This window comes from Oncorhynchus clarkii, chromosome 7 (genome assembly GCF_045791955.1).
Source record: "Oncorhynchus clarkii lewisi isolate Uvic-CL-2024 chromosome 7, UVic_Ocla_1.0, whole genome shotgun sequence".
NCBI lineage: Eukaryota > Metazoa > Chordata > Actinopteri > Salmoniformes > Salmonidae > Oncorhynchus > Oncorhynchus clarkii.
The window spans coordinates 26898066-26970154 of NC_092153.1; positions in this window are offsets into that span (position 1 = coordinate 26898066).

Genomic DNA, 72089 nt, shown 5'->3' on the forward strand with positions numbered 1-72089 from the left:
CTTTATTTTAAGAATGTGAAATGTCAGAATATCAGTAGATATAATCAGATTTTGAAAATATGCTTTACAGCGAAAGCAATCCAAGCGTTTGTGTAAGTTTATCGATCATTAAACAAAACATTATGAACACCTAGCATCAAAGTAGCTGGGTCACGACAATCAGAAAAGCAATAAAATGAATTGCTTACCTTTGATAATCTTTGGATGTTTTCACTCACGAGACTGCGTTACACAATAAATGTTCCTTTTGTTCCATAAAGATTATTTTTATATCCAAAATACCTCCGTTTGTTTGGCGCGTTATGTTCAGAAATCCACAGGCTCGAGCGTTCACGACAACGCAGACGAAAATTCCAAATAGTATCTGTAATGTCCACAGAAACATGTCAAACGTTTTTTATAATCAATCCTCAGGTTGTTTTTAAAATATATAATCGATAATATATCCACTGGCACTATCTATTTGTCAGTAGGAGAGGGAGAGTCAATGGCTGCCCCACTGTGTTGCGCAAGCAAAACTCATGCGAACAGCTATCCACTGACGCAATGTTATCTTTCTCGCTCATTTTTCAAAATAAAAGCCTGAAACTATGTCTAAAGACTGTTGACACCTTGAGGAAGCGATAGGAAAAGGAATATGGTTGATATCCTTTTAAATGGAGGGAAGGCAGGCTATGGAACATGGAACTTTCAAAATAGAAGCCACTTCCTGGTTTGATTTTTCTCAGGTTTCGCCTGCAATATCAGTTCTGTTATACTCACAGACAATATTTTGACAGCTTTGGAAACTTTAGAGTGTTTTCTATCCTAATCTGTCAATTATATGCATATTCTAGCATATGGGCCTGAGAAATAGGCCGTTTAGATTGGGAACGTTATTTTTCCAAACACAAAAATATTGTCCCCTAGCTGAAACAGGTTAAAGTCACAGTCAACTTTGTGCATGTAAACTTCTGACCCACTGGAGTTGTGATACAGTGAATTATAAGTGAAATAATCTGTCTGTAAACAATTGTTGGAAAAATTGCTTGTGTCATGCACAAAGTAGATGTCCTAACCGACTTGCCAAAACTATAGTTTGTTAATTAACAAGAAATGTATGGAGTGGTTGAAAAACAAGTTAATGACTCCAACCTAAGTGTATGTAAACTTCCAAATTCAACTGTACTCTGTGCATGCGCTAAACAATTGGCATGTGTCTTCACTGACATTTTCAACCTGACCCTGAATGAGTCTGTAATACCAACATATTTCAAGCAAACCACCATTGTCCCTGTGTCCAAGAACACCAAGGTAAACTGCCTAAATGAAAACCAATCCGTAGCGCTCACGTCTGTAGCCATACATGAAGTGCTTTGAAAGGTTAGTCATGGCTCACATCAACACCATTGTCCCAGAAACCCTAGACCCACTCCAACATGCCTACCGCCCAAACAGATCCACAGATGATACAATCTCTATTACACTCAACACTGCCCTTTCCCACCTGGACAAAAGGATCACCTACGTGAGAATGGTATTCATTGACTACAGCTCATCGTGCCACACTTTAGTGATAAGCTTTGAGGGCACTAATCAAAGGACCATGGGACTAAACACCTAACTCTGCAACTGGATCCTGGACTTCCTGACGGGCCGCCCCCAGGTGGAAAAGGTAGGTAACAACACATCTGCTATGCTGATCCTAAACATGGGGGCCCCTCAGTGATGCGTGCTCGGTCCCCTCCTGTACACCCTGTTCACCCATGACTGCATGGCCAAGCATGACTCCAACACCATCATTAAGTTTGCAGATGACACAACAGTGGTAGGCCTGATCACTGATAACAATGAGACAGCCTACAGGGAAGAGGTCAGAAACCTGACAGTGTGTTGCCAGGATAACAACCTCTCCCTCAACATGATTAGATTAAAGGAGATGATTGTGTAAAGGAGGACCAAACACGCACCCATTCTCATCGACAGGGCTGTACTATCATCAAAGGGATAGTTTACATAGAATACAAGCTAACAGCCTGCCTTGGCTGTAGTTGATTCAGAAAGGCATTTTGGGAAAATTTAGTTTACTTTTGACACGAATATAACAAAAAATAACTTCTAGACATCAGAACTGCAAATACTCACCACGGACTAGCAGAATTTCTTCTTTCGCGGCTCTGACAAGCACAAGGCAGAGCATATACAGCTCCCTCGGGACCAGAACCACGACCCCGAACCCAGTGATCTGCGTGAAGAGGAGGAGAAAGAGAGGCTGCCTTCTGAGAAGTCGGAGGTGATCGAATAAACCCCCACTTCCCTCAATTCTGTTAGCAAACATGCAATCTTTGGACAATAAAATTGACAAATTACAGGGGAAGATTAAACCACCAACGGGACATTAAAAACTGTAAAAAAAAAACATTCACAGAGTCGTGGCTGAATGATGACAATATCAACATACAGCAAGCTGGCTGATTATACGATGTCCCGGAAGGATAGAACAGCGGCGTCTGGTGAGACAAGGGGTGGCAGTCTATGTATTTTTGTGAACAACAGCTGGTGCACGATATCTAAGGAAGTCTCGAGCTATTGCTTGCCTGAGGTAGAGTTTCTCATGATAACCTGTAGACCACACTACCTACCGAGAAAGTTTTCATCTGTATTCTTTGTAGCTGTTTTACATACTACCACAGTCACTAAGATATCATTGAATAAGTTGTTTCCGCCATAAGCAATCAAGAAAAGGCTCACCCAGAGGCGACGCTACTAGTTGCCGGGGATTTAATGCAGGGCAATTTAAATCAGTTTTAACAAATTTCTATCAACATTTTAAACGTGCAACCAAAGGGGAAAGAACTCTTGACCACCTATACTCCACACACAGAAATGCATACAAAGCTCTCACTCGCCCAACATTTGGCATATCTGACCTGATTCCTGCTTACAAGCAAAAACTAAAGCAGGAAGTAACAGTGACTCGCTCAATAAGGAATTGGTCAGATGACGAAGATGCTAAACTACAGGACTGTGTTGCTTGCACAGACTGTAATATGTTCCAGGATACCTCCAATGGCATTGAAGAGCACACCACATCTGTCATTGGCTTCATCAATAAATGCATCGATGACGTCGTCCCCACAGTGACCGTACGTACATACCCCAACCAGAAGCCATGGATTACAGGCAGCATCCGCACTGAGCTAAAGGCTGGAGCTGCCGCTTTCAAGGAGCGGGACGCTAACCCGGAAGCTTGTAAGAAATCCTGCTATGCCCTCCAACGAACCATCAAACAGGCAAATAGTCAATACAGGACTTAGATCGAGTCATACTACACCGGCTCTGATGCAAGTCGGATATGGCATGGCCTGCAAACCATTACAGACTTCAAAGTTAAGCACAGCCAAGAGCTGCCCAGTGACACGAGCCGTTTTGAGGCAAATAACACTGAAACATGCATGAGAGCACGAGGTGTACCGGAAGACTGTGTGATCATGCTCTCCGCAGCTGATGTGAGTAAGACCTTTTGACAGGTCAACATTCACAAGGCCGCAGGTCCAGACCGATTACCAGGATGTGTACTGCGAGCATGCTCTGACCAACTAGCAAGTGTCTTCACTGACATTTTCAACCTCTCCCTGTCCGAGTCTGTAATACCAACATGTTTTAAGTTGACCACCATATTGCCTGTGCCCAAGAACACCAAGGGTTTTGTTTGTCCACCCGCCTCTTGAGGATTGACCACAAGTTCTCAATGGGATTAAGATCTGGGGAGTTTCCTGGCCTTGAACCTAAAATATCGATGTTTTGTTCCGAGCCACTTAGTTATCACTTTTGCCTTTATGGCAAGGTGCTCAATCATGCTGGAAATGGCATTGTTTATCACCAAACTGTTCCTGGATGGTTGGGAGAAGTTGCTCTCGGAGGATGTGTTGGTACAATTCTTCATTCATTGCTGTGTTCTTAGACAAAATTGTGAGTGAGCCCACTCCCTTGGCTGAGAAGCAACCCCACACATGAATGGTCTCAGGTTGCTTTACTGTTAGCATGACACAGGACTGATGGTAGCGCTCACCTTGTCTTCTCCGGACAAGCTTTTTTTCCCGGATGTCCCAAACAATCGAAAAGGGGATTCATCAGAGAAAATGACTTTACCCCAGTCCTCAGCAGTCCAATCCCTGTGCCTTTTGCAGAACATCAGTCCCTGGTGTTTTTCCTGGAGAGAAGTATCTTCTCTGCTGCCCTTCTTGACATCAGGCCATCCTCCAAAAGTCTTCGCCTCACTGTGCGTGCCGATGCACTCACACCTGCCTGCTGCCATTCCTGAGCAAGCTCTGTACTGGTGATGCCCCGATCCCGCAGCTGAATCAACTTTAGGAGACGGTCCTCGTGCTTGCTGGACTTTCTTGGGCGCCTAGAATCCTTCTTTACAACATTTGAACCGCTCTCCTTGAATTTCTTGATGATCCAATAAATGGTGGATTTAGGTGCTATCTTACAGGTAACAATATCCTTGCCTGTGAAGCCCTTTTGTGCAAAGCAATGATTCCGGCACGTGTTTCCTTCCAGGTAACCATGATTGCCAGCGGAAGAACAATGATTCCAAGCACCACCCTCCTTTTGAAGCTTCCAGTCTGTTATTCGAGCTCAATCAGTGTGACAGAGTGATCTCCAAATTTGTCCTCATTAACACTCACACCTGTGTTAACGAGATTTAATGTCAACTGGTCCTTTTGTGGCAGGGCTGAAATGCAGTGGAAATGTTTTTGGGGATTCAGTTAATTTGCATGGCAAAGAGGGACTTTGCAATGAATTGCAATTCATCTGATGACTCTTCATAACATTCTGGAGTATATACAAATTGCCATCATACAAACTGTTGCAGCAGACTTTGTGAAAATTAATATTTGTATAATTCTCAAAACTTTTAACTTCTTGCTCCTACTTGAGACGCAGATGTCTCAAGTAGACACCTGGAAATGCAAATGCACTCGTTAAAACTCAAACGTTCATCAAAATGCACATGCAGGGTATTGAATTAAAGCTACACTCGTTGTGAACCTAGCCAACAAGTCAGATTTTTAAAATGCTTTTCGGCGAAAGCATGAGAAGCTATTATCTGATAGCATGCAACACCCCAAAATGCCTGAATGCTACGTAAACAAAGATTTAGCGTAGCCGCCGCTACACAAAAAGCAGAAATAAAATATAAAACATTCATTACCTTTGACGAGCTTCTTTCTTGGCACTCCTATATGCCCCATAAACATCACTATTGGGTCTTTTTTTCGTTTAAATCGGTCCATATATACCCAAAATAGCTTTCTATGGAAGCTGTGTAATTCAGAAAAAAACATTGTTTTAAAACGCAGCGTCATTTTTTAAAATTAAAAAAGTTGACGATAAACTTTCACAAAACACTTCTAAATACTTTTGTAATCCAACTTTAGGTATAAGTAAACATTTATAATCTATCAAAATGATTACAGGGCGATGTGTATTCAATAGCTCCTCGTCTTCAAATCAATGGCTGCCAATGTGCACTTCACAACATCCTGGCGGAGACCGGAAGAAATTGAATCCAGTTAGTTGGATTTACCAACAAAAAAGTCCCTGGAAAATGACGACAATGGCGACATCGTGTGGAATTGTAGGAATTGCATTCAGGTACATAATTAATTTTGTGCCCTTTTAACAACTCATGAAAGTGACGCATGGAAATTATTTTTAGCTTTCAGAGAGCAGTTTTTCTTGCGCTTTTCGATGAAACACACAATCTGTTATAGTCACAGCCGTGATTTAACCAGTTTTAGAAACTTCAGAGTGTTTTCTATCCACACATACTAATCATATGCATATACTATATTCCTGGCATGAGTAGCAGGACGCTGAAAAGTTGCGCGATTTTTAACAGAATGTTCGAAAAAGGAGGGGGTAGACTTAAGAGGTTTTAACCACGACTGTACATACTACCTCAACTAACCGGTGCTGCCGCACATTGACTCTGTACCGGCATCCCCCTGTATATATATATTTTTTTACTGCTGCTCTTTAATGACTTTTTACTTATTGTTATTCATGTATCACTAGCCACTTTAAACTATGCCACTTTGTTTACATACTCATCTCATTTGTACATACTTTACTCGTTACCATCTACTGTATCTTGCCTATGCTGCTCTGTACCATCACTCATTCATATATCCTTATGTACATATTCTTTATCCCCTTACACTGTGTACAAGACAGTAGTTTTGGAATTGTTAGTTAGATTACTTGTTATTACTGCATTGTCGGAACTAGAAGCACAAGCATTTCGCTACACTCGCATTAACATCTGCTAACCATGTGTATGTGACAAATAAAATTTGATTTGATTTGATTTGATTTGATTTGTGAAGCTGCACTGTTGGTTAGGGGCTCATAAGTACACATTTCACTGATTAATACATTTTGATTTGATCTAATAGACATATTTTGTTACTGTTAGCATTCTCAGTAACACTTAACATTAAAATTGTCTTGTGTCTGTGTAATACCACTATAATTCATTTTGGAGCGACATTTTATTAGCATGTTGTTGCTCCCATTTGGCGCAGTGGTCTAAGACACTGCATCTCAGTGCAAGAGGTGACACTGCAGTACCTGATTTGAATCCAGGCTGCATCACATCCGGCCATGATTGGGAGTCCCATAGGGCTGCGCACAATTGGCCCAGCGTTGTCTGGGTTTGGCCGGGGTAAGCCGTCATTGTAAATAAGAATTTGTTCTTATCTGACTTGCCTAGTTAAATACAAGGTTACATTTTTATTGAAAAATTATAATACTTTGGTAATTGCATTTGAATTGCATAGCAATTCGTTTTTGTGACTACTGTACACAAGGAATAGTAACTGTTCCGTATTCCACTTATGTAATACATCTATTATCATGCAATTATGAAGTAAAGTCCTATGTAACAACAATGTTGCTATTGTAATAATCATAAAGTTACTACACCTGTGCAAGAACTTGATGTCAAGTGTTACTGTATTACCTCGTGTCTCACTCGTTATGAAAATATATTTGCTAGTCATTTTGAAGCTGCAAAATTGGTCTACTCTAATTTTGAGGGGATTCCATGTCCCTCATGTGATTCCATATCCCTGGGCCAATTGTGTGCCACCCTATGGGGCTCCTTGTCACCGCCGGCTGTGACACAGCCTGGGATCGAAATGTGATGCATATTGTTTGGTTTTCTGAGAGATATTCAAAATACTTTCAAATATTATTTGTATTTGAATATCAAAGAAAATAGTTACCTTTAAATAGAAACTCTATATAAACTATATTTGATTACCTTGAGTATTTGAAAAGTTGGTATTTTAAAATAAACTACACACACACACATTCATTCACACAAACACAAATACACTCACAGAAACACAAACAGTACACTGTAAACACATGCACACACAAAAAACACATGCATGCCAGATAACCATATGGGTAATAGATCAGTTTAAGGAGAGCAACTGAGCTACGAGCATGTACATCAGTCCTGACAGTCCGTCACAGATGTGACTGTGTGTCTCGTCTCTCGGCTGAGACGTTTCTCCTCTATGTTAATGCTCTGAGTCATCCATCAGCCTTCCAATCCCTCTCGCTCTAGCCAGTCAGAGATGTTATACACTCTCCATACACGTCTTAGGAGAAACGACTTACCTTTCCCAGGAATGATCTATACTGAGAATCAGAGATTTTTCCAAAGCCTTCATCTGAGTAATTGGCTTCACATGAACACAACAGAGCATCTTCTAATGCCGGTTACATGTCTTACATATCAATTAATGGATGTCCCTGATAGATTTACGGTATTTTCATTAGGTTGTATTTCTTCCCCGGGTAGAGCTGGCACTCAGCACCTGTTGATAACCTCCTGATTACAGATGCCTCCTTACTGAGACACACTCCCAAACTTTTCAGCCCCTGTGGTGGGATTTCTCTTACCAAGGTTGCCCTGACCTTCGAAGACCTTGGAAAATAACTCAAACCCACATGGATCCAGCACCAACAACGACTGAAATGTCCAGAGGGAGGGAGAGGTCTGACCTTGCTACTCCATTGGGCAACCGGTTTCCAAAACCTGTAAGGCTCTTACTACTGCAAGAGAGTTTGAACTGCAGGGTTCAGAATAGGGCCTGATTCCTTCCCTACGCATGCATTTCCTAAGCATTTCTCAGTAGTTGGTATTCAGACCTATCTTATGCAGGTGAATAATGGGCTTTGCAGGCGTGGTTCCCTTGCGTGCACTAAATACATTTACTTAAACTGATGAAAACCCTCCCACGTGCTTGCCAACCGATTTTTTTGTGTAGTTTTCATTCAATAGGGTTTCACATTTACAGTGCCTTCAGAAAGTATTAAAATCTACCATGACACAAGGTGAGACCCAAATGCAGACACAGGAGGCAGATGGTTGGAGTCTTAAAATATTTATTAATCAAATAGGGGAAGGCAAGAGAAAGGGTCAAAACCAGTTCAAAAGGTACCGAAGGGCAGACAGAATCAAGGTCAGGGAAGGCAGGATGATCAGGCAGGCGGGAAAGTTGTCCAGAGTCTGGAAGGGGTCAAAACCGGGAGGACTATCAAAAGGAGAATAGCAAAAGGAGTATGGGAAAAACACGCTGGTTGACTTGACTAACATACAACGAACTGGCACAGAGAGACAGGAAACACAGGGATAAATACACTGGGGAAAATAAGTGACACTTGCAGGGGGTGGAGACAATCACAGGTGAAACGGATCAGGGCTGACAACACCCTGACCTTTTTCTCATTTTACACAGTGGGATTAAAATAGATTTGTCTTTTTTTGTCAACGATCTACAAAAAATATTCCAATGTCAATGTGGAAGACAAATTCTAACGTTTGTAAAAAATAAAAAATATAAAAATACACTGCATGGACAAATTATATTTGATGTTCCACATCGTTGAACATGCCATTCCAAAATCATGGGCATTAATATGGAGTTGGTCCACCCTTCGCTGCTATAACAGCCTCCACTCTTCTGGAAAGGCTTTCCACTAGATGTTGGAACATTGCTGAGATGAATTTCTTCTATTCAGCCACAAGAGCATTCAAGTAGTTGGGCACTGATGTTGGGCCTGGCTCGCAGTCAACATTCCAATTCATCCCAAAGGTGTTTGGTGGGGTTGAGGTCAGGGCTCTATGCAGGCAAGTCAAGTTCTTCCACACAGATCTCGACAAGCCATTTCTGTATGGACCTCACTTTGTGCATGTGGGCATTGTCATGCTAAAACATGAATGGGCCTTCCTCTGTTGCCACAAAGAATCATCTAGAATGTAATTATATGCGGTAGTGTTAACATTTTCCTTCACTGGAACTAAGGGGCCTAGCCGGAACCATGAAAAACAGCCACAGACCATTATTCCTCTTCCACCAAACTTTACAGTTGGCACTATACATTAGGGCAGGTAGCATTCTGCTAGCATCCGCCAAACCCAGATTCAACCGTCATACTGACAAATGATGAAGCATGATTCATCACTCCAGAGAACGCATTTATACTGCTCCAGAATCCAATGGCGGCGAGCTTTACACCATTCCAGTCGACGCTTGGCATTGCGCATGGTAATCGTAGGCTTGTGTGCTGCTGCTTGGCCATGGCCGTAGTTGGGGGCTCCTGAGTGGCATAGAGGTCTAAAGCACTGCATCTCAGCGCTACAGGCGTCACAACAGACACCCTGGTTTGAATCCAGGCTGTGTCACAACCGGCCGTGATTTGCCACAATTGATTGGCCACAATTGGCCTAGCATTGTCCGGGTTTGGCCGGTGTAGGCCATCATTGTAAAAACTTTAAGAAATTGTTCTTAACTGACTTGCTTAGTTAAATAAAAATAAATGAAATAAAAAATTGTTATTGTGCTTACAGAGGCAGTTTGGAACTCGGTTGTGAGTGTTGCAACCAAGGACAGATGATTTGTATGCGATTCAGCACTCAGCGGTCCCATTTTGTGAGCTTATGTGGCCTACTGTACCGCGGCTGAGCTGTTGTTGCTCCTAGACATTTCCACGTAAGTGATAATGCCCGAGAAGCTGGTATTTGGAGGATATATTGGCACGGGTGTTGTTAAGAATCCACTAATTTGAAGGGGTGTCCACATACACTACTGATCAAAAGTTTGGGTTCACTTAGAAATGTCCTTGTTTTTGAAAGAAAAGCACATTTTTTGTCCATTAAAATAACATCAAATTGATCAGAAATATAGTGTACACATTGTTAATGTTTTAAATGACTATTGTAGCTGGAAATGGCAGATTTTTATAATTTTAAAAGTCTAATTGATCATTTGAAAACTCTTTTGCAATTATGTTAGCACAGCTGAAAACTGTAGTGGTGATTAAAGAAGCAATAAAATTGGCCTTCTTTAGACTTGTTAAGTATTTGGCGCATCAGCATTTGTAGGTTCGATTACAGGCTCAAAATGGCCAGAAAGAGCATTCTTCTTTCTTCTATTTGATTATTCTTGTTCTGAGAATTGAAGGCATGGAAATTGCGAGAAATTGCCAAGAAACTGAAGATCTGGTACAGCACTGTGTACTACTCCTTCACAGAACAACGCAAACTGTCTCTAACCAGATTAGAAAGAGGAGTGGGAGGCCCCGGTGCACAACTGATCAAGAGGACAAGTAAAAACATGTATTTATTTATTTAACCTTTATTTAACCAGGTAGGCCAGCTGATAACAAGTCCTCATTTACAACTACGACATGGCCAAAATAAGGCAGTGTGACAAAAAACAACAACAGAGATACACATAACGAAACGTACAGTCAATAACACAATAGAGAAATCTATGTACAGTGTGTGCAAATGTAGAAGAGTAGGGAGGTAAGGCAATAAATAGGCCATAGAGGCGAAATAATTACTATTTAGAATTAACACTGGAGTGATAGATGTGCAGATGATGATGAGCAAGTAGAGATACTGGGGTGCAAAAGAGCAAGAGGATAAATAACAATATGGGGATGAGGTAGTTGGGTGTGCTATTTAAAGATTGGCTGTGTACAGGTACAGTGATCGGTAAGCTGCTCTGACAGTTGATGCTTAAAGTTAGGGAGGGAGATATAAGACTCCACCTTCAGTGATTTTTGCAATTCATTCCAGTCATTGGCAGCAAAGAATTGGAAGGAAAGGCGGCCAAAGAAAGTGTTGGCTTTGGGGATGACCAGTGAAATATACCTGCATGAGCGCAACCTGGTAAAGTAAAGTACAGATACCAAGAAACACTACTTAAGTAGTACTTGAAAGTATTTGTACTTAATTAAGTACTTTACACCACTGCATTTGACTGGTTTCACATTTGTCTCCAGCGATCATAAGGTAATATAGATCTTAAACAATTATAATTTATATTTACCATCCCATTATTCAAACAGGTTACTAATTTACCTAGCTCTTATCAATAGCTTTTATCAATTTGTAAATTACAGTGCATGGAGAAAGAAATAACACCAATCTGAAAAAATAAATTACACCAGTGTAAACCTGCACCAGCCTGGGAAGACAGAATCTGCAATAGGTAAGCAGCTTGGTTTGAAGAAATCAACTGTGGGAGCAATTATTAGGAAACGGAAAACATACAAGACCACTGATCAAAATCAAATTTATTTATATAGCCCTTCGTACATCAGCTGATATCTCAAAGTGCTGTCCAGAAACCCAGCCTAAAACCCCAAACAGCAAGAAATGCAGGTGTAGAAGCACGGTGGCTAGGAAAAACTCCCTAGAAAGGCCAAAACCTAGGAAGAAACCTAGAGAGGAACCAGACTATGTGGGGTGGCCAGTCCTCTTCTGGCTCTCCCGGGTGGAGATTATAACAGAACATGGCCAAGATGTTCAAATGTTCATAAATGACCGGTATGGTCAAATAATAATAATCACAGGCAGAACAGTTGAAACTGGAGCAGCTGCACGGCCAGGTGGACTGGGGACAGTAAGGAGTCATCATGCCCGGTGGTCCTGAGGCATGGTCCTAGGACTCAGGTCCTCCGAGAAAGAGAGAAAGAGAGAATTAGAGAGAGCATACTTAAATTCACACAGGACACCGGATAGGACAGGAGAAGTACTCCAGATATAACAAACTGACCCTAGCCCCCCGGCACATAAACTACTCCAGGCTGAGACTGGAGGGGTCAGGAGACACTGTGGCCCCATCCGATGACACCCCCGGACAGGGCCAAACAGGAAGTATATAACCCCACCCACTTTGCCAAAGCACAGCCCGCACACCACTAGAGGGATATCTTCAACCACCAAATTACCATCCTGAGTCAAGGCTGAGTTTAGCCCACAAAGATCTCTGCCACGGCACAACCCAAGGCGGGCGCCAACCTAGACAGGAAGACCACGTCAGTGACTCAACCCACTCAAGTGACGCACCCCTCCTAGGGACGGCATAGAAGAGCACCAATAAGCCAGTGACTCAGCCCCTGTAATAGGGTTAGAGGCAGATAATCCCAGTGGAGAGAGGGGAACCGGCCAGGCAGAGAACGCAAGGGTGGTTCGTTGCTCCAGTGCCTTTCCGTTCAACTTCACACTCCTGGGCCAGACTACACTCAATCATATGACCCACTGAAGAGATGAGTCTTCAGTAAAGACTAAAGGTTGAGACAGAGTTTGCGTCTCTCACATTGTTAGGCAGACCATTCCATAAAAATGGAGCTCTATAGGAGAAAACCCTGCCTCCAGCTGTTTGCTTAGAAATAATTCTAGGGACAATTAGGAGGCCTGCGTCTTGTGACCGTAGCGTACGTGTAGGCATGTACTGCAGGACCAAATCAGAGAGATAGGTAGGAGCAAGCCCATGTAATGCTTTGTAGGTTAGCAGTAAAAACCCTGAAATCAGCACTTGCCTTGACAGGAAGCCAGTGTAGGGAGGCTAGCACTGGAGTAATATGATCACATTTTGTAGTTCTAGTCAGGATTCTAGCAGCCGTATTTAGCACTAACTGAAGTTTATTTAGTGCTTTATCCGGGTAGCCGGAAAGTAAAGCATTGCAGTATTCTAACCTAGAAGTGACAAAAGCATGGATGAACTTTTCTGCATCATTTTTGGACAGAAATGTCTGATTTTTACAATGTTACGTCGATGGAAAAAAGCTGTCCTTGAAACAGTCTTGATATGTTCTTCAAAAGAGAGATCAGTGTCCAGAATAACGCTGAGGTCCTTCACAGTTTTATTTGAGACGACTGTACAACCATTAAGATTAATTGTCAGATTCAACAGAAGATCTCTTTGTTTCTTGGGACCTAGAACAAGCATCTCTGTTTTGTCCGAGTTTGTCTGCAACACATGCTTCTAGAGAGGGCAATTTTGGGGCTTCACCATGTTTCATTGAAATGTACAGCTGTGTGTCATCCGCATAGCAGTGAAAGTTAACATTATGTTTTTGAATGACATCCCCAAGAGGTAAAATATATAGTGAAAACAATAGTTGTCCTAAAACGGAACCTTGAGGAACACCGAAATTTACAGTTGATAATCTCCCTCGATCTGGGGCTCCACGCAAGATCTCACCCCATGGGGTCAAAATGATCACAAGAACGGTGAGCAAAAATTCCAGAACCACATGGGGGGACCTAGTGAAAGACCTGCAGAGAGCTGGGACCAAAGTAACAAAGCCTACCATCAGTAACACACTACGCCGCCAGGGACTGAAATCATGCAGTGCCAGACGTGTCCCCCTGCTTAAGCCAGTACATGTCCAGGCCCATCTGAAGTTTGCTAGAGAGCATTTGGATGATCCAGGAGAAGATTGGGAGAATGTCATATGGTCAGATGAAACCAAAATAAAACTTTTTGGTAAAAAAAAAAACTCAACTCGTCGTGTTTGGAGGACAAAGAATGCTGAGTTGCATCCAAAGAACACCTTACCTACTGTGAAGCATGGGGGTGGAAACATCATGCTTTGGGGCGGTTTTTCTGCAAAGGGACCAGGACGACTGATCCGTGTAAAGGAAAGAATGAATGGGGCCATGTATCGTGACATTTTGAGTGAAAACCTCCTTCCATCAGCAAGAGCATTGAAGATGAAACGTGGCTGGGTCTTTCAGCATGACAATGATCCCAAACACACCGCCCGGGCAACGAAGGAGTGGCTTCGTAAGAAGCATTTCAAGGTCCTGGAGTGGCCTACTCAGTCTCCAGATCTTAACCCCATAGAAAATCTTTGGAGGGAGTTGAAAGTCCGTGTTGCCCAGCAACAGCCCCAAAACATCATTGCTCTAGATGATTCCTCTGCATGGAGGAATGGGCCAAAATACCAGCAACAGTGTGTGAAAACCTTGTGAAGACTTACAGAAAACATTTGACCTCTGTCATTGCCAACAAAGGGTATATGACAAAGTATTGAGATAAACTTTTGTTACTGACCAAATACTTATTTTCCACCATAATTTGCAAATGAATTCATAAAAAATCCTACAATGTGATTTTCTGTATTTTTTTTTCTCATTTTGTCTGTCATAGTTGAAGTGTACCCAAAACAACGACGCCGCAGAAGGGGCAGATGAAGCGGTTTTCTGGTCAGGCTCCATAGACGAGCACACCGCCCACCACTCCCGAGTATACTACTCACCAATGTCCAGTCTCTTGACAACAAGGTAGATGAAATTCGAGCAAGGGTTGCCTTCCAGAGAGACATCAGTGATGGTAACATTCTTTGTTTCACGGAATCATGGCTCACTCGAGATACGTTATCAGAGTCGGTACAGCCACCCGGTTTCTTCACAAAAATCTCTCTGGTAAGAAGAAGGGCGGGGGTGTTTGCCTTGGACTCATTGGACTCTATGTAAACTTGAAACCACATATCCTGAGGCTGCATTTATTTTAGCTGGGGATTTTAACAAGGCTAATCTGAAAACAAGGCTCCCTAAATGTTATCAGCATATTGAATGCGCGACCCGGGCTGGCAACACTATGGATCATTGGTACTCTAATTTCCGCGAAGCATACACAAAGCCCTCCCTCGCTCTCCTTTCGGCAAATCTGACCACAACTCCATTTTGTTGCTCCCAGCCTATAGATAGAAACTAAAACCGGAAACGCCCATGCTCAGGTCTGTTCAACGCTGGTCCGACCAATCTGATTCCACGCTTCAAGATTGCTTCGATCACGTGGACTGGCATATGTTCCGGATAGCATCGGACAATAACAGTGATATATATGCTGATTCGGTGAGCAAGTTTATTAGAAAGTGCATCGCTGATGTGGTACCCATGATGACTATTAAATCCTTCCCCAAACAGAAACCGGGGATTGATGGCAGCATTCGTGCAAAACTGAAAGTGCAAACCATTGCTTTTAATCATGGCAAGGCGAGCGGAAACATGACCGAATACAAACAGTGTAGATAGTCCCTCCGCAAGGCAATCAAACAAGCTAAGCATCAGAATAGAGACAAAGTAGAGTCGCAATTCAATGGCTCAGACACGAGACGTATGTGGCAGGGTCTACAGTCAATCACGGACTACAAAAAGAAAACCAGCCTCGTCGCGGACACCAATGTCTTGCTCCCAGACAAACTAAACAACTTCTTTGCTCACTTTGAGGACAATACAGTGCCACTGACACGGCCCGCTACCAAAACATTCACTGCAGCCAATGTGAGTAAAACATTTAGACGTGTTAACCCTCGCAAGTCTGCTGGCCCAGATGGCATCCCTAGATGTGTCCTCAGGGCATGCACAAACCAGCTGGCTGGTTTGTTTACGGACATATTCAATCAATCCCTATCCCAGTCTGCTGTTCCCACATGCTTCATGAGGGCCACCATTGTTTCTGTTCCCAAGAAAACTAAGGTAACTGAGCTAAGCGACTATCGGCCCATGGCACTCGCTTCCGTCATCATGAAGTGCTCTGAGAGACTAATCAAGGATCATATCACCTCCACCCTACCTCACACCCTAGACCCACTCCAATTTTAAAGATGCACAATCGAGAGCATCCTGTCGGGCTGTATTACGGCCTGGTACGGCAACTGCTCCGCCCACAACTGTAAGGCTACCCAGAGGGTAGTGTCATGACGGTCCTGATCAGGTCAGGTTACAGGAGACCACACCCCTACAGATTATCTCTCAACCCCAACAGAGGAGGACAGATCTAGGGGTGAATGGAGAACCAGCCTCAGAACATTATGGAGAACCAGCCTCAGAACATTAAACATGAAATAAAGGGACTTTGGAACAATGGTTTTCGTCAGCCACAATGGTGGTCATGGCGATAGATGGAATATGAAAATGTCTGTCCTTTTTGTTTTGTTATTAAAGGTTAATAGATTACGTTATTACGAAAACATTGTAACGTGAAGAGTTTTCCTAGTATATGTTTGATGTTTATACATTGTACGTTGTGTGGAAAATGTCCAAACTAGAGGGAATGTTTTGGTAAAGATGAAATGTTAAGTTAGTTATCTAAAATTGGATTTGAGTAAAACCTAGACCTTGCCTCATTAACTTGGTACGCCCAGAGAATTTCCCTAAAGGCGGTTACGCCCACTTCTGACTTGAGGGTATAAAACCTGTGGGTGAAGAATTTACAGAGAAGACTACGTGACCCAAGTTGCAGCTAAGTTCTAAAAAGTCAACGAACCCAGAACGCAACACAAGTTTGAAGACAAAGAAATATTTTTCTACCCAAGCTACGGATGAGTAGCTGTGTCTAAGCGAGTGAATTCAAGCCGGACCCCCTAGCATCCAATCCCAGCGAATCGTGGCATCTAAAAGGTTTCATTCCTATGATGTGAGCTCTGAGCTACAGAGCTGTCTGTCCTCAGAAGACCCCTTCCAGAGCAAGGGCGAGGGAACAGACTCCTAAGCCAAAAGGACACCGATATCGTGAGGATGACCAGAAATGTGCGCCGGGGAAGTGCGTCATCGAGCAGCCTGAACGGTCCACGCAGAGAATCCTCAGAGGTTTTCCCCAAGTAATTACATCATTATATTCTAACCCATAAGAGCGGCAGTTTGGGGCGAGGCTAGGGTTAGAATAGCATAGCTGACAAATTCACCCAAATGTTTATTTCTCTCGTGTACTTTCTTTTTTCTCTCTCTCTTTGAAATCCCCATTTTGGGTAACACGTGCCATAGTGTGTTGTTATACTAAGTTCTAATCAATAGCCTATAATGTGTTTTGTCTATGTGTATCTTTTATCATAATTTTAGCTTTTTAGTAAATAAATATTCAACTAAGATTGGTGTGGTACCAACTCATTGGTGAGACCCGGGTCCGTGCAGATTCACAGACTATTCAACGTTCAGAACAAGATTGTAGAGGTAACTGGTTAATTAGCGGCTGTTGTAAAATCGATATTCTGATATTCTTTGAGTTAATTTGGGAAATAGAAACTCAATAAAAACGAGTTTTCCCATGGTGCCCCAGGTTAATGAGTTAATAATTGCTTGATTCAGTTAATCACGCAATTAGAAACTTTTAATCATTTGATGAGCAACAGTCGTCATATTAACTAATACAACGTCACGACAGTAGTGAGGTCTGCACAACTTATCACCGGGGGCAAACTACCTGCCCTCCAGGACACCTACACCACTCGATGTCACAGGAAGGCCAAAAAGAGCCACTCGAGCCACTGCCTGTTCACCCTGCTATCGTCCAGAAGGCGTTGTCAGTACAGGTGCATCAAACCAGGGACCGAGAGACTGAAGAACAGCTTCTATCTCAAGGCCATCAGACTGTTGAACAGCCATCACTAACACTGAGTGGCTTCTGCCAACATATAGACTCAATCCCTAGCTACTTTTATAATTAACATATGGATGTAATAAATGTATCACTTGTCACGTAAACAATGCCACTTTATATGATGTTTCCATACCCTACATTACTCATCTCATATGTATATACTGTACTGTACTATACCATCTATTGCATCTTGCCTATGCCATTCGGCCATCGCTCATCCATATATTTATATGTACATATTCTTAATCATTCCTTTACACTTGTGTGTATAAGGTAGTTGTTGTAAAATTGTTCGATTACTTGTTAGATATTACTGCACGGTGGGAACTAGAAGCGCAAGCATTTTGCTACACTCGCATTAACATCTGCTTACCATGTGTATGTGACCAATAACATTTGATTTGATTTGAGTAGACACACCTCCGCCACACCTTCATTTCTTCAATCTCCACCCCATACAAATAGCGGGTGAATAGTATGCTTATGTTCAAATTCAGAATATGTGTAGAGAGATAAGTGTATGAAAAGGGAATTCTGCATGTGCTTCACTCAAGAATAAATTCCCCCCATAGAAAATATGTGAAGGTAAAACTGTTCTGGGCAACCATTATTAACTGCCTGTGCGCGTGTTTTATGTTTAAAAATAAATGAATCCAATTGGCTACAGAAGATAAGGGTGCAAAGTAACCTGCCATTCTAATGGTTGGTAAACTGATGCAGTAAAGTAGTGAGTATTTTTTAAGGTTTTCTATAATATTCTAGGACATAGCTTAATATCATAAACCCATGAAATAGCGATGATGTATTTTTATGAAACCCATTTGATGTATATTTGGGAATAAAGTGTGCTGTCAAGAGCTGTAAACAAAGACTTGCATTTTAGACAAACATGATGTGTCAGGCTGTCTCCAGAAAGGGTTCCCCTGGTTCGAGATATAGCTACTGTACAATACATATGCACTTTGTGCACCCAAAACGGCACCCTATTCCCTATTTAAGTGCACTACTTTTGACCAGAGTCCTATCGGCCATGATCAAAAGTAGGTGCATCGAAATCGGAATAGGGTACCATTTGGAATGTTCTTTGGCTTCATGGATTCAGCCCACTGCAACAGAACGGCACAAAAAAGAGGGGGGTTCCTTTTGAGTGGCACGATTGATTGTCTTTGTGTCAATTCACTGGCAGGCAGTGCTGTCATTTTCTCTGGCAAAGCTGTCTATCAGATTCATCCCACTATGGCCCTGTGGTATTTGATGTTATGAGTTTAGAAGTTGGTGATGCTGCTTTGGCACATGGGGTAAGACACAGGCATAGATCATGTATTTCTCTTCTTCAAAGGTGAAAGATGTGTACTGAGTTTTAATTGGAATTCGGAGGAATGTGTTTTGCATGATTGCTTTTTTTAAGAGCCTTTGGAGATCAATCGGAAACTCTATGTCAACATGAGAACCCAAAAGAGCCCGTTCACACACGTATTTTTCTGTTTTATTTTTCCAGTTTCCACCTTATTCTCCTTAGTATCGTGATATATACTTTTTTAGACTGACAATAACAGCAAAGTTGCCTTAAAGAGTTGTTAATTGAATGTGTCACTATGTGTCAAGTGCCTGTGTATTGTTTACTTAGCGCTAATTGGGAATACATCAACCAGTGTCTCGTTAACCACTATACCTCATAAACTCAGAAAATAAAGAAATGTCCTCTCACTGTCAACTGCCTTTATTTTCAGAAAACTTAACATGTGTAAAAATGTGTATGAACATTGCAAGATTCAACAACTGAGACATAAACTGAACAAGTTCCACAGACATGTGACTAACATAAATGGAATAGTGTGTCCCTGAACAAAGGGGGGGGGGTCAAAATCAAACATAAAAGTCAGTATCTGGTGTGGCCACCAGCTGCATTAAGTACTGCAGTGCATCTGCTCCTCATGGACTGCACAAGATTTGCCAGTTCTTGCTGTGAGATGTTACCCCACTGTTCCACCAAGGCACTTGAAAGTTCCCTGACATTTCTGGGGGGGAATGGCCCAAGCCCTCACCCTCCGATCTAACAGGTCCCAGACGTGCTCAATGGGATTGAGATCCTGGCTTTTCGCTGGCCATGGCAGAACACTGACATTCCTGTCTTGCAGAAAATCATGCACAGAAGGAGCGGTATGGCTGGTGGCATTGTCATGCTGGAGGGTCATGTCTGGATGAGCCTGCGGGAAGGGTACCACATGAGGGAGGAGGAAGTCTTCCCTGTAACACACAGCGTTGAGATTGCCTGCTATGACAACAAGCTCAGTCGGATGATGCAGTGACACACCGCCCCAGACCATGACGAACCCTCCACCTCCAAATTGATCAAGCTCCAGAGTACAGGCCTTGTGTAACGCTCCTTCCTTCGACGATAAACGCAAATCCGGCAATCACCCCTGGTGAGACAAAACTGTGACTCATCAGTGAAGAGCACTTTTTGCCAGTCCTGTTTGGTCCAGCGACGGTGAGTTTGTGCCCATAGGCGACGTTGTTGCAGGTGATGTCTGGTGTGGACCTGCCTTATAACAGGCCTACAAGCCCTCAGTCCAGCCTCTCTCAGCCTATTGCGGACAGTCTGAGCACTGATTGAGGGATTGTGCGTTCCTGGTGTAACTCGGGCAGTTGTTTTTGCCATCCTGTACCTGTCCCGCAGGTGTGATGTTCGGATGTACCGATCCTGTGCAGGTGTTGTTACACATGGTCTGCCACTGCGAGGACTATCCAGCTGTCCGTCCTGTCTCCCTGTAGTATTTTGCTGTAAGTATGGATCTTAAAGAAACACAATGGTTGTGTCTCCAATGGGCAAGATTTACAGAACCGTATGTACCTGTACAAAGTTTGCCCCTATTATTTTCAGAGGTGAATATAACAGAGTTATAAAGTACTCTTAAATGCAATACTTTCTTTAATCACTCACATTACTACACTTGAAACACTGAGTTTTAGCCAAGAAAGCTGAAAATGAATAGTAGCCTACACCTACCCAAGCTTAACCGCATGTTGCCAATACACAGACATCAGGCAAAAATAAGACACAGTACATATATTAATATCTATATCTCCTAAATTGCCTGATAAATAAAACAAATTATTCCTTTGCAGTTGTATTGACACACCTTTATGAGATAAATGAGTTGATATTCCTGGGCATTTGAGATCTATGCCCATAACGGCCTCTCTAAAGCCCTTGTCCCTCTTTATGTGGCTGAGGCTCAGACGTGAAGCCTTCATTGATCGTTGGTGGCTGATTATTACTCGCTGGTAAATTATGCTATTATTCAGGTGCTCAAACTGAATTCATTCTCTGCAATTGATCTGCTTCATGCGGTACAATGGCCCGTGAGTGCGGGCTGTTTTTTTTGCTCCCAGAAAGAGCTTAACAGGCAATGTAACTTCTGTGTCTTACAACATGTCCACGTTCGTGCTGTCTGTCTGTCTGCTATACCCCCTCTCCCCTGTCTTGCTCTTTTAAAAATATTTTTCTTTCTCATCTCTCTCTCCTGCCTCTTTCATTCCCTTCTCTCTCTCGCTCTCTCTCTCAACTTCTCTCCATTTCTCCTCTCTCTTTTCAGCAATCAATAAGAATTCCCAGACAGATAAAGGCTCTGTCAATCACACAGAATACAGATTGTTGTGATTGTAGAGAGGATAACACTGTATATACAGGTAACTTACAAAATAATGGAAACACTTGTGAGAGATGAGGGATACAAAGTATATTGAAAGCAGGCGCTTCCACACAGGTGTGGTTCCTGAATTAAGCCATTAACGTCCCATCATGCTTAGGGTCATGTATACGAATGCTGGGCAGGTCATTAGTTAGGCTACCATGGCTATGCCCCCAAAGGATGACAATACCCCAATCCACAGGGCATGAGTGGTCACTGAAAGGTTTGATGAGCATGAAAATTATGTAAACCATGGCCATAACAGTCACAGTCACCATCACCAGATCTCACCCCAATTGAATACTTATTGGAGATTCTGGAGCCACCATCATCAAAATACCATCAACAAAACACTAAACACCAAATGTATTGTGGAATAATGTTGTCACATCCCTCTAATAGCGCTCCAGATATTTGTGGAATCCATGCCTAGGTGCAATGAAGTTGTTCTGGCTCGTGCTGGCCCAATGCCCTATTAAAACACTTTATGTTGGTGTTTCCTTTATTTTTATATTTAGGTTTGCAATTGAACATTATTACATTTATAAAAATGATTCATTATGTTTTACAATATTGTCGTAAACCAGTCCATCGATGGCTTGAACATTCCACAATCACACAGACCACAAAACAAACCAAACCGTTGTGTTAGAAGTAACTTGAGAAGCTGTTTACAGGTCTCACACTTCAAAAGAAGTGCAACCTTGAACCAGGTGTTCATGAGCCACTTGTAAATTTATGTAATCATTTGAGGCTGCTGACTCTTTCTAAATGTCGAAGTGCCCAGAGCATTTGGTGGTGTGACTGCTGATAATTAACAGACTTCTTTTAAAACTTTTAAATAGTGGCGTGCATCAGGGGTGCAGTGAATCAACCTCCCTTTCAGACATTCGTTCACACACTTTCAAATCCTCAGTTAATAAATACATAATTTACGAGATATGTTTCTTCGTACTGTTGGATTCAACATTTTGAACATTGAGATATTAAATAAATGATAGAGAAGAAGCATAGAATATGAGGAGTGAAAGAGACTGGGCTTTATGTCAGAAGTTAATGGTTCTCTGTAGAAAGACAGATGACGTTGGAATGTTGGGTGGACAGGAGGAGAGCAACGTGTTGATATAGGGGAGACAGATGGACATCTGTGGATTAGGTGAAGGAGGGGTTGAGGTCAAGAGGTGAGGTCAGATCCCCTGAAGAGAGTAATAGGGGTTTAGTATCCTGTTAATCGTTTCCTGTAGAACCATAAGATGTAAGGATTGGAGAGAAGGAGGGTTGTCTTAAGTGGGATATATATCTGTGATGGGAGAAATGTTGGGTTGTCTGAATTACAGCTGAACAGATCCTTGGGGAGAATTAAACTTGGTTAAAGCTTCTCTATTGTCCGTGAGTTACTTACTCTGAAAAATAAGAACCTAACAGTACCCTTAGTGCATTGCTGTAGCTGTCATTTAATTTGCATGAGACTATTCCCTCACAACTCCATTACTATGCATCTATGGCTCCGACTCTGAGCTTTGGGTCTATGGGTAAGAATCGGACTCGGACTGTCACCAAAACTAATCCCTGATATGACCAATGTCCGTCTGTCTATTTAAGCCATCGGAACTGAATATCTCAGACTATTCAAACTGAGACCTGATAGGCTTGACCATTTGTGAGTCTTATCTTGCCCAGACTTAAAACCCCATTTCAAAAACACCTGGGAATCGACTTTTTCCTCACATGTTGCTATTGAGACAACACACTTTGTAACGTTTCCATAAGCTCTGATCTTTTTCTCTGGAGTTGATGGCCCGCATGAGGACAGGCCAGATTGCATATTTTGTCACAGAGAATTCCCCGTGGGTACTTAATTGGTTTCGGTGAAGGCTCATTTCTCTGGTGGTATAGCTGTGAGCATCGACAGGTACACACAAATCCCCCTCATGGGCACCTGCTTATTCTTTCTCCCGAGACACAATACAACTGAGCTTGAGTGTTAACCCCTCAGAGCAGCATTTCTGCTGACATATATCGATTCCTAAAATGTTTGTAGGAAGTTTGGTAGAGTATGTTCAATTATATATATTTTTTTGACATAGCATGATTTGTCTATTCAGAATTCCAGGGAGTTATCCCTTGAATGTTGAATAAATACTCTTTTAAAAGTTGTCAAATCCTGAAATGTGACTGGGTGTTTTAATAATACTCAGGGATAAAGTTCTCACGCTGTTAACCCCAATGTGATGTCATTATCCAAAACTTTTAAAGAAACCTGTTGCACTTAATATGTCTGAGTACAGTTACTTAATTAATCCATACGAGTCCAAGCCCAGTCTAAGTCGGGGGAGGGGGGATTGTTTTAATTAAGAAGGTCATGCCAATGATCATTTTGCTATTTTATTTAGAATGTTAAGATCCCTTAAAGTATCAACAAATCTATATTTAAACACATTGAATAAAATATTCACTACATGGAACAATAGACAGCCCCCCCAGAAAATCAAAGGAAGTTTGTATTTAACCCAGATTTTTGGCATTTAATAGTCTAGGCCCTGTCTAAACCGAGGAGAGAGATTCTACTAAGCTATAAGGAATTGCTTTAAGAGGGTCATACCAAAGACGCATTGAATAACAGGGGGGGTCTATATTTGAGTTATATCAGCTGTTAAGATTTTAGTAATGCCCCCATTAATCCATGCCGCCTATATAATTTCCCAGTGTGCCTTGCCTTTTCAAGTGAATTGTAAAGTTACCACCCATGACTGTATTTGTTAGTAACAGAGACATGGTTGTTGAATTCACTCATTTTCTACATTGTGGCCTTCAAGTGAGTTCCTAGGTGTATATCATCATTATATTTAAACTCTTTATGACAATATATATCTCATATGGCCTTATTTTGAACACCAGCTATGCCCTAATACAGTGGCCTGAAACTCATGATTTACAGGTGTCACGCCCTGACCATAGAAAGCTTTTCATTCTCTATGTTGGTTAGGGTGTGACTAGGGTGGGTCAGCTAGGTGCTTTATATTTCTATGTTGGCCTGGTATGGTTCCCAGTCAGAGGCAGCTAGCTGTTCATCGTTGTCTCTGATTGGGGATCATATTTAGGCAGCCATTTCCTCTTTGTGTTTTGTGGGATCTTGTTTTTGTGTAGCTACCTGTGAGCAGCCCAGAACGTCACGCTTTCTCTTCTCTTTTCTTCTCTTCCTCTTTCTCTTCTGTTTTGTTTGAGTTTATTAATTATTAAACATGTGGAATTATACGCATGCTGCGCCTTGGTCCAATCATTATAACGATCATGACAACAGGCCATATCATGCCTGCAATTAGGGTTGCAAAATTCCAAAGACAAATTCCCAGATAAAAAAAATACAGGAATCTTACAACTGGGATTTCTGAAAATCTGGGAAGTCACATTATGCTGATTGTGTTATGTAATTTCTATTGGAATCCAGTCTGAATTTTATTCATCCGCAACCTGCATTCATAATGACTGCCATTGCTAGGAACAATGTGAGCAAACTTCATAAGCCATTTAAATGGGAACAGCCATTTCAGTAACGAGTGCAAAAAGCTAACTAAATGAGTGGATTAGTTTACAAAAATCTATGTGATTTATCTTTGTGTAGCATAAGATTAATCAATCAATCACTTTAATGTACATGGAAAAACACAGATATTTAAAACATTTTAAAAAATATATATATATTCCTGCAGTAGAGCATGCTGGGTTAAAAGTTCATTTGTTATCATAACTTAACAAAAAAATGGTTGAGTTTTGAGTCAGTACCACCAAAATGTCTTGCGGTTTACAGTGCATTCCCAACCAACTGAGAACCAGGCTGCATCTTAAATGCCCCCCTATTCCCTATATAGTGCATTGCTTTTGAACAGGGCCCATAGGGAACCTGATAAGGCTCTGTTCAAAAGTAGTGCACTATATAGGGAATAGGGTGGCATTTGGGAGGCAATGGCTGAGTGTGATGAGGCCAGACCGTTGAATATTGCAGGCGAAATAAGAGAAGGCGGCAGTCTTGAAATGGGAATCCCAGAGAGAGGGACGTCCTGTCAGCCTTGTCTATGCTGGGATTATCCCAGAGAAGAGACACCGTTTTTATTGGTCTGTGTATTCTCTCTCTCTCTCTCTCGCTCGCTCTCTCTCTCTCTCAGACTTTCAGTCTAATAACTCTCGCTCTCTTTCTCTCCCTCTCTATTGAGCTCTCTTGCTGCTTTCTTTCACTCTCTCCCTTTCTCAATTTTCTGTCTCTTTTTTTTTTTTTGCACACTGTGGCCCCTCTGTCTCTGACAGCTGTCAAGGTCTCACCACTCTCCTTTCTTTTCTCTGTTCATTTTCCTCCGGCTTAAGATGTTTCCACGAAGGACAGCGTGCGACTCTGGCTGGATACAGAACGTAGTTTTATAAACAGAGCTCTATTTTCTGTGAGATGAAGGACATCACTAGGCCTTCGAAGTGAAAAAGCAGGATATGGCAATTGTGACTTTGTTTGTTACTTTTACCATTCGTTATTTTTACACTACAATAATATTAGCATTAACAAAGCCTATGTAAATGCTGCATGAGCCTCTACCATGTTAAGATGCAATTGCTGTTTATCAACGTAAAGCCAGCGTTGTAGTATATTATCTGCATTACCACACTAACGTTACCTCGTCATAATTATTAATAAACTGTGAATATTCTGCATTATACACTGTGCACAAAACATTAGGAACACCTACTCTTTCCATGACATGACTGACTAGATGAATTCAACCTGACCTACCAATTGTGACTAGTTTCAGGAGACGTTGCAAGTCACTTCACAGGAGAGGCGTTTAAACATTTATTTGAACTAGCTAACTAGTTAACATTGAACACCATTCTCTATTTCTCTCTCACACATACACACATCGCATTAATTAACTCAAAGGAATATTCTCAATTGCATACTCCTCACGTCCTCACCTCCTTCTAAAAACCCATTGGATGAGAAAGCCAGAGGCGAGAGGAAGCAAAGTGTATGCAATTGAGATTCCTCCATAGTACACACATACTCTCAGGTATACGCCTACATCTCCTCCAAATTCCCACGATGTCCTCACTCTCAAATGTGCACGGTCCACATTATCTCGCTCTGTCCGCCCGCACGCCTAGGTGGCTCGCTGGTGTTGAGCGTGGGCTCCATCATGATGCCCATCGGAGGGAGACTGATGGAGGTTGGCAGACAGGCATTTAGGGAGGTGTCCGTCTGCTCCTCACGGCGAGGCTGCGCCAGCCTCCATCCATCTCCATTACAGCTGTCCACATGGCAGTGGGCAGGGGACAGCTTCCCCAAGACAGACTGAAGACAGGGGGGAGGGAGAGAGGGGAGGAGATTCTGTCATAAACCCTGTTTCACTGCCTATGACTTATTTTCCTCCATGGTGTCGTTGTAGAACAGAAAAGGAGGAAAGAGTGCATCCACTGGGGCCCCCACTGAATGCACGTTAAGTTTTTTGCTCTACATAGCTGATTATAGTAACCAACTCATCATCAAGCATGGATGATTTGAATCAGCTGTGTAGTGTTACGACAAAAACCAAAACATGCACCCAGGGCAAAACAGACCGAAAGGACATTGCAAAATGTTCAACCATTTAAGGTTATGTACTTGCTTCCAGTTAAATCTGTCCCCTATACATTTTTAATTGATGGGGCACTATAACCTAGTTAAATTCAGTGGTATAAAGTATTTCAATAAAAATACTTTAAAGTACTAATTAAGTAGTTTTTTGGGGGTATCTGTACTTTACTCTTTATATTGTTGACACATTTTACTTCACTACATTCCTAAAGAAAATAATGTACTTTTTAATCCATACATTTTCCCTGACATCCAAAAGTACTAGTTACATGTTGAATGCTTAGCAGGACAGGAAAATGGTCCAATTCACACACTTATCAAGAGATCAAGTAGTCATCCCTACCGCCTCTGATCTGGCAGACACACCAAACACAAATGCATTGTTTGTAAATTACGTGTGTTGGAGTGTAGCCCTGACTATCCATGCATTTTAAAAACAACACAATGGTGCCGTCTAGTTTGCTTTACATGAGGAATTTGAAATTATTTATACTTTAACTTTTGATACTTTAGTGTATTCTAGCAATTACATTTACTTTTGATACTTAAGTGTATTTAGAACCAAATACTTTTAGACTTTAACTCAAGTAGCATTTTACTGGGTGACTTTTACTTGAGTAACTTTCTATTAAGGTATCAATACTTTTACTCAAGTATGACGACTGGGTACTTTTTCCACCGCTGGTTAAATTGGTACAGCATTCTAACTCACGGGTGCAACAAATATAGCCTCTTACAAGGCACACCTCAAAATATGTTAAGTCAGAAACAACAATACCATGCACCCACTAGTGGTCAAAAGGTTTTTGTCACTCTAAAGATATGGTATAGTACTGCATTCTGTGGGGTGGAATTACAGTACCCTTCGAAATACAGTAATCATTTCCCTTCCCGCTAACGTTTCCCACAATGTACCATCATTTACAGTATCCTGCAGTTATATGTTTCAGAGTATTTTACTGTTGATAAGACAAAAACATATCGTATAATGTACAGTTTTCTGATATAGTGTGTTTGCTGAGTCAAATACAGTGGTTGACTCCCTTACTAAGGAGATTTGAATGATTAATGTGTCTTTTCCCTCATACACAATGCATGCCTACCCATAAAGATGCAGAGACGTTAAGTCTATTGGTTCATTATACCACAAATATGCTAATTGCCATTAGTTTGATGGGATTAATGAACATCTCAGTGTGATAATCTTCTGGGAGAAAGTGTTGACAAAACAGACATAGTAAATCACTCTAAATGATCTGTTTGTGGGGCTCGTTGATAGCTTGTTACCGCGGTGATGCGGTTGTTTTCATCAGCATCAGCATTTCCTCTGCGACAATAATGATCACTTTGGACGAGGAGGGGAAAATGAAAAAAACAAAACGTTTTTGCAATGATAAACGGCCTGATGATACACCCTCAAGGCAAACACCCCTGCTCTCCACTCTCCGTCACAGTCATGTGTTGGCGATGGGTAACGATTGCGATGCCAGCCCAAAGTGGTGTGTGTGTGAACCTTTCTGCGTGTGTGTGAACCTTTCTGCGTGTGTGTGTGCAATACCAGCTCAGAGAGGTGTGCGTGTTTGTGCATGTACATTCCTGTGTGTGTTGTGTGCATGTTCGTGTGTGTACGTTCCTGTGTGCGTGTGTTTGTTTGTTTGTGTTTGTGTTTGTGTTTGTGTTTGTGTTTGTGTGTCTGTGAGTGAGTGAGTGAGTGAAGGGATGGGGGAAATGGTCTTCAAACTGGGCCGTCTTCCAGTCACTCTGCCTCATTACATCCATATTTTTCCCTCGGCAGCACCGCTGGAACTAAATTTCCCCTTAGTTACATCTAGAAAAGCTTACGGAGACAGCCACTGTGTCTCCTGACACCAAAGGTCAAATTTTTGGGGGGAAATACTTAATCCGACACCTTCCATCACATCAGCATGGGTGCGTTGATCTGCTGCATCGGAAACACTGGCTTGGGAGATGCTGAAATCCAAGTCTGGTGTTTGAGCTGGAATTATCGTAGTAACATTTTTTAATGTTGAAAGTATTTGCTCTAAACTCTTCTAAAAAGTCAAATTAAAAGAGGTATAACAAGGCCTGAAGTTCGATCTCCTTCCTCATATGAGCGCCCTGTCAGACTAACCTTTGACCTATGATGCAGTTCCTGTTGAGTCAGGAAGTGACTCAGGCTGGCAATTTCCTCACAAGAATGTGCAAGAAATAACAAACTAATTTAAAATCTTCAGCACTGCTTCAATGATTTTATTATGAGGCAAATATTGAACCACAGTTTAGCAAACTGGTTGAAGAATCATGACTCAAAATTTGACCAGCTGTAACAGCTGATACTCCCGAGTTAAACCCCCTCCCCAAAAAATAAAAAATAAATAAAAATAATAATAATAATAATAATAATAATTATATATATACAGGCCTTGAGTGCCTTGAGTGAAATTTGGAGCAAAATAATTTGGGCACACAAGCAGAGTCCTTGCTTATGAGCCTCCCAAGCCAGTGTTTCCTTGTGTTCTGACAGTCAAAATACACTCTCCTTATTTACTCAGAAAAGCTCCCTGAGAGGCAGGCATCCCAAGTTTTCCAATTAGCCAAATTAGCAAATCATTAATAATGAGTTGCGATGACAACATCAGAGAGTGGGTCATCATAGTAATAGGATGGAGACTCACCTACTGTAAGTACCATCAATCAAACAGATTGTTTGACAGACACCTTGTAGTACTGTATTGCGTATATTTGATAGGATAGAACATGACAGTCTTTGAGGAGGAATAGCCTGTTGACAGTGGTTTAGTTAATTGACGTGATGGGAGAAGAGTTGGAAAAGGTATAGAGAGACAGAGAGGCCCCTAGAGCAAGGTGGAGGAACTGTCTATGTTGAAATATTCAACACACTTTGCAGTGGAAATTTTTGCATTTAAATCTTGGTGGGGCAAACCAAAGAATGTGGGATGCATGCCAGCAAAGCCACAACAGTAAACAATACAGTAATTGCACTATAATGGTGACAAACGGTGCCCACAAGCTGATAGGGCCTACATAAAGCTGTTAGAACAGCAGCGTCCCAACAGCTTACCACTGCTACACCTTTCTGAGCCTTATCTAGCAGCAAACCAGTTCATTCAGCCTCATTTACTACCTTTGGTCACACCCTGATTTGTTTCACCTGTCTTTGTGATTGTCTCCACCCACCTCCAGGTGTCGCCTATCTTCCCCATTATCCCCTGTATAATTATACCTGTGTTCTCTGTTCGTCTGTTGCTAGTGCATCTTGTTTTGTCAAGTCAACCAGCGGTTTTGCCTCGGCTTGTCTCAGCCTCTCTTTTTCCTCATCCTCCTGGTTTTGACCCTTGCCTGTCCTGACTCTGAGCCTGCCTGCCTTACCACTCTGCCTGACCCTAAACCTGCCTGCACCTTTGCCCCACCTCTGGATTATTGACCTCTGCCTACCCTGATCCTGAGCCTGCCTGCCGTCCGGTACCCCACTTCTGGTTAACTGATCCTTTCCTGCCTTGACCTGTCTATTACTTGCCCCTGTTGGATTATGAAACCATTGTTAATTCGACGTTGTCTGCATCTGGGTCTTACCTTCACACATGATAGGGGGGAAAAAGATTAAACATGTCAGTGATCTTCAGGTCATAGCCCTAGAAAGTGGCACAAGTTCCGAATTTACAGTTCATAGTTGGATAAAGTTCAAAGTCAGATTACAGTAGTTGTTTTTTTCAATTTAAACTAGGAAAAGAGACCCTTAATCTTAGACCTGGGACCACACATTATAGCCTGAGTCGTATCTCGTTTTTTCCTGAGTTCCCAGTTGTCGTGAACTCACAAAAGTCAGATTATGCAGTTCTGAGTTTAGTTGTTTTGAGGGCAAAACAAGTCATGCTTCATTGACAGCATGGCCAATGTTTATCAATTCTGGCCACACCAGATACTGACTTTTACTTTTGATTTTGACCCACCCTTTGTTCAGGGACACATTATTCCATTTCTGTTAGTCACATGTCTTTGGAACTTGTTCATTTTATGTCTGTTGTTATACAAATATTAACACATGTTAAGTTTGCTGCTCCAGTTTCAAAAATGCTGTTTTCAACTCTCTAGAGACAGCAGGAGCGGTAGAGATACTCTCAATAACACACCCTTCTGATCATTTATGTTGATGTTCTGGCACAGCCAGAAGAGGACTGGCCACCCCAGTGAGTGAATGATCTCAATCACATTGAGCACGTCTGGGACCTGTTGGATCGGAGGGTGAGGGCTAGGGCCATTTTTGGAAGAGTTTCACAGCAAGATCTGCAAATCTGGTGCAGTCCATGAGGAGAAGATGCACTGCAGTACCAGATACTGACTTTTACTTTTGATTTTGACCCACCCTTTGTTCAGGGACACATTATTCCATTTCTGTTAGTCACATGAGTTTAGTATCTTAAATATACTGTGTGAACACCTATGGTCTTCCATAAAAATGCACCCTATGTATATGTTTTTTTTTTCTTCAGATATTAGGCGTATGTTGCGCAATATAATGCATTATGCACAGCTCATAAGGCGTTATAAATTTGCTTATAGTGCATTCTGAAGCTAGTATTCATATGAAGTGTTGCTCAACTTTCAAGTCTCTTTCCTCCACCTCTCTCTCTCTCCCCATCTACCACTCCTCACCCACTTTCTGTTCTCTTGCTCTCTCTCTTCCTCCCCACCTCTCACGCTCCCTCTTACTAATCACTACAGAAGCTTCGTCAGTGTGAGCAGCCTTTAGATTTACCCTTAGAAACCAGAGGCTGCCAGCTGGTGTGTAATCACTGTTTTAACCTCCTTTGTCATTCATCTTTGTCAGAGATTCCAGCACGGGCTCTGCCACCCATGACATCCCATCAGCTCACAACAGTTCAAGGGAGTTTGGGACAGGATGGGGGTGTTTAGTGGAGATGGGGTGAGTGGGTTGTAATGAAGGGTTAAGGGAGACATTCAGTACATTTGAGGACTTTAGGCTCTGTGGTGTGGAGGCTAGCCTTAATAAAGGCCAGGTACCACACCCTAATAGTGATTTAGTTTTTCCTTTATCAAAAACCTTTACCAGTTGAATGTATTTAGATACAAATATACTACTGTAGTATCCTTAAAGGCTTTTTAGACTTACAACTCATGAGACTTAAGTACAGTTTAGTATTTAATTGTAACTTAGAATTACATTATTTGATGCACCTGGCTTAAACTCCCTGAAGCTTTCTTAATCAGTTTTTAGGCAGACATAGGAAATAGCTACAGATAGCGGAAAGCAAACCCCCGTCTTGAGTCACTACTGCCATCTATTGGTAAACATAAATATACCAGGTCACTACATTCCCCCCCATTTAAAGCTAATAACCCAACTTAATTCCATTCTGAGCTATGCTATTTCCTTTTTTACATTGGTGTAGCTGGTGCCACCAGATCTTCACCCCTTGATGGTGAAACAAAGTCTTTTTGTGGAGACTTCACAGGAGGAGGTTGTGCCGGAATGGTGGTCTCAGGAAGTTGAGCATTGTTGGTCTCAGGTGGTTTGTCCAACTGCAACTCTGGGGAACGTTCCAATGTCCTGTCCTGCTCGTTTAAGTATTGATCCAAATCTCCAGATGGAACTGGAATTCGAGCTCGGATCTGATCCACGTGTCTCCTTAGTCTTTGTCCACTTCCAATGATCACAGTATAAGATACTGGTCCTGAGAATCCTCAATGGTAGCTGGAATCCATTTAGGACCAAACCCATGGTTTCTTGTATAGACATCATCTCCAAGTGAGAAACTTCTGAGTTTGGCTCGGGTGTCATGATTACATTTTTGATGCCATTGCTTTTTTGTATTTTCATTTTCAGGTCTGGTCTGATGAGATCCAAGGTTGACCTTAACTTCCTTGACATCAACATTTCTGCAGGTTGTAGCTTGAGGAGTAATCCTGTAGCTAAACAAGAATCTTGACACCTTTGTTTTAATGCTGGGCCCTTGAATCTTCCTCATCCCCTCCTTCAAGGTCTGAACCGCACGTTCTGCTAATCCGTTTGAAGATGGAATTCAGTGCTTGTAAAACAAGTAGCATTGTCACTAACCAACATTTGTGGCAATCCCATAACACTGAAGCTTTGTCACAACTTCTCAATCGTAGCGTACGATGTTGACGTGTTCATGTGGTAATCTTCCATCCACTTTGAATGAGAATCAATCAGCACAAGGAACATTTTTCCTAGGAAAGGTCCAGCGTAGTCCACATGTAGTCGTGTCCAGGGTTTTTCTGGCCATTCCCATGGATGTAATGGCGCGGTGGGGGGTGACATCCTGTTACTCTGACAATCTGCACAACCTAATTTTCCACATCGTGGTCCATCTTTGGCCACCAGACATATGACCTTGCTAGGCCTTTCATTCTTGACATACCTGGACGTGACTGATGCAACAAATTCAGTAGCAAACCCCGCCCTTGTGGTGGGATAACTACTCTTGGGGATAACTACCCCACAGAACACATCCACCTCGAACACTCAATGCCAAGCGGCGAGTGTAGTAAGGCATGATCTGAGGCTCGGTCACTGTAGGCCATCCTCTCAGGATAAATTCATGCACTTGCACGTCACATCCTTTGAAGTCCATTGGGCTGTGTTCACCACTGCATCATCCAACACATCGATCAGCAAAACCTGGTCATTTTCTTCTTCCTGAATGATGATTTCTGGAACGGGCAGCCTACTCAGAGCATCAGCATTCCCATGGTATCTACCTGGTTTGTAAATTATTCTGTACTCATAGGCCCTGAGCCACACAGCCCAACGTTGAACTCTTGGAGAGACCATTTGTGGTACTGGCTTTTGTTCATGGAACAGAGAGATCAGAGGCTTATGGTCGGTCACGATAGTGAATGTTCTCCCGTACAAGTACTTGTGGAATCTCTGTATTCCGAATATGACAGCCAGTCCTTCCTTGTCCAGCTGAGAGTCCTTTTTTTCCGCTGGCGTCAACGTTCTTGACATTAACCCGATAGGTTTCTCTGCACACACACAATACGATGAGGCATCACACGATAAGATGAGATCTCTGTCTGCTGAGTAGTGCACTAGCACTTCAAGTGATTTCAGTAACACCTTTGACTTTGCAAAAGCTTCTTCCTGTCTTTCTGACCATTTCCAGGCCACATCCTTCCTTAGCAGTTGATGCAGAGGAGCTAAGAGGGTAGAGAGGTTCGGGAGGAAGCGATTATAATAATTCAGTAAGCCTAGATAGGCTTTCAGCTCTGTAACGTTTGTCGGAGCTGGAGCTTCCACAACAGCCCTCACTTTAGCTTTGACAGTGTGTAACCCCTTGGCATCCACCTTGTGACCCAGGTACTGCACTTCATCAGCTAACAGTGTACACTTGCTCCTCTTTAGCCGGAGACCGGCGTCCTCCATCCTCCTCAAAACTTCACTTAAGTTTCTGAGATGTTCCTCCTTCGTGACTCCCGTGACAAGAATGTCGTCGAGGTATACCGCTACCTTGGATGTCCCCTGCAGAATTCCCTCCATAGTTCTTTGGAAGATAGCCGGTGCAGAAGACACCCCGAAACGTAAGCGTTTATAGGTAAACATCCCTCTGTGGGTGTTTATGGTCAAGTACTTCTATGAAGCTTTATCCATTAGCACTTGCTGATATGCGTGACTCATGTCCAGTTTTGTAAACTGGTGCCCTCCGGTTAACGTTGAAAGCAAATCCTCCACTTTGGGTATGGGGTACTGCTCCAGTGAGGAAACTCTATTTACAGTCAGTTTATAGTCACCGCATAATCTGATTGAACCATCTGATTTTAGTATCGGAACAACTGGTGCTGCCCACTCAGAAAACTTGACAGGTACAATTATATCCTCTGCGAAGTGTCTGTCAATTTCCACATCCACTTTAGGCTTCATGGCATATGGAACTGATCTTGGCCTATATAATCTGGGAGTAGCATCAGCAGCAACATGAATGGTAGCTTGAACCCCTTTTAATGTCCCTAGCTCTTCTTTGAAAACACACTCATGCTTTGAAAGCACCTGCTGTAGAGTCAATGTCTCTGTGGTGACATGTTTGATTTCATCCCAGTTCAATTTTATTTCCTCCAACCACCCTCTTCCTAGTAAGCTGGGGCCAGTACCTTCCACTACTAAGAGAGGCAGACTTTTCTTTTGTCCATGATATTCCCCTTGAACATCAGCAACTCCAATCACAATGATCTTCTCCCCTGTGTACATTTTGAGTTTAATGGGGTTGTCTCTCAGTTTAGGCACTTCAACGGTTTTCCACTTCCTATAGAATTGGGACCTGTTCATCAGCGTGACACTACAGCCTGTGTCTAGATCAAACAGTACCTTTAATCCATTTATTGCCATTTCCACAATGAAAGGCTTCACCTTCTTCATATTCGCCACCTGTGCACTGTACATTGAGAATGCTTGCTCTGCGTCTGCGCCCTCACTTTCACTTTCTATTACTTGATTAGAGCGGTAGATAGAGCGTCTGGAAGTATTTGGTTCTGTCCGTTCTCTTTTCTGCAGCCCGTGGCTTTTTTTTTTTATTGCGGCACGCCCTCTCAATGTGGCCTAATATCCCACATGCATAACACTTTTCGTGTTTGAATTTACAGTCAAACGCTGTGTGTTTGCCTTTGCAACGATTACAGTCTCTATTGGCTGCTGCACCATGGCTTTCCGTTGTTTGAAATTTAACGGGCTCAGAGCTGCTCTCTTTTACTGTATGGCACGCAGTTGCGCCCCTTGCCTGCAAATCCAGTGCATTTCTATTTGCGGACTCCATGGCCTGGGACAGTTTGAGTGCATTCTCAAATGTGAGATTAGGCTCTGATAACAATCTTATTTGTATCCTGTCATCATTAATCCCACACACCAACCGATCGCGTAGCATTTGCGATAATGTATTCCCATAGTTACAGTCCAATGCTAGTTTTCTCAACTCAGCCACATATTCACCCACTGATTCGGTAGGTTCTCTCATGCGTGAATCAAACTTGAATCTTTGTACTATCTCACTGGGTTTGGGATTGAAGTTATTTTTTTATAGATCGACTAAATCTATGAATGACTTTTCTCCTTGTTTATCTTGGCTCAACAGGTTTCTCATTAAACTGTACGTCTGTGCGCCGACCGACAACGCTTATGAGTATGGATTTCTGTATAGCGACATCAGTTATTTCATTAGCAGCAAAGAAATGTTCCATTATTTCACAGTACTCTTCCCATTCTTGAATTTTAGAATCAAATGGTGGTAGCGAGCCCATTGTTGCCAAAGCCATCTTTTCCGATTCTTTCTACCCTCACACAGTCAATCATTTCCTACCCTTATCCAGGGAATCAATCCTTCAGAAGCTTCCACCGCTCACTTGAGTCCCACCTAACCGCGTCGCACGCCAAACACTCCATTAAATTCATGGCAAAACAAATCCAACGCAGTTCTCCATAGTTATCCTCATTGCCAAATATGTAGTATCCTTAAAGTCTTTTTAGAGTTACAACTCATGAGACTTAAGTACAGTTTAGTATTTAATTGTAACTTAGAATTATTTTTGCACCTGGCTTAAACTACCTGAAGCTTTCTTAATCAAAGTTATATAGGCAGATATAGGAAATAGCTACGGATAGCGGAAAGCAAACCCCCATCTTGAGACACTACTGCCATCTATTGGTAAACGTAAATATACCAGGTTATGAACAATACGTTTTGTGTTAATGTTTTTCTGAGATACTGTGTTACAATATGCAAATGAGCTGACATTCATTAAATATGCACATATTTGCATACCACACAAATACTTTCTTTGGGACAGTGAAATATTTTGGTTCCATTTTGTTAAGACACTCCAGGGCTGGACTTACTCAGAGAATATTATGGATAAAACTTTTTTTATCCTTCTATCTGTAAAATAACAAAAATGGTAAATGTTATCTAGAATTTAAAAAATATCAACAATTCCCTCTGGGCAAGTCTTGAGCATATGTATAAGTATAACCACACACAATTTGGTGAATGTTTAGGCTTTTGAAGCTGAGGAAAATGAGTTAGCCTTTGGGAAGCGACTGACTTTTGGGAAATGACAGTTCAAAGCACGGAAATATTTTGTCTTTTCAATTTACCCTCTGAATGGCACAAGCCACATCTCAATGCTTAAAAATCCTTTAACTTCTCTGCTCCACTTCTTGTACACTGATTGAATTGGATTTAACAAGTGACATCAATAAGGGATCATAGCTTCCATCTGGATTCACATGCTCAGTCTGTCGTAGAAAGAGCAGGTGTTCTTAATGTTTTGTATACTCTGTACAGTACAGTTTGTTACATTCTGCATGAAATTAGCTTTAAATTGTGTAAGCTTTAAAATTATGAATACATGTCAATTTTAAAGTAGTTACAATGAATGAACTTTATGATGGTAGTATGATTAACGAAGTGAAATATACATTAATGGCACAAAATAAAAACAAATCCAATAAAATTGTTAGGCTGAAATGACATTTTTGCATCTACCTGTGGGGCCTGATCATTTGAACTTCTAGCTCAAACCCAAGTAGGTATGTCTATTGCTGGACCAATGGTGCAATTTGCACCTGCCTACCATGCTTTGCTGAACTCACAGTGCAAGTTTCACCTAATGCTATTGTCATTTGTTTTGCCAGTTCTCAGTGTATCTACCTCCAAATCGTCTACCATTAAATTCTAACTTCTCTCAAACGTTATTAGCTGTCAAGTCTACTCCTTTGCATTTTATTTGGAGCAACATCATTAAGAAGCAGGAACCATTAACCAGGCATAATAAGGATTAGTATGAATTCAGATTTTATAAAACCTTTTCAATATCGAGAGACAGTATTGTGATTTTAAGTAACTTTTTATTTTTGAAACAAAAACCTCTGTTTAGCCCTTTACACTTGTAACCATATATGGGTTGTAAATGGCAGATTTGGAAACGAATTAAGCACCTAAATTGGAAAGCAGTGGCTGGCTGTACAGTAACATGCTATACAGTGCATTCGGAAAGTATTCAGAGCCCTTGACTTTTTCCACATTATGTTACGTTACAGCCTTATTCTAAAATGGATGAAATAATCTACACACAATACCCGATGAGCTCAAAGCACTAAGATAAGGACCCTGGGACTAAATACCTCCCTCTGCAACTGGATTTCCGGACTTCCTGATGGGCCGCCCCCAGGTGGTAAGGGTAGGCAACACCACATCTGCAACGCTGACCCTCAAAACCGGTTCGCCTCAAGGGTGCGTGCTTAGTCCCCCCCCCCAACCCGTACTCCCTGTTCAACAACGACTGCATGGCTGAGCAAAACTCAACACCATCATTAAGTTTGCTGATGACACAACAGTGGTAGACCTGTGGTAGATGGTAGATAGTGGTAGATGGTAGATAACGTTAAGACAGCCTATAGGGAGGAGGTCAGAGACCTGGCAGTGTGGTGCCAGGCCAACAACCTCTCCCTAAATGTGAACGAGACAAAGGAGATGATCGTGGACTGCAGGAAAAGGAGGATCGAGCAGGCCCCCATTCTCATCGACGGGAATGAAGTGGAGCGAGTCGAGAGTTTCAAGTTCCTTGGTGTCCACATCACCAACAAACTATCACGGTCCAAACACACCAAGACAGATGTGAAGATGGCACGACAACATCTTTTCCCCCTCAGGAGACTGAACTATTTGGTATGGGTCCCCAGATCCTCAAAGTTCTACTACTGCATCATCAAGAGCATTCTGACCAGTTGCATCACCGCCTGGTATGGCAACTGCTCGGTATCTGACCGCAAGATGCTACAGAGTGTAGAGCGAATGGCCCAATACATCACTGGGGCCAAGCTTCCGGCCATCCAGGACATATATACCAGGCGGTGTCAGAGAAAGGCCCCAATAATTGTCAAAGATTTAAGTAACCTAGTCATAGACTGTTCTCTCTGCTACTGCATGGCAAGCGGTACCGGAGTGAAATGTCTAGGTCCAAAATTCTCCTTAACAGCTTCTACCCCCAAGCTATAAGACTGCTTAACAATTAATCACAAGGCCACCCAGACTATTTACATTGATCCACCCATTTGTTTTTACACTGCTGCTTCTCACTGTTTATTATCTGCGCATAGTCACTTTACCCCTACCTACATGTATAAATGACATCGACTAACCTGTACCCCTGCACTCGGTGCTGGTGTCCCCTGTATACAGCCTCGTTAGTGTTATGTAATTCTAATTCTATTTTTACTTTATTTTATTGAGTAAATATTTTCTTAACTCTATTTCTTGAACTGCACTTTTGGTTAAGGGCTTCAAGTAAGCATTGTATTCATTGTACCTGTTGTATTCAACGCATGTGACAAATAAATATGATTTGAAAATGTGATTTGATTAACTTGTTTATCCACTTGTCATTCAGACAAGGTGACTGAAAATACTATTGTGTTGTTTGATGCCAGAAACCACTTTATAAAATAACATGTATTATTATTCCCAACCATTATTGCAGAGAATCGGACAAGTTATGCTACCCTATGCCTTTTGGCTACTTAGCTAATTCAAGACAGTCTCAAAATGCAAAACTGCCTCTTTAAGAAGAAAAGCTCTTTACCTTACTGGCTTTCAAAGATGTCTAGAAATGTGCACGTTTTGTGCTCCTGTAGGAAGCAATCTCTCAAATATTGCTCACTACAAATGATATATAACTGGGCTAATAACTCACTAACTAGCAAAAGATATTATCAAAATGTGCACACGTGGCTTCATGCAGCTCTCACTTTGATCTGAAAACAAGCACATCTTCTCAAGACCACTCATTTTGTAAACAGTCCAGTTCGAAGTAAATGGCACAAATATATATATGGCAATGATATATTTGCATATAGGCCTACTGCAGCTCTTATTGGATATGCCACACTGGGCTTTCTAGAGTTCTGACTGAGTCCTGGTATCAATGCAATAGAAACCTACTCCAGTGCGTTCTGCCTAACCAAAATCTCTTACATAGTTAGTTTTGCATACGAAGTCTTGCAGAGTTGTTTTTGTTTCGGTCTGTTGCATTGAAAGTGGCTAATATTGCATTGATTCGATCGCAATAGCCACAGTAAAGGGAAACGTTGATAGTGTTAACAAGGAAAACTCTAGAAAGTTGAGTGAAGCTTAACATTTCTCCAGTGTGGTGCAGTGGTCTAATGCACTGCATCTCATTGCAAGAGGTGTCACTATAGTTTCTGGTTCGAATCCAGGCTGTTTCACATCCAGATGTGATTGGGAGTCCCAAAGGACTGTGCACAATTGGCCCAGCGTTGTCTGGGTTTGGCTGGGGTAGGCCATCATTGTAAATTAGAATTTGTTCTTAACTGACTTACCTAGTTAAATAAAGGTTAAACCCTTTTTGAGGGAATCTTGTGCTTCTCTCTGTGGTCGGAGCAGCTGTCCCAAGGAGCTGAAAGGCAGGTTCTCTCAGGTTGCACATTGCTCATGAATCCATTTTATCCACACCAAAATTACCATATGTGTTTCTGAATTTCTTTGTGAAAGCCGAACACTGTAAGATTAGATTGAATAATTTAGCTAGAAATGTTGGCGATAGAACAAGCATTCAAATTATTCCCACCTGAACCAAATTGTGATTTATACTGTAATGGACCGTTTTTGAATTGCATAGACGAAAAAAGTAATTGTGTAAAGGCAGGGATGCAGGGCTGTGTTCCAAACAAAACAACTACAAGTGTTGTTGCTCTAGTTCCTCAACGGAGAGCTAAGAAAACATATAGTTGAAGATTCTTCTTTGAGTCGTGAAAGCGCATTGAAATGATCAAAATTACTTAGGAACTGCGCACACTTTGGAGAGGTGTGTGGCCTCTTGGAGACACTCATTCAAACCCTTGTCATTTTTTTGTCTTACGTTGCACCTACCCCATATTTTCCAATAATTTTCTTATCATCATCAGTATTTTCAGATTAATGCGGCAAAAAGTACAGTAAATTTAAAATGCACATGTCATCAACAGTGTAATGTTTGGTTTCAGTCTTGTGTCAGGTAAACAAACTGTTGTGTCCTCATCTTTAGGATAATAACACCATAATCTCCAAACACTTTCCTTTTATTTGCTACCATGGTTATGCATATGCTTTCCATATCTTTAAATTTAGCCCTATCCATATTGGCCAATTCCCACAAGTGTAAGGGGTAACATTCCTTTCACAGTTGCTCCACAGGATCTAAGCGAGTTAATTACATGGTGTATCAGTGCTGTTCCAGATTGACCTCTTACAGGAAACTCCGAAACCTGTTTAAAACAGTCCTGTTCAGCATTGTGCACTCTCTTCAGTAGCCTTAATTAAGAGAGCTCGTTAGAATTCTCAAAACGCTCAATTAGTGCAGACGTCTTTGATGACCCTCTGTGATTAGAAAAATAAAGAAAAAGAGAAAAAAAAGAAAGAAACACAGCTGTAATTGTGCATATACCATCCATTCAAGTTCACAGTCACCGTTATTGCTCCAGACCGCCTTAAAAACGCCTCCCACTACCCTACTTACATCTATTGGACAACGCCATTGCATCCAATCTTTAGACTATTATAGAAATCCTCTCTGCAGTCAGTGTATTAATCTGTCTGTCAGGAGCCGTCTCTGGTGCTCCTCTCAATCATTGCAATGTTACACTAATTAAAGGCCTCCACATGCAGTCCTGTAGCTAGACGCCCAACAAAGACGTCATCATCACAAAGGCACTGGATCAATGGGAGATAGTAGATCAATCTGACTGCATTATTAGACAGACAGACTGGGGGATTAAGTAATCGAAGTCACCATCATCCATCTGCAGGCGTCGTAATTTTGTCATCATCTGTCGTGAGATTGCATATTTCATCATCACACGAACAAACGATTAGCTTTCGCAGCCTGGTTCCCAACATGTCGATGGTACGTCTGTTTTCAAAGTAAATTAGCATCATTAGTCACGATTACCCTTCTCGAGTCTCTCTGCGACAAGCGGACACGTCCCATTAATTTCAGTTGTTTTTTATTTACTCGTCATCTTCTTGTGACTAGTTTGCAACCGAGGACTCATTAACTAATAAAATGAACTGACGCCAGGGACTGATTGGCAGCTCCAAATGAAAAACTGGCTCTGGCGATTGTGTGAAACCCCGGGGCAGTATAATTTTTTATCTCTGGCACCGCCTTGTTTATTAAGATGGACGTTTCCTGTTGATTGTCATGATTTATTCTATTTAGGCACAGAGCATTTCATTTATTTTTAATCAGCATTGTCTGTAAAAGTTAAAAACCACTACTAAAGAATGCCCACTTGGTTAGGCTGAGGTAATGGCAGTATTATCAGTTCACAGGTGTCATGCTTTTACTATATGGTCATAAAATATTACACGCATTAGGACAATAATGGCTCAATCATTATAAATGAAAGAACAGTGCCTTGGCTGTCAGAGACTGTTGGTTTAGTCGTGGTTATCACCAACTCCAGGGTGATACACTTCAAAAGGCGCACAGATGCTCAACAGAGGAATAAACGGGCACAAAAGGAATGAAACATTCTCTTTGTTGTCTTTGATGGCACTTTCTTGCAAGTCAGAATGACCATGTGAAATTAAAACAAACACATTCTCACTGTGTGTGCCGAGTACAGACCTTGAGGGTTCAACTGTGGGTCTGACTGACTGAAATACTCTCAAGACCGTCATGGGTAGTGTGGCATTTTCTGGCACCTGGTTTTCTGAACCGAGAATTCATTCTGGATCCAATACCGAGGGTCGATGGCCGAACTTCGGATGAGATGGAGTTTTATCAGGTTAAAGAGAAAAATAAAGGCAGAGAGAGTGTGAGAGTGAGAGAGAGGAAGACAGCGAAGTAGAGAGAGAGAGATTACAATAACAATAGCAATAATAGAGTTCACCACATGGTGCAATTATTATTTCAAAACTATTCTTTCTCACCCCTCAGAGCACTCCCCACTGGGCACACCACATCATTTCAACATGGATAACTGAGCAATATTTCGTTGAGATGTTTATCAATGATATTACAACCTTCAGTTGAAGTCGGAAGTTTATACATACTTAGGTTGGAGTCCTTAAAACTTGTTTTTCAACCACTCCACAAATTTCCTGTTAACAAACTATAGTTTTGGCAAGTTGGTTACGACATCTACTGGGTGCATGACACAAGTCATTTTTCAAACAACTGTTTACAGACCTATTATTTAACTTATTATCCATTGCATCACAATTCCAGTGGGTCAGACGTTTACATACACGGTGTTGACTGTGCCTTTTAACAGCTTGGAAAGTTGTCTGATTGACTCAGATGATGTGAATTAGTCTATTGGAGGTGTACATGTGGATGTATTTCAAGGCCTACCTTCAACCTCAGTGCCTCTTTGCTTGAAATTTGGGAAAATAAAAAGAAATCAGTCAAGACCTCAGAAAAAAAATTGTAGACCTCCACAAGTCTGGTTCATCCATGGGAGCAATTTCCAAAGAGTATGCAAGTATAAACACCATGGGACCACGCAGCCGTCATACTGCTTAGGAAGGAGACGCATTCTGTCTCCTAGAGATTAATGTAATTATATGTGAAAAGTGCAAATCAATCCCAAGAGAGCAGCAAAGGACCTTGTGAAGATGCTGGAGGAAACAGGTACAAAAGTATCTGTATCCACAGTAAAATGAGTCCTATATCGACATGAAAAGCCACTGCTCCAATATCACCATAAACCAGACTACGGTTTGTAGCTGCACATGGGGACAAAGATCGTACTTTTTGGAGAAATGTCCTCTGGTCTGATGAAACAAATATGGAACTGTTTGGCCATAATGACCATCGTTATGTTTGGAGGAAAAAGGAGGAGGCTTGCAAGCCGAAGAACACCATCCCAACCGTGAAGCATGAGGATGGCAGCATCATGTTGTGGGGGTGCTTTGCTGCAGGAGGAACTGGTGCACTTCACAAAATAGATGGCTTCATGAGAAAGGAACATTACGTGGATATTTTGACATCAAGACATCAGTCAGGAAGATAAAGCTTGGTCGCTTCCACACAACTGAACCAATCGTCGACCGCAGGAGCCTCGGTCTCACTCTGATGCCACTGTGCCAGAACCGGCTGGTACCACGATACACACTGAAAGGGGGAGAGGTTAGTGTAGGAGTGGTGGAGCAAGTTCTGTGCCATCTCTTCCCAGGGCACGAATGCCGCCCACTCCCCCGACCGGTCCTTGCAATAGGACTGCAGAAACCTGCGCACATCCTGGTTCACTCTCTCCACCTGCCCATTACTCTCTGGGTGATCGAGAGGCTAATCGAGACCCCCAGACGTTCCATGTACGCCTTCCAGACCCTAGACGTGAACTGGGGACCTCAATCAGACGATTTTTCCTCAGGCACCCCGTAGTGCCGGAAGACGTGTGTAAACAGGGCCTCCGCAGTTTGTAGGGCCGTAGGGAGACCAGGAAGAGGGACGAGATGACAGGAGTTAGAGAAACGATCCACATAGACCAGGATCGTGATGTTTCCCTGTGAGGGAGGAAGATCTGTTAGAAAATCCACCAACAGGTGTGACCAAGGCCATTGTGGAACGGGTAAGGGATGTAGCTTACCTCTGGGCAGGTGTCTAGGAGCCCTACACTGAGCGCACACCGAGCAGGAGGAACAATAAACCCCCACGTCCCGAGCCAAGGTGGGCCACCAGTACTTCCCAGTCAGACAGTGCACAGTCCGACCGATCCCTGGATGACCAGAGGAGGGTGATGTGTGGGCCCAATAGATCTGGTCACGGACAGCAGACGGAATGTACTGATCCCCGAAGGGACACTGGAGGGGAGCCTGCTCAATGTCCGCGTCCAGCTCCCACACGACCGGCGCATCCAGGCAGGAGGCCGGAAGAATGGTAGTCTGATCCATGGGCCGCTTCTCTGTGTCATACAGCCGGGACAGTGCGTCTGCCTTCACATTCTGGGAACCTGGTCTGTAGGACAAGTTAAACACAAAACGGGTAAAGAACAATGCCCACCTTGCCTGACGAGGATTCAGTCTCCTAGCTGCCCGGATGTACTCCAGGTTGCGGTGGTCAGTCCAGATTTGGAAAGGGTGTTAGCCCCCTCAAGCCAATGTCTCCATGCCTTCAAAGCTTTAACCACAGGCAACAGCTCCCGGTCCCCAACATCATAGTTCCGCTCTGCCGGGCTGAGCTTCTTCGAGAAGAAATCACAGGGGCGGAGCTTCGGTGGCGTGCCCGAGCACTGAGAGAGCACTGCTCTGATCCCAGCCTCAAACGTGTCCACCTCCACTATGAATGCCAAGAGGGGTTCCGGATCGGCCAGCACAGGACCCGAGGTAAACAGAGCTCTTAGGTGCCCAAAAGCCCTGTCCACCTCAACCGACCACTGCAGACGTACAGGACCCCCCTTCAGCAGTGAGGTAATGGGAGCAGCCACCTGGCCAAAACCCCAGATAAATCTCCGGTAGTAATTGGCAAACCCTAAAAATCTCTGCACCTTCTTTACCGTGGTGGGAGTCGGCCAATTATGCACGGCTGCAATGCGGTCACTCTCCATCTCCACCCCTGATGTGGAAATGCAATACCCTAGGAAGGAGACGGCCTACTGAAAGAACAGGCATTTCTCAGCCTTGACGTGCAGGTCTTGCTCCAACAGTCGTCCAAGTACCTTGCGCACCAAGGACACATGCTCGGCGCATGTAGCGGAGTGTATCAGAATGTCATTGATATACACCACTACCCCCTGCCCATGCAGGTCCCTGAAAATCTTGTCTACGAAGGATTGGTCGACTGATGGTGCATTCTTCAACCCGTACGGCATGACGTCATAATGCCCTGAGGTGGTACTAAATGCCGTCTTCCACTTGTCTGTGCGTACAATCTACACCAGATTGTACGCACTCCTGAGATCCAGTTTAGTGAAGAAGCGTGCCCTGTGCATTGACTCGATTGCCTGTACCTCACCGTGATCTGATTTAGACCTCTATAGTCAATGCACGGTTCAGACCTCCATCCTTCTTCTTCACAAAAAAGAAACTCGAGGAGGCGGGTGATGTGGAGGACTGACTGTACCCCTGACGCAGGGATTCGGAGACATATGTCTCCATATCCACCGTCTTTGCTTGCGACAGGGGATAAACATGACTCCTGGGAAGTGCAGTGCATACCAGGAGATTTATCGCACAATCCCTTCGTCGATGGGTTGGTAATTGAGTCGCCTTCTTTTTACAGAAGGCGAGAGCCAAATCGGCATATTCTGGGGGAATGCGCACGGCGGAGACCTAGTCTGGACTTTCCACCGTGGTAGCATCAACGGAAACCCCTACACACCTCCCCGAGCACTCTCGCAGCCACCCCGTGATAACCCTCTGTTGCCAGGAAATGGTGAGGTTATGATGAGCCAACCAGGGAAGGCCTAGTTCCAAGCTCTGAATCGACGAGTGCCTTACGCTGAGAATGCGGGGAGAACTCAGGGAAACAAACATATACAAACAGGTGGACAACCGAGGACTCTGGATGAGAGTGGTGCAGACTCACCTGGGGTGACGCCAGAGTGACCCTGCCTGGTGCCTCGAATCCCAGAGGGACCAACACGGCACCGATCATCAGTGAGCCCTCTGCGGCCACAGATGGTGCACGTGAAGGCCCCTCTTCCAGCCTCCCTACGTGCAGCCCCTCCCAACTCCATGGGCACCAGAGCGGGAGTGCTGGGAGATGGAACCAACAGAGCCCCCTCAGGACGGCCACGGATGACCAGCAGGTTATCCAACTGGATGGACAGATCCACCAGTTGGTCAAAGGTGATGGTGGCATCCCTGCAGGCCAACTCCCCTCGGACGTCCTCATGCAGGCTGCATCGATAGTGGTCGATGAGGGCCCTGTCGTTCCATCCTGATCCTGCGGCCAAGGTCCGGAACTCTAGCGCAAACTCCTGTGTGCTCCTCGTCCCCTGGCTCAAATGGAAGAGTCGTTCCCCGAAGTGGTCCAACGCCGCATCTTCCTCTCTCCACACAGCGTTTGCCCACTCCAGAGCTCTCCCTGAGAGGCATGAGATAAGGGCGGATACTCTCTCCCTTCATGAGGAAGCTGGGTGAATGGTGGCCAGGTATAGGTCCAGATGTAAAAGGAACCCCTGCGGCCGTCCCATCATACTCTCTGGGAAGAGAGAGACGCATCCCACCGGAGCTGGATCCAGACGGTTTTGGTAGAGGTAAACCCGGTTGCGCTGGTCGAGGCTCTGGAGAGACTTCCTGTCTCTCCCAGCGGTCCATGGTCTGGAAACCGCGATCCATCATGGCACCGAGATGATGTAGCATTGCCGGGTGTTCCTGGACGCGCTCCTCGACTCCTCTGACCTGCTCCTGCAGACTCCGTGGTAGATGCAAGATTCTGTCAGATGTGTGCGTACTGGTAGCGAAGTCAGGTGCAGGAGAGCAGAGATTTGTGAACAGGCGCACACATTATTTAGGCAAAAGTGCCAAACGCGCAGAACAGTCACAAGAATTATGTTTAACAATAAACATCTTCGTGAAAAATAACAAGGAAACAACAATACACACATAACACAAACAATCTTACATAAAGACACGATGGGGAAAAGAGGAATAAATACATGTAGATTGATTGGGGATTTAAAACCAGGTGTGCAGGGAACAGCGTTTGGTTAACAACACAACCAAATATCAAGATTTAAAGGAGATTAATCTACTGCTTGGATCCTGTTCTTTAACTTTTTTTGTTGTTGAATTGCACCCCCACAATCTTGTCTCCTCACTGCAACAACCCAACAGGCTTGGGAGAGGAATCATGCGTCCTACGAAACATGACCCGCTTAAGTGCACTCCTGACACCTATGTGTCAGATGAAACACCACCTGCAGGCACCGGGCCCGCCACAGGGAGTTGCTAGAGCGCAATGAGCCAAGTAAAGCCCCACCGGACAAACCCTCCCCTAACCCAGACAACACTGAGCCAATTGTGTACCGTCCTATGGGACTCCCAGCCACAGCCATTTGTGGCACAGCCCAGGAATTAACCCAGGTCTGTAGTAACTCCTCTAGCACTGTGATGCAGTGCCTTAGACCACTGTGCCACTTGTTGAGGCCCTCATTCCTTATCTTTTAGTTGTGGTTTAGTTGGAGACATTAATCCAACATATCATTTCGACAAGTTAACAGGCTATTCATTTGATTTCAAAAGTGATATTGAATTGTGTTATTGAAATATCAACATTTGAAAGAGATTCATCTTCTGCTTGGTTAGTTCAATCTGTGCCACTGACTTCCAGTTTGTCTACAAATTAATAATTGATATGTTGGATTTACATCTCCATCTCAACCAAAAGAGTGCCTTCAGAAAGTATTCATGAATACATGAATATTAACATTTTCTGAAGGCATTTTCTGTAGATTGTTGGTAAAATGATGGACTGTCGTTTCTCTTTGCTTAGTCAAGCTGTTCATGCCATAATTTGGTCTTGGTCTTTTTCAAAATAGGGCTATGTTCTGTATACCACCCCTAACTTGTCACAACACAACTGATTGGCTCAAACACATAACCTCTTGAAGCTAGGGGGCACTATTTTTATTTTTGGAAAAATAACGTTTCCAAAGTAAACGGCCTATTTCTCAGGAACAGATGCTAGAATATGCATATACAGTGGGGCAAAAAAAGTATTTTGTGAGCCACCAATTGTGCAAGTTCTCCCACTTACAAATATGAGAGAGGCCTGTAATTTTCATCATAGGTACACTTCAACTATGACAGACAAAATGAGAGAAAAAAAATCCAGAAAATCACATTGTAGGATTTTTTATGAATTTATTTGCAAATTATGTTGGAAAATAAGTATTTGGTCACCTACAAACAAGCAAGATTTCTGGCTCTCACAGACCTGTAACTTCTTCTTTAAGAGGCTCCTCTGTCCTCCGCTCGTTACCTGTATTAATGGCACCTGTTTGAACTTGTTATCAGTATAAAAGACACCCGTCCACAACCTCAAACAGTCACACTCCAAACTCCACTATGGCCAAGACCGAAGAGCTGTCAAAGGACACCAGAAACAAAATTGTAGACCTGCACAAGGCTGGGAAGACTGAATCTGCAATAGGTAAGCAGCTTGGTTTGAAGAAATCAACTGTGGGAGCAATTATTAAGAAATGGAAGACATACAAGACCACTGATAATCTCCCTCGATCTGGGGCTCCACGCAAGAACTCACCCCGTGGGGTCAAAATGATCACAAGAACGGTGAGCAAAAATCCCAGAACCACATGGGGGGACCTAGTGAATGACCTGCAGAGCGCGGGGACCAAAATAACAAAGCCTACCATCAGTAACACACTACGCCGCCAGGGACTCAAATCCTGCAGTGCCAGACGTGTCCCCCTGCTTAAGCCAGTACATGTCCAGGCCCGTCTGAAGTTTGCTAGAGAGCATTTGGATGATCCAGAAGAAGATTGGGAGAATGTCATATGGTCAGATGAAACCAAAATATAACTTTTTGGTAAAAACTCAACTCGTCTTGTTTGAAGGACAAAGAATGCTGAGTTGCATCCAAAGAACACCATACCTACTGTGAAGCATGTGGTTGGAAACATGCTTTGGGACTGTTTTTCTGCAAAGGGACCAGGATGACTGATCCGTGTAAAGGAAAGAATGAATGGGGACATGTATCGTGAGATTTTGTGTGAAAACCTCCTTCCATCAGCAAGGACATTGAAGATGAAACGTGGCTTGGTCTTTCAGCATGACAATGATCCAAAATACCCGCAACAGTGTGTGAAAACTTTGTGAAGACATACAGAAAACTTTTGACCTCTGTCATTGCCAACAAAGGCTAAATAACAAAGTATTGAGATAAACTTTTGTTATTGACCAAATACTTATTTTCCACCATAATTTGTAAATAAATTCATTACAAATCCTACAATGTGATTTTCTGGAATTTGTTTTCTCATTTTGTCTGTCATAGTTGAAGTGTACCTTTGATGAAAATTACAGGCCTCTCTCATCTTTTTAAGTGGGAGAACTTGCACAATTGGTGGCTGATTAAATACTTTTTTGCCCCACTGTAATTGACAGCTTAGGATATAAAACACTCTAAAGTAACCAAAACTGTAAAAATATTGTCTGTAAATATAACAGAACTGATATTGCAGGCGAAAAGCCTAAGAAAAATCCAATCAGAAGTGACTCATATTTTGAAACCGTTGTGTTCCTATGCATTCCTATTGGCCATTGAAAGGGATATAAACCAGATTCCTTTTTCTACGTATTCCCTAAGGTGTCTACAGCCTTTAGACGTAGTTTCACGCCTTTATGTTGAAGAATGAGCGTAAGGACCACATTGCTTAAGTGGCCAGCTGAGGGCTCTCAGAGTGATTCCTGCGTTAAAGACAGAGGTTGCCATTCTTCCTCTCGGTCCTACTGAAAAGCCAATTGTCACGGTTGATATATTATCGAAAAGATATTTGAAAAACACCTTGAGGATTGATTATAAAAAACGTTTGCCATGTTTTAGTCGATATTATGGATATCATTTTTTTTTTGCGTTGTCGTTACCGCTATTTCCGGTGGATTTCTCAACATAACGTGACAAACAAACGGAGGTATTTTGAGTATAAAAATAATCTTTATGGAACAAAAGGAACATTTGCTGTCTAACTGGGAGTCTTGTCAGTGAAAACATCCGAAGATCATCAAAGGTAAACAATTAATTTGATTGCTTTTCTGATTTTCGTGACCAAGCTTCCTGCTGCTAGCTGGACATAATGCTATGCTAGGCTATCGATAAACTTACACAGACATCGTGCAGACATCCCCGTGGTGCTAGGGAGAAGGTCAATTCCACAGTCATAGGATCGGTGCGGCAGAAGCGATGTGGCCTGGACCTTGCTGAACACCTCCCGGAGGTCCTGGTACTCCGCGGCAATGGCGTAGAGGTCCGAGGCACCTTCCGAGCCCCCAGGAAGACATCCCAGGGCAGGTTGTGTTGACTTAAGGCAATGGCTTTGGCAGAACGGGCTCCAGCCCATGATGGCACCAGTAGACTAGTTAATGAGGGGATTGTGTTGTTGGAGCCAGGAGAATCCCAATACCATGGGAATCAGAGGGGACTTGATGAGAAGGAACTGGAAAGCCTCACAGTGGTTCCCTGTGGAGTTGTGGGTGACTCGGCCTGTAGAGCACCCATCCAATCCAGCGCACGAACGTCAATGGGAATGGAGGAGGGCTGAGTGGGGATGTTCAGTTCGGACGCAGGGTAACATTCAAAAACTCTTGTCGGCCCCAGATTCAACAAGAACCCGGAGAGATTTGGACTGGTCACCCCCACAGCAGGATGGCATGAAAAGGGGTGCGAGCAGGGGAACCGGTGAGCCTGGATTCTTTTGAGGACAAGAGGACACGAAATTACCAAGAATCCTGCAATACAGACATCTCTTCACGTCGATCCTGTATTGCCATTCCGCTGGCGGCTCTGCCTAGGCCAGCTCTGCCTAGTGGCATAGGCTCAGGAAGTGCTGACTCGGCCATCTTCGGCAGGCTTGGGGCAGGTCGTAAAGCCTTGGTTCCTCTCGGCAACGAGACCGTTGTGAGCTTCCGGGTTCACTCAGAGGCAAGGTGGGATCCCTAGGCGTGCGAGCAAAATTAAATTTAATTTCCCTTCATTTCGGATGGTCAAAGCGATGAGGAAATCGAGATCCGTAGGTAACTCCCGAGCAGCAAGCTCGTCCTTGACCTCCTACGAGACGCAAACTTTATAGAACATAGGCATGTCTTATAGGGGCAGAAAGCTTAAATTCTTGTTAATCTAACTGCACTGTCCAATTTACAGGAGCTATTACAGTGAAAAAAAGACCATGCCATTGTTTGAGGAGAGTTCACACCAACAAAAAACTTTTATAACGGCAACTGGTTTGATACATTCACCTCTGAAGGTAAATAATGTACTTACATTCAGTAATCTTGCTCTGATTCGGCATCCTGAGGGTCCCAGAGATAAAATGTAGCAGAGTTTTGATTGATAAAATCTATTTTTATATTCAAATGTAGAAACTGTGTTCTACAATTTGAACCCCTGCTGTCTCTGGCTCCACACCCACCCTGCCTGGCCATCATGTGTGAAAGTTAGTGTATAGGTTAATGATACATCATGCATAACATTAAAAGGAGTGTACAAACTTACATTTTGTATTACCATATAATTTTTGTATGTTCTCTATAATTTGTTACATTACAATGTATGTTTCAGATTTTGTATTACCATAGAATATTTGTATGTTCGCTATAGTTTGTTACATTACAATGCATGTGCCAAATTGATAAATTTGGCACATTTGGGCAGACTTGATACAAAATATTGTACCAGTATTGCCATGCCTCATTGGATCAATCTGAAACTTTGCACATGCATTGCTACATGGGTTGCTAAAATCTAAATTGTGCCTAAACTTCAAATACAACTTTCTCTTGCATTTCAAGATGATAAAACAACTATGTAAAAAGGTACGCATGTTTTTTTGTTTGTATTATCTTTTACCAGATCTAATGTGTTATATTCTTCTACATTAATTTCACATTTCCACTAACTTCAATGTTTTTCCTTACAAATGGTATCAAGAATATGCATATCCTTGCTTCAGGTCCTTAGCTACAGGCAGTTAGTTTTGTGTATGTCATTTTGAAAAAAAGGGTATGATCCCAAGGTTGTGTCGTTAAATTTTGGCTGAGGTTGGGTCCCCAGAAGAAAGAGTTACCACTGCTGTAGAATAAACACACAGGGAGCTATTCAATAGGTTGTTATCAATAAAATAAAATGGTGCAGAGCATTCCATCGTGAATGCTGCTGACATGATAGGCTACATTGATTGATGGATAGCAGATCATGTCAATATGGTTAGTTAACGAGTAATAGGTAACTGACATTTTTATACATGACCCTAAGCATGATGGTATGTTAACTCAGGAACCAGCCCTGTGTGGAAGCACCATATAGCCAATATTTCCTATTTTGTATACCTCATTTAGTGACGTTTTTATTTTATTTTGTCAGTTAACTGTACATTTATGCAAAATAGGTTTTAATATTATACCAATATTGGCCTTTTTTTTAGGCACATTTTTTTATTTGAATTTCTGGCTCAGTTGACAGCCCTATGTATCTATTTCAGCAGTACTCTTTATAGCCTTTTAAAACACGGTGAATTACCTAAGTCCTGGTGTAGACCCATTTTGGCATATCAAAACATAAAAATAAACAATGTATTTTAATTTGGGACGGTTGGATGGTTGAAATTGCACTTCGGTACGATTCTGGGACGGTGATGAATAAAGGGCAGGTATATTCACAAGTACTCCAATGTATAAATGTTTTGAAAGTTTAAAATGAGTAAAAGTTCATGAACATTTCATAATTGTATTTCTATGTTGTTGGGTAACTAGCTAAATATTGGTGATGAGATAATATTGTATAAAAATAGTTTTATACTGAGTGATGAAATGCTAAGTTGGCTATTTTAGCTAGGCTAACGTTAGATGGCTAGCTAGCTGAACTAGCAAAACAGCTAGCCCAGTATCTGGATCTTCCCCTTTTCTGTTTCAACTGCAGTTTCAGATGAGCAGCCCTCAGTGAGTCAGTGTTCACCCTAGTGAAAAAGTAGCTAGTGCCCTTAATGAACATGCCAATGTCAAAGAGGACAAAAGTGCAGGAGTTCTGCTGAGGAATGTAAGTGATTTAATGAATCGATATGTAGCCAGTTAGCTCATCCATATATGTATATGTAATTTTACAATTCCATCCCTTTGCTTAGATTTGTGTGTATTAGGTAGTTGTTGTGAAATTGTTAGAGTACTTGTTAGATATAGCTGCACTGTCGGAACTAGAAGCACAAGCATTTCGCTACACTTGCAATAACATCTGCTAACCATGTGTATGTGACCAATAAAATTTGATTTGATTTTAACTACACTCTACTTTTCATAGACTGGCACTAAGTATTCCGCTAGCTAGCTATATCTATTGCCAGAGAGTAGATAAATAATTTAGCTAATAAAAGCAGAATGTAATTCATGTTAATAAGTTATTAAGGCCAGCCATTTTTGTCATATGATATGATGATACATGATTATGGCACGGTTCAAAGACAGGCAATAGAGTGTGAGAGAGAGCACCGCTCATGTTGAGGCAGGGAGAGGATGAACAGATCATCAGATGAGAATTTAAGTTATAAGTCACTATCAGTTCAACTCATCTTTGCTGACTGTAACCCAAGTGCTGCATTCTGTTTTCATTTAGTTGTCATAGAGGCTGCTCTTAACAATGACTCAAAGCAGATTGAACTATTTTGCCATCTGTCATATCCACCAGGATAAGCCGAACACCATAGATAGGAAAACAATATGCCCAAATGGTATTTCTGGCAGTGACAAGCATACACATGTATTTGGTGAATTTAAGTGAATTAAAACTTTAACTATGTATAAGGTTGGGGTATATCGACCAAATTATTAGTAATTTCTTAAAATATAGTTTCCCTTAAAAATTCACCAGAAACAACCAATTCACAGCTATTGACAAAAAATATATGTGGGGGCATGACCCCGGACCCCCCTGATATCCAACAGAAAGTTACGACCTTACATTGAAACAGCGTTGATTAAACTGCTTTGTGCCCAGAGGTCCAGTTCCCTCCACTTTAGGGTGTTGAGACAAGACAACCCTTCTGAGCAACTCTGAGATTGAGATGATTGACTTCATGTATTTACAGGTAAATGCCAAAATAATGGAAACAGTTGAGTAAATGAGGGATACACATTATTTTATAAACAGGTGCTACCACACAGGTGAGGTTCCTAAGGTAATTATGCGATTATCATCCGATCATGCTTATGGTCATGTATAAAAATGCTGTGTAGGCCATTATTTTATCTACCATGGCTAAGCCCCCTTAGGATGGCACAGCCCCCATTCACAGGGCATAAGTGGTCACTGACTGGTCTGATGAGCATGAAAATTATGTCAACCTTCTGCCAGGGTCATCTCAGTCACCAGATCTCAACCCAATTTAACACTTATGTGAGATTCTGGAGCAGCGCCTGAGACAGTGCTTTCCACCACCATCAACGAAATACCAAATTATGGCATTACTTGTGGAAGGATGATGTCGCATCCCTCCAATAGAGTTCCATAAACATGTAGAATCTATGCCAAGGTGTATTGAAGCTGTTCTGGCTCGTGGCGACCCAATGGCCTATAAAAAAACTCTTTATGTCGGTCTTTCCTTTATTTTGGCAGTTACCTGTATTTAGTATGCCTATGTATATTTTTTTAGTTTTTACTTTAGTCTTTGAACCATTGCTCTCGTCAAAGGACAGGCATACTGACGTATTCTAATTTAATTTAATTTAACTTTTATTTAACTAGACATTGACGGCCTACCCTGGCCAAACCCTATCCTAACCCGGATGACACCAATTTTTCCCAATCATGCCCGTTTGTGATACAGCCCGGGATCAAACCCGGGTATTTAGTGACGCCTCTAGCACTGTGATGCAGTGCCTTAAACTGCTGCGCCACTCAGGATCAACTGGGTGGTCATTCAAGGCTTCTGATCCCCACACTCTATGAGATATAGTTTTCAATCTGTATGTGCTGAGGAGGTAACATAACATCATTACCAACCATATCTACTGCAGCTGCTACAACTTCTCCTTGCTTACCAACTTCTGTGTGAACATGAAGGAAGAAGATTCACTACAAAATCCAAGGAGTTTCCTCCTCGGAATAGTGACTGATCTGTCGCCGTCGACATTTCAGAAGGATCCCTTCCCGCTTCTCCAAGGGAGCGTCCTCCACACTCAAGGCCCTCTAACTCAGCCATACAGGCCTCACATGAAAGGCTTCTACCGATAATCCGATGAGGGACTGAGCAAGCTGTTCGTCTCGAAGAAGGGAAAGAGAAACAGGGTGACAGAAATTACTGAGGGATTTTTCTCTTCTTCTTGTTCTCGTGATGAAAAGCTGTAGCTGCTGGGGGCAAGGTATTGTGGGCCTCTGAGATGTGGCAGAACATCTCGGAACGTTCTGTTTGAGACTGCGAGGCTGTAAACAAGAAGACGTCGGACAGTGTTTAAAGTTATATAAATTGGCGCTGAGAGAGAGTGTGTTATGTGTATACTAGTTGTCTTTCTTTTGCTGCCTGGCTGTCAAACCCAGGTGTCCTCCACACCACAAGATTGTATTAGCCCTCTGAGCTAATGCCCATCTAATAAAGCAAAGGTAGAGGGAAGGTTAGATGTCCTGGGGGGATTTCCATGTGGGGGATATCAAAGTCTCTGTATTATCTACTGTGAGTAAAAGTGTCCAGACTGGAACATGACCAGCAGGATCTAATATCCACACCAAGAGACTGCCATCTACCACCCAGGACTTGAAGTACTTGTAAATACCCATTTTCCTGGTTTCATTGGCAAATAATCCAATTCTGAAGATATAAAAGCATATTTTGGGTCTGAAATAGTATTTTGATGTGATAAAAATATGAAATGACTGAAGTCTGAAACTTTGTGTCAAATGTTTTTGTCCAAACTGGTAGATTTATTTTTACAACTCCCTGAGGACTGTCTGGATGGTTGGAAGTTGTATGTCTCATCTTCCATACCCTGATTAACATTTGACCATGGAGCATTGTTCTTAATGATTTTGGTGGGATTTCTAGGTCATATTTTTGTGTGAGGATGATTCTGGTTTGGCGCTCAACATAGTGTGCACCACACACTCGTTAAACACAAATCTCACATACATTTTCACTTGCACATCTATCAGTCTGCCACACACATACACTTCCAGACTTACTGCCTATTTACATATTCAAGATCAAATCGGGGGTTGCTTTATTTTTGTAAGTAACACAGAAAGGTTGCCTTTTCCATTTTGGATTTGACAGCAGCAGCTGGTGCAGGATTACACTAGGCAGGTGGGTTATCAGCACATGCTAATGAGAAACAAACACCAGGTATTCAGGTGGCTTCCCACTGAGCAAAACGTGAGGGGAATTACCAATGACAACGCTTGAGGTGAATGACCGTCCCTCTCCCAGGACAATACCCAATGGCAATACTTCACAGACTGATCCCAGATCCTGGAGATGGTAATTTATTTTATTTAACCTTTATTTAACTAGGAAAGTCAGTTAAAAACAGTTAAGAATTTTTTACAATGAAGGCCTACCCCAGGCAAATCCGGAGGACGCTGGGCCAATTGTGCGCCACCCTATCGGACTCCCAATCACGGACGGATGTGATTCTGCCTGGATTTGAACCAGGGACTGTAGTGACACTTCTTGCAGTGAGATGCAGTGCCTTAGACCACTGTGCCCCTCGGGATCCCCATTGAAGCCAGCTAAGGGACTACTTACAGTGGGGAGAACAAGTATTTGATACACACCCGATTTTGCAAATTGTTATCATAGGTACACTTCAACTGCGAGAGATGGAATCTAAAACAAAAATCCCGAAAATCACATTGTATGATTTTTAAGTAATTAAGTTGCATTTTATTGCATGACATAAGTATTTGATCGCCTACCAACGAGTAAGAATTCCGTCTCTCACAGACCTGTTAGTTTTTCTTTAAGAAGCCCTCCTGTTCTCCACTCATTACCTGTATTAACTGCACCTGTTTGAACTCGTTACCGGTATAGAAGACACCTGTCCACACACTCAATCAAACAGACTCCAACCTCTCCACAATGGCCAGGACCAGAGAGCTGTGTAAGGACATCAGGGATAAAATTTTAGACCTGCACAAGGCTGGGATGGGCTACAGGACAATAGGCAAGCAGCTTGGTGAGAAGGCAACAACTGTTGGCGCAATTATTAGAAAATGGAAGAAGTTCAAGATGACGGTCAATCAACCTCGTTCGGGGGCTCCATGCAAGATCTCACCTTGTGGGGCATCAATGATCATGAGGAAGGTGAGGGATTAGACCTGATCTACACTGCAGGAGAGAGAGCTGGGACCACAGTCTCAAAGAAAACCATTAGTAACACACTACACCGTCATGGTTTAAAATCCTGCAGCGCACGCAAGGTCCTCCTGCTCAAGCCAGCGCATGTCCAGGCCCATCTGAAGTTTGCCAATTACCATCTGGATGATCCAGAGGAGGAATGGGAGAAGGTCATGTGGTCTGAAGAGACAAAAATAGAGCTTTTTGGTCTAAACTCCTCTCGCCGTGTATTGAGGAAGAAGAAGGATGAGTACAACCCCAAGAACACCATCCCAACTGTGAAGCATGGAGTTGGAAACATCATTCTTTGGGGATGCTTTTCTGCAAAGGGGACAGGATGACTGTACCGTATTGAGGCGGGGATGGATGGGGCCATGTATCGCGAGATCTTGGCCAACAACCTCCTTCCCTCAGTAAGAGCATTGAAGATGGGTCGTGGCTGGGTATTCCAGCATGACAACGACCCAAAACACACAGCCAGGGCAACTAAGGAGTTGCTCCGTAAGAAGCATCTCAAGGTCCTGGAGTGGCCTAGCCAGTCTCCAGACCTGAACCCAATGGAAAATCTTTGGAGGGAGCTGAAAGTCCGTATTGGATCTGGAGAAGGTCTGTATGGAGGACTGGGCCAAAATCCTTGCTGCAGTGTGTGCAAACCTGGTCAAGAACTACAGGAAATGTATGATCTCTGTAATTGCAAACAAAGGTTTCTGTACCAAATATTAAGTTCTGATTTTCTGATGTATCAAATACTTCTGTCATGCAATAAAATGCAAATGAATTACTTAAAAATCGTACAATGTGATTTTCTGGATTTTTGTTTTAGATTCCGTCTCTCACAGTTGAAGTGTACCTATGATAAAAATTATAGACCTCTACATGCTTTGTAAGTAGGAAAACCTGCAAAATCGGCAGTGTATCAAATACTTGTTCTCCCCACTGTATGTAACTCTTATCTTCTCAGAATCAATTTGGTTCTCGTTAGAAACCCAAAACAGTTAACTTGGAGGTTAGGATAAGGGGATGAATGGAGGGGGGCCAGTTGTGACCTCCATAAACCATGGGTTCATTTTTATTGTGTCTGTAAAATAGGAGTGTCCATGACACAACGCTGTTCCTATCTTGTCTTTTTGTTTTGGCCTTGTATAAAGGTGTCCATATTTTGACAGTCACATGTTGATGGACATCTCCCCCATGATGCTCAGCGTTTGTTACTCAGCCCACCATTGGTGATGGCTTACCTCAATGGCCTGTGTTCGGCCTCGTGAAATCAAAATTGTTAAATATAGTTCATCCAGATAGTTACAATGGTTTGCCTCATAAAGATATATGGAATCACAGCTCATACTGTGCATACAGTCATGGCTGAAAACACATGGTAGATAATGATGATGATGATCTAAAATAATCCCATGTTCCATGATTTCTCTCAATTAGTGGTTTGTTTGTTTATGTATGATGCAGGTAGCAGTACAGAAATATCTAACAGCATAGGTGCAGCTAGGAGTACATAAATATCTATTAGCATTTGGCTTATTGAACTTTACTTCTTTACTTGCATGGCTTCTTCTTGAAGATGGCACAGGTGTTTCTAAACAGGAAAAATCCAATAATTTCCTTTCAGAAGAAAATCAGTGGCCTCTTAAACCCTCTAGAGTCTATATCCATGCCCCAGCGGAAATTGAATTAGCACAATAAGAAAATCCCTGTCAAATTTTGTCAGTTTAAGCTAGAGATGTCTGTCTGTCGCCCTTCCACATCTGCGGTGAAAGGTGTCAAAGCTAGAGCGCTGTATCTCAGAACGTGAGACGTCCCAAAAATCGGTCTTCTCACAAAAACGTCTGTAGCTTCCAAATGGCTTGGCCTACAAAATATTATGAACCCTCTATGGAAAGATGAGACTCTCACGAACACGATGATGTTCTACGACCCCTACAAGCGTCACGCGACTCATCTGAAGTTGGTACAGCTGATCTACCAACGTCTGTCTGTAACATCCGAACAGTATGGGCTACACTAATATGACCCCTCTATGGAAAGGTGATTCTCTCACAAACACATACATGTAGGTTGTTGCTCTAGGACACCCACAAGCCTCACAAGACCAGTCTGAAGGTAACTGGGTAACTAAGTTAGAATTCACAGCGGACATCAACAGCCTTTCTTTAAATTATTAAAGCAGCCACGAACAGCCTTGTTTTTCTAACAATAATATCTGTGTCAATATTGCAAAATTGACTTGCTACCAATCTGTTGTCATATTCATGTGGCTGTTGTCATCAGCCAGAAACTGGAAACATGTCATGCTGTCATTTTACTTTTAAAAGAAGAAAAATCACTTAATTAATCAATATGACAGCGCCAAAGAGGCCACAACTTTACACTGTGGAAGAGACTGTATCCATGTTGGTTGGTGATACGGATTCGGACACATTTCCCTCTCGTCTTGCCCCTTAAAATTGTATTTAAATGTATTTAACCTTTATTTAACTAGACAAGTCAGTTAACCTCTCTTGGGTAGGGGCAGTATTTTCACATCCGGATGAAAAGCGTGCCTAAAGTAAACTGCCTGTTACTCAGGCACAGAAGCTAGGATATGCTAGGATATGAAGATTTAGATAGAAAACACTCTACAGTTTCTAGAACTGTTAAACCTATGTCTGTGAGTATATACAGAACTGATATGGCAGGCAAAACCCAGAGGACAAACCATCCCTCAGCAAAAAAAACATTTAGCACTTTAAGTATAAGGTGAAATCCTCCCAGATTGCAGTTCCTAGGGCTTCCACTAGATGTCAACAGTCTTTAACTTCTTGGTGATATGGGGCAGTATTTTCACGTCTGGATGAAATGCATGCCCAAATTCAACTGCCTGCTACTCATCCCCAGAAGATAAGATATGCATATTATGAGTAGATTTGGATAGAAAACACTGTTTGAATCATGTCTGTGAGTATAACAAAAAGTATTTAGCGAAACCCCGAGGACAAACCATTCAGATGGTCTTCATTGGAAATCCACATTTCTAAGGGACCTTCTTGCTGTTCCTACCACTTCCACTGGATGTCAACAGTCTTTAGATATTGGTTGAGGTTTTTCCTTTGTATAATGAAGAAGTACGGCAATCTTGAACGAGGGTAACTTGTAGTGTACTGTTAGATAGAGGCGCATGACCAGAAAGGTAGCTACAGTTTGTTTTCCTCTTGTATTGAACACAGATCCATCCCATCTTCAATTTTATTGGTCTTTACGTTAAAAAATACCAAAAGTTGTATTACAAAAGTCGTTTTATATGTTTTGGCAAAGTTTACAGGTAACGTTTGAGATATTTTGTAGTCACGTTGCAAGTTGGAACCAGTGTTTTTCTGGATCAAACGCGCCAAATAAATGGACATTTTGGATATGTATCAACGGAATTAATTGAACAAAAGGACCATTTGTGATGTTTATGGGACATATTGGAGTGCCAACAAAAGAAGCTTGTCAAAGGTAAGGCATGAATTATATTTTTATTTCTGAGTTTTGTGTCGCGCCTGCAGGGTTGAAATATGCTTCTCTAGCAGTGCGGCTGGTTGGGTTGTGTATCGGAGGACGCATGACTTTCAACCTTCGTCTCTCCCGAGCCCGTACGGGAGTTGTAGCGATGAGACAAAATAGTAGCCACTACAACAATTGGATGCCACGAAATTGGGGAGAAAAAGGGGAAACAAATAAATTATAATATAAAAAAATATTTAAAAAAAACATGCTTCTCTCTCTTTGGTTACCCGAAAGCCTTTTTGAAATCTGACATGTCGGCTGGATTCACAACAAGTGTAGCTTTAATTTGCTATCTGGCATGTTGTGATTTAATGAAAGTTTGATTTTTATAGTAATTTATTTGAATTTGGCGCTCTGCATCTTCCCTGGATTTTGGCCAGGTGGGACGGGAGAGGGGGCAGGGGGCAGCATTGTGGGATAGGGGGCAGCATTTTCACTTTTGGATAAATAGCGTTCCCAATTTCAACTTCCTGCTACTCATGCCAAGAATATAAGTTATGCATAATATTAGTAGATTTGGATAGAAAACACTCTGCTGTGTACTGTTTGAGAGTTGCGTAAGACTTGAAAAGTAGCGTTACTTTGTGATCCTCCTGTATTGAAAACAGATGGACCCGTCTTCAATTTGATCGATTTATTAATGTTTAAAAATACCTAAAGTTGTATTACAAATGTAGTTTGAAATGTTTTGGCAAAGTTTACAGGTAACTTTTGAGATATTTTGTAGTGACGTTGCGCAATTTGGAAGCGTTTTTTTTCTGGCTCTAACGTGCCAAATAAATTGACATTTTGGATATATATCAACGGAATTAATCGAGCAAAAGGACCATTTGTGATGTTTATGGGACATAGTGGAGTGCCAAAAAAATTATCTCGTCAAAGGTAAGGCATGATTTATATTTATTTCTGCGTTTTGTATGGTGCCTGCAGGGTTGAAATATGCTATTCTCTCTTTGTTTACTGTTGTGCTATCATCAGATAATAGCTTCTTATGCTTTCGACAAAAAGCCTTTTTGAAATCTGACATGTCGGCTGGATTCACAACGAGTGTAGCTTTAATTTGGTATCTTACATGTGTGAATTTAAAAAAGTTTGAATTTTATAGCCTTTTTCTTTTAATTTGGTGCAATTGGCCAGGTGGGACATTTCTGTCCCGCCTATCCCAGAGAGGTGTTTTTAACATAAATCTTCAATATTGTTCCAACCGGAGAGTTCCTTTGTCTGTAGAAAAGCAATGGAATGCGAGCTACCTCTCACTTGAACAAGCGTCACGAGCCTGTGGCACTCTGCCAGACTCAAAGAGCTGTTATGAGCCCCTCCTCTATAGTAGAAGCCTCAAACAATATCTAAAGCCTGTTGACATCTAGTGGAAGGCTTAGGAAGTGCCACATGACCAATATCCCACTGTATCTTCAATAGGGAATGTGTTTAAAAACGACCAACCTCAGATTTCCCACTTCCTGGTTGGATTTTGTCTCAGGTTTTTGCCTGCCATATGAGTTCTGTTATACTCACAGACATCATTCAAACAGTTTTAGAAACTTCAGAGTGTTTTCTATCCAAATATACTAATAATATGCATATATTAGCAACTGGGACTGAGTAGCAGGCCGTTTACTCTGGGCACCTTATTCATCCAAGCTACTCAATACTGCCTGACCCCAGCCATAAGAAGTTTTTATAAATCATTCCGAAATGTCCGTATACTTTCAACAGCGCCAGGAACATCAAGCGGCAAATTCAGGTGGAAAAAGCAATATACTGTGTACTGTACTGTGCAAATCCATGTCGCTAAGATGTCCTCTGCATGTCTATCATAATATTTGTTGAGGAAATAATTCCTCTGGGAGATGTTTTTATTTCCTTGTTTAACCTCATTTCATTGCCAAAAAGAATAAGTAAAAAGGCAGCACATATGGAAAATCAACATTAAATCAGCATTTTCCATGTGTCTGAGGTTGCAATTCTTCACTGGAAGGTAGGGCCTGTTGAAATTCCATTAATCACAACGAAAACTCCTCAGTGACAAAAATACCTTTTTTGGGCTTGCAAAATTTCAGTAACATTTCCCCAATTCTCAGGTTTTCCAGAAATCCTGAATCCTCCAAGCAGAATTTCAGAAAAAAATTGGAATTTAGGGGATATAGGGGATATCCAAATTCTGCGACCCTACCTACCCCTTTCCTCAACGTTTTGGACCTTTCACTACCCTTCATATTGATGGAAATCATAATGTAGTTATTTAGCCCATATTCCTTTCAAATTACAGAGGTGGATTCTTTCTTTATTAATGAGGTCTTACATCATAATTCAGATTTTATTGCAGACACTACTATGCATAATGGCTTTCATAAAAATATCTATATTTATGCACAATGGAACCTTTCAACAAGTGAAAGCTAATTCAGGCCACTTAAATGTTTTTGTGTGTAAAGGTATATGAACATAGGCAGCCAAGTGTAAGCAATTAAAATAATTTATTTTGACAACATGGAATTAAAATATGAAAGTTGGCATATACTCTCGCTGAAAGAGTACCCTCACCCGTAGTTCACAGCCAAACACTGACTTGCCTAACATATCAGAAGAAGACAAATAATTGTTTGGTACAGTAGGTCTTGACTTAATTTTGTTTCCGTGGAGGTAGATATATATATATATATATACAGTCGAAGTCAAGGGTTTGCATACACCATAGCCAAATACATTTAAACTCAGTTTATCACAATCACTAATATTTAATCCTAGTAAATAAATGTAATGGCATATCTAGACTAGTGTTTTGCAGGTGCCATTTAATAAAGCTGCCAGTTGAGGATTTGTGAGGCATCTATTTTTCAAATGAGACACTGTAATGTACTTTTCCTCTTGCTCTTCAGTTTCTTGGCAATTTCTCGCTAAGAATAGCCTTTATTTCTCAGAACAAGAATAGACTGATGAGTTTCAGAGAAGTTCTTCTGGCCATTTTGAGCCAGTAATCGAACCCACAATTGCTGATGTTCCAGATACTCAACTAGTCTAATGAAGGCCAGTTTTGTTGATTATTTAACATAATTGCAAAAGGGTTTTCTAATGATCAATTAGCCTTCTAAAATGATAAACTTGGATTAGCTAACACAACGTGTCATTGGATCACAGGAGTGATGGTTGCTGATAATGGGCCTCTGTACGCCTATATAGAATTGCATTAAAAATCAGCCGTTTCCATCTATAATAGTCATTTACAACATTAACAATGTCTCCACTGTATTTCTGATCAATTTGATGTTATTTGAATGGACAAATTTTTTTTTGTTTTTCTTTCAAAAACAAGGACATTTCTAAGTGACCCCAAACTTTTGAACGGTAGTGTATATACAGTATATTTTGTTTCTTATTATTTTCAATGAAGGCCTACCCCGGTCAAACCTGGGCCAATTATGCTCTACCCTATGGGACTCCCAATCACGACCCGATGTGATATAGCCTGGATAGTATGTATTCATTTGTGTATGCCCATCTCCCATTTGGTATGATATGTTAAGAATTACAAATCGTGTAATACTCTATTTTACGAATTTGCAAAACTTACAATATGGGGTTAAGGTTAGAGTTAAGTTTAGTAGTTATGTTAAAGGGTTAAGCTTAGGATCAAGGTTAGGCTTAGGGGAAGGGTTAGCTAAAATGCTAAGTAGGTGAACTCGCAAACTTTGGGGTTCCTGGACATTGGTGTTATATACCTACCTGCCTACCCAACTCTACCAACTACCCTCCTTTTGTTTTTGTGTAAAGTAACCATCTGGCTTATGTAACCATATCAAATGTAACATATCATACTAAAGGGAGTGTCTCGTATTTACAATTTACAATAATACAAAATGCTTTGAGTGAAGCAATGCTTAGCGTGTTGTTCAGCACAGGAGGTTGGTGTCACCTTAATTGGGGAGGATGTTCTCATGGTAATAGCTGGAGCAGATTAAGTGGAATGGTATCAAATACATAAAACACATGGCTTCCATTTGTTTGATGCCATTCCATTTGCTCTGATCTGGTCATTATTATGAGCTGTCCTCCCCTCAGCAGCAGCAGCAGCTCCGTCAGGTTTAAGCTTGGCTAGTCGAAACACTAACTAAAGATACAATTATTTACACTTCTTCAAATCTTGCAGGAGAAAATTCAATGGAAATTGAGACTTCTAATCTATGACTGAGTGCCTGATGTATTTTTCAAAATGGCCTCATGGTGAGCCACTGGCCTTCAGTTTCATAAGAATTAAATCGAATGACCTTAACCCAGTTTCAACATCTAACAATAACCATTCATTAAGAAACTCAATACAATAACTATTCCAATTCTCTACAAATCTACAAATCTAATTCTCTACAAAATCTATTATATTTTTTTCTGAGGCAGGGGGTTCAAGATCATGCTATTTCATTCTCGTGGCATATACTGTATGTGTATGCTTTGTTTCGAACTTGAGTCACAGTCTTTGTTGTTGTTTTCTTTTCTTTTACAGTCCATCTTTCTTAACCATGCGTTTAACGCATTATTCATTTCATGATCGGATTCAAATGTTCCATTGATAAAAAGCAATAACATACCAGTATTCCATGTATTAAATTAGTTAGCGGTTTGGTATTTTATGTATGATGAAACTTTCAGTATGGAAGTAGCTAATGGTACAGGTACTTGCATGGCATCTCCTTGACAATGACATGGGCAATTCTAAATGGGAAAAATCTATATCTTCCTGAAAATAATCAGTGGTAAACAAACTAGAAGGATTCTCCTCAGTTAAGACATACAACCATCTGATCCATACAGGGTTTAAGGTCGTTCCACTGGCTAATGATACTGTATAGAGCCGTAGAGTATCGCGTAGCATTAGCATTAGCAACCTGAGCCCGTGGTTTCCGTTAAAGGCCTGAAAATGGTCGCTAAAGGAACAGAGCTGATGGTGCACAGTGGCTAATGGGGTTACAGGTTTTATTAAACAATCTGCCTGCAACATTGATGTGTAAGGTTACACCACTCTAGCTGCTTTTACACAGGCAGCACAATTCTGGTCCTCAAAACGAAACAGAATGGCGCCTGTGCTATTTAAAAAAAATGTTTTGCATTGTTTGTAACTTTATTGTTTTGCTTATTTTGTACATAATGTTGCTGCTACCATCTCTTATGACCGAAAATAACTTTGAGGCATCAGAATAGCGATTACTCACCTCGAACTGTACGAAGAGTTTTTCTTTAACGTTTCTGATGCACTCGAAACGAGCGAAAAACAGCGCCCAACGCGCCTGACGCGCATTAAGTCGTTTGGCAGAACGGATGTACTCAAGGTTCCTATGGTCAGTCCAAACGACAAAAGGAACGGTCGCCCCCTCCAACCACTGTCGCCATTCGCCTAGGGCTAACCGGATGGCGAGCAGTTCGCGGTTACCCACATCATAGTTACGTTCCGACGGCGACAGGCGATGAGAAAAATACGCGCATGGGTGGACCTTGTCGTCAGAGAGGGAGCGCTGAGAAAGAATGGCTCCCACGCCCACCTCTGACGCGTCAACCTCGACAACGAACTGTCTAGAGACGTCAGGTGTAACAAGGATAGGAGCGGATGTAAAACGATTCTTGAGGAGATCAAAAGCTCCCTGGGCGGAAACGGACCACTTAAAGCACGTCTTGACAGAAGTAAGGGCTGTGAGAGGAGCGGCCACCTGACCGAAATTACGGATGAAACGACGATAGAAGTTCGCGAAGCCGAGAAAGCGCTGCAGCTCGACGCGTGACTTAGGGACGGGCCAATCAATGACAGCTTGGACTTTAGCGGGATCCATCTTAATGCCTTCAGCGGAAATAACAGAACCGAGAAATGTGACGGAGGAGGCATGAAAAGTGCACTTCTCAGCCTTCACAAAAAGACAATTCTCTAAAAGGCGCTGGAGGACACGTCGAACGTGCTGAACATGAATCTGGAGTGACGGTGAAAAAATCAGGATATCGTCAAGGTAAACGAAAACAAAGATGTTCAGCATGTCTCTCAGGACATCATTGACTAATGCCTGAAAGACAGCTGGAGCGTTAGCGAGGCCGAAAGGAAGAACCCGGTATTCAAAGTGCCCTAACGGAGTGTTAAACGCCGTCTTCCACTCGTCCCCCTCCCTGATGCGCACGAGATGGTAAGCGTTACGAAGGTCCAACTTAGTGAAAAACCTGGCTCCCTGCAGGAAGGATATACTGCTTTCTTGGGAACGGGCCCAAATCCCCATCATTTGCGTGAAGGAAAGACAGGGAAAAAGGGGCTGCCTTCTGAGAATTCATTGGCTAGTGAGTAAAGTTTCACTACCATCTGTTCAAATAGCCAACGTGCAATTATTGGAAAACAAAATGTATAATATACTATCAAGACTATCCTACCAACTGGGATATTAAAAACTGTAACATCTTATGTTTCACAGAGTCATGGCTGAACGATGACATGGATAATATAGAGCTGGCAGGATTTTCCATGCATCGGCAGGACAGAGAAGCTACTTCTGATAAGACTATGTGTCAATAACAGCTGGTGTGCGATGTCTGATGTTAAAGAACCCTCAAGGTATTGCTCACCTGAGGTAGAGTACCTTATTATAAGCTGTAGACTACACTATCTACAAAGAGATTTATCATCTATATTATTCGTAGCCATCTATTTACCACCACAAACCGATGTTGGCACTAAGACCGCACTCAACCAGCTGTAAAAGGCCACAAGCAAACAAGAACATGCTCATCCAGAAGCGGTGCTCCTAATGGCCGTGGCCTTTAATGCAGGCATTACATTTTACCAGCATGTCACATGTTCAACCAAAGGAAAAAAACTCTACACTACCTTTACTCCACACACAGAGACGCATACAAAGCTCTACCTCGTACTCCATTTGAAAAATCTGACCATAACACTATCCTGCTGACAAACAAAATCTAAAGCAGGAAGTACAAGTGACTCGCTCAATACGGAAGTGGTCATATGACGCAGATGTTGCCATCTAATGCACATTCAAATGTCATAAATCAACACTGCAGTGGTCTCCCTGTCCTCGGCTGTGCCTTGACTGTATTACTGTTGATGATATCTGGAAATGTGCATGTACACCCTGGCCCATCTACTGTTGCTAGCCACAATTCTGACTTGTGCTCTGATGTCTGTTTCACTGATTTCTGCTCTTGTAAAAGCCTGGGCTTTTTGCACGTTAGAAGCTTATTAACTAAACTGGATCAATTGAAAGTGTGGGTTCACAGCTCTTATCCAGAGGTGTTGGACATTACTGAAACGTGGTTTAAGAAAGAGTGTTTTGAATACTGATGTTAACCTTTTTGGCTATAAACTTTTTCTTCGGCAAGACATATATTCAAAAGGTGGGGGGTGGCAATCTTTACCAAGGATCAACTTCAGTGCTCGGTTGTCTCCATCAAGTCTGTCCCCAAACAATTTTATTTGCTGGTTTTAAGCATTGAACTTTCAAATAACTCTTCCTTGACTGTTGTGGGGTGTTATCGTCCTCCATCATCACCGGCCTGTACCCTACCTAAGCTCTGTCCTGGCCACTTACACTAAGTCTGAATTTGTCACTGCCAAGTGTCTTCACGGACATTTTCAACCTCTCCCTGACTGAGTCTGTAATCCCTAGATGATCCAAACAGACCACCATAGTCCCTGTGCCCAAGGAAGCGAAGGTAACCTGCCTAAATGATCACCACCCTGTAGCACTCACGTTGGTAGTCATGACGTGTTTTGAAAGGCTCGTTATGGTTCACATCAACAGGATCATCCCGGATACCATAGACCCACTCCAATTTGCATACTGCCCCAACAGATCCACACGCAATCTCAATCACACTCCACACTGCACTATCCCACCTGGACAAAAGGAACACATATGTGAAAATACTAAACTAAGGACCCTGGGACTAAACACCTTCCTCTGCAACAGGATTTTTGACTTCCGGATGGTCTCCCCCCAGGTTGTATAGGTAGGCAACAACACATCTGCCACGCTGATCCTCAACACTTGAGCCCCTCAGACATGTGTGTGCTTAGTTCCCTCATGTACTCCCTGTTCAGCCATGACTGCATGGCCAAACACGACTCCAACACCATCATTAAGTTTGCTGATGATTACCGACAATGATGAGACAGCCTATAGGTAGGAGGTCAGAGACCTGGCAGTGTGGTTCCAGGCCAAAAACCTCTCCCGCAATGTGAGTAAGACATAGGAGCTGATCGTGGGCTACAGGAAAAGGCGGGCTGAACAGGCCCCAATTAACATCGACGATGCTGTATTGGAGCGGGTGAGAGCTTTAAGTTCATTGGTCTCCACATCAGCAATGAACTATTATTGTCCAAACACTCCCATACAGTTGTGAAGAGGGCACGACAACACATTTTCCCCCTCAGGAGACTGAAAAGATTTGTCATGTGTCCCCAGATCCTCAAAAAGTTCTAAAGCTTCACTATCAAGATCATCCTGACCGGTTGCATCACCGCCTGGTATGGCAACTGCTCGGCATCTAACCGTGAGGCGCTACAGAGGGTAGTGCGTACAGCCCAGTACATCACTGGGGCCAAGCCTCTTGCTATCCAGGACCTGACACTAGGCAGTGTCAGAGGAAAGCGCCAAAAAATTGTCAAATACTCCAGTCACCCAAGTCATAGACTTCTCTCTTCTACCACACGGCAAGTGGAACCGGAGTGCCAAGTCTAGGACCAAAAACCTTCTACCACCAAGCAACAAGACTGCTGAACAATTCATCAAATGGCCACCCGGACTATTCACATTGACCCCCCCAATTGTTTTTACACTGCTGCCCCTCGCTGTTTAGTATCTATGCACAGTAATTTTACCCCTACCTACATGAACAAATTACCTCGACTAACATGTATCCCTGCACATTGACTCGGTACCGGTTCGCCTTGTATATTGCCTCATTATTGTTATTTTATTGTGTTAGTATTAATTATTTTTTACTTTAGTTAATTGGGTAAATATTTTATAAATAAGTCTTTCTTGAACTGCATTGTTGGTTAAGGGCTTGTAAATAAACATTTCACGGTACACCTGTTGTATTCGGCGCATGTGACGAATAAAGTTTGATTTGATCTCACTTTCAGTAATTGGCCTTTTGACCAATCAGATCAGCTCTGAAAAATATCTGATGTGATTGATCAAAATACCAGAGTTGGGCTGCCTGTGTAAATGCAGCCTTAGTGACCATCAACCTCTTTGCACGCTCTCCTCACTCCTCTCATAATCCTGTCAAGCAGAGAGAGAGGGACGTCACACGTGTCTCAGTTCATATTTACAAAGCATTGAGATTAGATAGTTTTCTGTCTCTCTCTCACCTGATGACACATGCACGCATGCACCGACACACACACAAACACACACACTAACACGTTCAAGCTGTTACGTTCCCTAAAGTCAAACCTAAATGTCCTTGCGCAACAGAAAAGGGAATTAACTTTGATAAGGCGAGGACATTATTCTGATTATTGTTAAGGGGTCCCTGCAGCATACCATTGCAAATATGTGATTGGAAACGTAGCGACAGAACATATGATGCAACAAACATGTCTAAACAGCTTTGTCTGAAAAGCATCTTAATGTTTTGAACAGATGGGAAATAAAGATCTTCACAACGTTTTTATTCAATTTTACATTTTATTGTAAAAGTTAAACGTGAATAGAAAGAAGAAAAAAAACATTATTTTTGTTGTACCATCATCTTTGAAATGCAAGAAAAAGGTCATCATGTATTATTCCAGCCCAGGCGCAATTTAGATTTTGGCCCCTAGTTGGCAGCAGTGCATGTGCAAAGTTTTAGACTAATCCAATTAACCATTGCATTTCTGTTCAACATTTTGTATCAAGACTGCCCAAATGTGTCTAATTGGTTCATCAAATGTGCCTAATTGGTTTATTACATTTTCAAGTTCATAACTGTGCATACATCCTTAGAGGGATCTCTGACTTAGTCAATGGGCATACATTCAAATTTAGTGGAAGCTCTTCACTGTCACTGCCAGAATCTGGTTCCTCACTTTCGTACTCAGACTCAATTTCAGAATTTACAAAAATCTCCAGAACTGTTGTCTCCATTTGAAAGACATTACTAATGCTACAGTTTAGCATAACAACAACACGGAATGGCTCACAGTGAGTGTCATGGGTTACCCGATTGACTGTCGGAACACACCACTTGTATCAATAAATCATTATCAGAAAATGGTTTGTCTCTGTGAATGGTTTGTCCTCTGACAAATCAACTGTAAATTTCGGTGTTCCTCAAGGTTCCGTTTTAGGACCACTATTGTTTTCACTATATATTTTACCTCTTGGGGATGTTATTCGAAAACATAATGTTAACTTTCACTGCTATGCGGATGACACACAGCTGTACATTTCAATGAAACATGGTGAAGCCCC